Here is a 67855-nt window from a genome sequence, read left to right as displayed (position 1 = left end):
CTTGTGTTCCCTCTCTCGCTGTGTCTCTCTCTGTCAAATAAATAAATAAAAATCTTTAAAAATAAAAAATAAAAAATAAATTAAAAAAAAGAAATTGAAGATTTGTCCTGGAGTAAGGTTTTTTGTTTTTTGTTTTTTGTTTTTTGTTTTTTGTTTTTCCAAAAAGTCAAATGAAAGTAGCAATTAAGAGGTTTCCTTTCTCTCTGGTTATTATAACTTTACAGGGAGAGTATCATTAAGTGTTGTTGTTTTTTTTTATCACTTCTCTCAGTTATTTACCCTTAGGGAAAAACCAGTTTTCTGGTATACACACCAGAATAAGAAGCACAGAGGTCATGGTAAGCCTAATGTTTTGGAGGAACTAATCAAATTCTAAAGTAATAATTTGCAAATCTAGAGCCATTTCAGTGACCAAACATCACACAGAATACACATCTACCATATTAGTTGCCTTTTGCTAGGTCAGAAATAACACCAAAACTTAGTGGCTGAGTAATAAATATTTATTATTTCAGTTTCTTTGGGTCAAGAATTTGGGAGTGATTTAGCTGGGTGGTTCTGGCTCAGGGTCTTTCATGAAGTTGCAGTCATTTGAGGGCATATGGGCTGGAGGATCCATTTCCAAGATGGCTTATTCACATGACTGGCAAGCTGGTACTAGGTTTTGGCAGAAGGCCTCGGCTCCCACAACATGGGTGGGCCTCTTCATTGGGCTTTAGTGTCCTCACAACATGACAGCTGGCTTCTCCCAAAGCTAGTGATTCAAGGAAAAACATGCAGAAGTCGCAATATCTTTTAAGATCTAGCCTGGAAAGTCATACTCCCATCATCTCTGCAACATCCTATTGCAGTATCCAATTTCCTATTATTACACAGATCAGCCTTCTTCAAAGTGGGTTGATATTACCCAAGGACGTGAATACCAGGAAGGAGAGAGTCATTGGAGGCCATGTTAGGGCCTACAGTCTGCCCTCTGGCCCCCAGAGGATGTGAGAAGATTCACTTCCTCATCACTTAACTACTTTCTAACAGCCAGGGGACAGACCTTCTCTGAGTTTCTACTGAGTTTTCTAGCAGCTAAAGTAGAGGATCACTAGGGAGTAAAAACTTAAAAGTATGTCACAAGAGTACCAAGCCACAGAGGTTTATAGACCAACTTCTTTCTCCTTTCACTGGGCTGTATTGATGCCAGGGACATGAGAAGCATAGAATCAGTCCCCTTTCAAGCACAAGGTCTTTTTTCCAGAATATAATGGTGTGGAGAATTAGGAGAAACCTTGCCTATTATCTCTCCCAAAGGACAAAGATATGAAAACCGTGACATTATTAAGCCCCTAGACATTCTTCCAAGGCCTGGCCCCTGGCCCAGAATCCACTACTAAAGAGGTACAAAGATGTGTGTTATATGTGCATGTGCACATTCACACACACACACACAGTATAGTTACCATGTGGCATTCTGGTGGTCTCACCAGAGCTCACAGGCCATATGAAAGTGTTGCCTGCTTTCAGACATAAGGCTCAACTTGTCCCAGGAGAATAGAGACAGAAAATCCAAGATGAAATATAATGAGTTTAGAGCAACTCGGAGTTTCCCAGACATGGAAGATCCTATCCCTTTCCAAGTATTGAAAGGGTTGAAAATTTTTCTGTCTTCAAGTTCCTGGCCCATCTTATCTTTAACTAAATATCCCTGATTTGGATACTATTACCAGATAACAACTAATGGCTTAGTGCTGTGCTCAAATAAGTTTGGGAAATATAAGGTAAACTTAAGTGCATCTTCTTACAGCTTTTAATATGCCGAAGGGCAATATGAATCTCCGAGAGGAGGCTGAGGTATGTATATCTATCTTCCAAATGTAATTGACCATGGAATCCTTTTTTCATGGAATTTTTTCCTTAGACACACTTTGGGAAATTCATCTCTGGATATAAAAATCACTTGCACATCTGTTATATTAAAGGCAATGAAGATCTAGTCCTTTGCATTTTGAAAGCCTGATGGCTTTTCTATTTTTAGAGAGGGGGAGGGGCAGAGGGAGAGAGATAATCTTAAGCAGGCTCTACGCCCAACGCGGAGCCCAACGCGGGGCTCCATCTCACAACCCTGAGATCGTGACCTGAGCCAAAATCAAAAGTTGGACGCTTAACCAACTGAGCCACCCAGGTGCTCCAGCTTGATGGCTATTATTATCTTCGTCCCCAAATAAACCTACAGTAGTCGTCCCCCTCCCTTATCTGAAGCTTCACTTTCCCAGGCTTCAGTTACCCGTGGTCAACCACTGTCTTGTAGTAGATGATCCTTCTTCTAAAATACTGTCAGAAGGTCACTAGTAGCCAATGGCTCATTACAACACCTATGTCGTTCCCCTCACTCCATCTCATCACGGTATCTTATTATCTCACATCATCACAAGAAGAAGGGTGAGCACAGTCCAGTAAGAGACCACATTGATATAACTTTTCTTACAATAGACTATTATAATTGTTCTATTTTGTCATTGTGGCTAATCTCTTACTGTGCCTAAATTATAAATTAAACTTCATCATAGGTGTGTCTTGACAGGAAAAACATGTATATATACGGTTTGGTATTATCTGTGGTTGCGGCACCTACTGGGGGATCTTGGAACGTATCCCTTGCAGATAAGGGGGAACTATCTTTGTAAAAGCATCTGCTTTCTGAAAACAAGTTTGTCCTCTTTCCTCTTAAACAGCTTCCCTTTCCTCAGTTCTCTTAATGGCACTGCCATTTCTGTTCCTCTGGGCAACATGATTCTTCCCTCTCATGTGCACTTTCCTTGAGTCCAGCACTGTTCAATAGAAATATAATGCAAACCACATGGGTAGTTTAAATTTTCTAGTAGCCACATCTTTAAAAGTAAAAAGTGAAATTAATTTTATTAGTATATTTAACCCAATATATCCAAAACACTATTATTTCAACATGTGACACTAGTAACATTAAGAGTGGTCAATAGGGGCGCCTCACTGGCTCAGTCTGAAAAGCACGCAACTCTTGATCTCTGGGTTGTGAGCTTGAGCCCCAAATTGGGTATAGAGATTACTAAAAATAAATTAATAAACTTGGGCGCCTGGGTGGCTCAGTTGGTTAAGCAACTGCCTTCGGCTCAGGTCATGATCCTGGAGTCCCGGGATCGAGTCCCGCATCGGGCTCCCTGCTCGGCAGGGAGTCTGCTTCTCCCTCTGACCCTCCTCCCTCTCATGCTCTCTGTCTCTCATTCTCTCTCTCTCAAATAAATAAATAAAATCTTTAAAAAAAATAAATAAAAATAAAATAAAAAAATAAATTAATAAACTTAAAAAAAAAAAGTGATCAATAGTCACAAGTGTCTAATGGCTATCAAACTAGACCCAAAAAGCCCTCTCAGCACCTTATTTCACTTGCCTCCTAAATGTTTGTTCTGCCTCTGGTTTTACTTTCCAAGCTCACTGCTCCCAGATTAATCTTACTAAACCACCATTCTGGTATAATCTCTCCTCTGTTTAAAACGTCTTGGTGAGGGGTGCCTGGGTGGCTAGGTCCCTTGAGCGTCTGACTCTTGATCTCAGGGTCACGAGTTTGTTCCCCACCTTGGGCTCCATGCTGGGCATGGAGCCTACTTAAAAAGGGAAGGAAGGAAGGAAGGAAGGAAGGAAGGAAGGAAGGAAGGAAGGAAGGAAGGAAGGAAGGAAGAGAAAGCAAGCAAGAAAAGGGTTTCAATGGCTTCTTGGCCTACAGAAAAACATCCATAACACTTAACATCCAAGGAGCCCCACATTTAGCATCTTTCCACTTTTCCTCATTACTTCCCATACTCTTGCATAGTATGTTCCAGCAAAAGGTATCTCCCAGTTCTCCAGACAGACTTGACTCTTACCCAGATGTAAACCTCATCCTTATCTCTACATGAAATTCCTTCCCAGCACATATCTGCTTAATCAAGATTCAACCCAACTTCCATGGTTTAGCCCGAAAGATACCTCCTCCTTAAAGTCCTTACAGATTACCACAGTTAGCTATGAACCTTCTAATCTTTTATAGTATGTCACTCTTAATGACATGTATCACATACTTCCTTGCCTTAACATTCTTGGTGTACGTGTTTTATAATCTCAACTAGATTATGAGAGCTATTAGAATAAAAGTTTGCATCTTCATATCGCCCACAGTGCCTGTCACAGAGTAATACACACAGAGATACAAACAACGTGTTAACAAATGATTACAGCAAAACAGAAAAGAGTGCTTTTCCAGTTCTCCCAGTCCTGCCCACTTCCATCTTTTCCTGGGCTGATTACTTTCCTGTCTTTGGGTCCCTTCCTGTAACATTAAAATATTTTAAAATATTTCTTATGTCTCACTCCTTTTCTTCTTAATCTAGCTTACATTGTTTTCTCTTACTCGGAACCAGAGTCTTAAAACAATAATGATGGAAACCAGGCCGTCATTTTGAAGGCTACTTATTCGGTCCTCTCCCATGATCCAATATCCTGAATGATAACTTTCCTACCATGAGGGCAAGCCCATTTCTCAAGGATCCTCAGATTTCAGGCAGCTGAAGAGACAAATGCACAAGAGAAAAATTGTCTCCCTTATTTTGGCAGATGGAGGCTATCGCAGAATTTATTGTCCTGTCCTTAAAGAATCCCTGTTGCTGGTCAAATTCGCCGAAAGAGAACACCAATGTACATTATCACTAAGTTTTTTGGTTTTTTTAAACTTTTTTTTTTAAGATTTTATTTATTTTTTGACAGAGAGAGAGACAGCGAGAGAGGGAACACAAGCAGGGGGAGTGGAAGAGGGAGAGGGAGAAGCAGGCTTCCCGCGGAGCAGGGAGCCCGATGCGGGGCTCGATCCCAGGACCCCGGGATCATGACCCGAGCTGAAGGCAGACGCTTAACGACTGAGCCACCCAGGCGCCCCTATCACTAAGTTTTTAATATTTCCCAGGTGATCCCAATGTGCAGTCAATGCTCAGAACAAGTTTTCTAGGCTGGTCTTGCTTTGGCATAAGTAGTAGTTTGTAAGAAACGCAGAATCTCAGACCCACTTTATCTGCAATTTTAGCAAAAGTCCCAGGGGATTCATATATGTATTAAAGTCTGGGAAGCACTAATTTAGGATACAGGCTTTGGAGTCAGCCAGACCTTGGTCCTAATCCTACCAGCACCAGCTGAGTGATTTTGGGCAAGCTGCTTAACCTTGCTAAACCTCAGCTGAATAAACAATGACAGGTCCACACAATGGAACACTATGCAGCCATCAAAAGGAATTTGTAATATCTTTAGATACTATAGGCTGCTTCCCACAGTATTTTAACTGAAAAAAATAAATAAATAAATATATATTGTTGATGTTAATGGAAAGATAAATGCTTTGAGGAAAAGTTAAATAAAATAATATATGTAATAGCAGTTAGAATTGTTTCTGGTGGGGTGGCTCAGTCGGTTAACTGTCTGACTCTTGATCTCAGCTCAGGTCTTGTTCTCAGGGTCGTGAGTTTGGACTCCATGCTCCATGCTGAGAGAGAGAATCACAGGGAGCTTAAGATTCTCTCTCTCCCTTTTCCTCTGCTCCCCTTTCCCCGCGCTCGTTCGCTCTCTCTAAAAAAATAAATAAAACCTTTTTTAAAAAACCTCAAGTATTATGAACCTCACATTATTTAACTTTCTCTGATCGTCAATCTTGCTTTTACAATTGTGTCGAATTTGTTTTCCAAACAAAGTCAACATATTGCATTTCATTGCTTCGTCTCTTAAATCTTTTTTAGGCTACATGTTTCCCTCCATTGATTTTCCTTGCAATTTATTTATTGAAGAAACCAGGTTGTTTGCTCTGAAGAATTTCCACATTCCAGATTTTGATGACTGCATCCTTGTAATTTAAAGTCTTGATTAGATTCAGGTTTGCTTTATTTAAAATAATTCATCATAGGTGGTGCTATTTACTTCTTATTCATCTCATCAGAACAGGAAAACCCTAGTTCATAACATTAACTACTTATTTGCATTATTATCTCTTTTTGAGATGTTAAGATTGGTCATTTGGTTCAGGGATCATCAGACTGGTCCATCCATTATAAAGTTCTACATCAGCTTTTTACCTAATGGATTCAGCAACTATTAGTGACATTGCCTAATGGTGATACACCCATTATTTTATTAGGGGCTGCAAAATTGTGGTATTCTAATTCTTTTATCTCTTCTGCACTTAATTAACTGGAATTCTTTTATAAAGAACCTTCACCCATCAGCTCTTTGGTATCCTGAAGTACAACTTGTATAGAAAAGGCAAGATTGTGGGGTGCCTGGGTGGCTAGGTCAGTTAGGCGTCTGCCTTGGGCTCAGGTCATGATTCTGGAGTCCTGGGATTGAGCCCCACGTCAGGCTCCCTGCTCAGCGGGGAATCTGCTTCTCCTCCTGCCCCTCACCCCGCTCGTGTTCTCTCTCTCTCTCTCACTCTCTCTCTCTACAGAGGGAGCACGTGGGGGGACGGGGCAGGGGAAGAGGTAGAGAGAGTCCCAAGCAGACTCCGCACTGAGTGCAGAGCCCAGTTCAGGCCTCGATCCCACAACCCCAAGACCACGACTGAGCTGAAACTAAGACTTTCAACCAACTGTGCCACCCAGGCACCCCTGATTCTTTTTTTTTTTTTTTTTTAAGATTTTACTTTTAAGTAATCTCTACACCCAACGTAGGGCTCAAACCCACAACCTCAAGATCAAGAGTTGCTTTGGGAGGGGGGCGCCTGGGTGGCTCAGTCATTAAGCGTCTGCCTTCTGCTCAGGTTGTGGTCCCAGGGTCCTGGGATTGAGCCCCGCATTGGGCTCCCTGCTCAGCAGGAAGCCTGCTTCTCCCTCTCCCACTCCCCCTGCTTGTGTTCCTGCTCTCGCTGTCTCTCTCTCTGTCAAATAAATAAATAAAATCTTAAAAAAAAAAAAAGTTGCATGGAGTGCCTGGGTAGCTCAGTCAGTTGAGCGCCCCCCGACTCTTGGTTTTTGGCTCAGGTCATGATCTCAGGGTAGTAAGATCAAGCCCCGCTTCGGGCTCCAGGCTGGGTGTAGAGCCTGCTTGAGATTCTTTCTCTCCCTCTCCTTCTGCCCCTACTCTCTCTCTCTCTCTCAAATAAATAAACAAATCTTTTTAAAAAAAAAGAAGATTGAGAGTTGCACACTCTACTGACTGAGCCAGCCAGGAGCCCTGTTTTGTTTTTGTTTTTGTTTTTAAGGCAGGATTGATTTTTTTCTCTTTATTGACCAGTTTTCAGAATGAATTGGTTTTCTAGTATCTTCTAGATGTGACTCATGAATTAGTTTCTTTTTAGTATTACTATGAACTCATTCATTTTAAAACATATTTGATGAATTTCAATCCATTGGAGTCACTCTTCTTTTTGACGTTCAAATTGTGCCACATTTGGTCAAAGGAAGTCCTTCAGACTGACTCTATAATCATTTAAGCATGACTCTGATAGTCTTAGCTTCCTTGTTCTCTGGTATGACAAGAGGTTCCAACCTCAACTCTGTAAATTTCCTGTTTTACAGGAGTAATTGTTCCTATCAGTAGGAAATAATGTTTAGAGGCCACAATTTGGACACCAGAAGTGCATATTGCTATTGGGTTGTTCAGTTTCTAGGCCCTTCTGGCAGATAGAGCTAGAAAATATATTTTTAAAGAGAAAAATATATCATACATTTATACTAATATTTTTCCATTCATTTTTAAGGTTGTAGAGTTTTTACTTAATTCCTTTGGCTTTATAGTTCTCTTTTATCTTGCCCTAAAAATCTAAGTTCTTAACAACATTCACTACTTATTTGCTTTATCATTAGAGATAATAGTTTCAGAATAAAAATACCAATATTATTACCAACAAGGGCGCCTGGGTGGCTCAGTTGGTTAAGCGACTGCCTTCGGCTCAGGTCATGATCCTGGGGTCCCGGGATCGAGTCCCGCATCGGGCTCCCTGCTCAGCAGGGAGTCTGTTTCTCCCTCTGATCCTCCCCCCTCTCATGTGCTCTCTCTCTCTCCTCTCATCCTCTCTCAAATAAATAAATAAAATCTTTAAAAAAAAAAAAAAAATTTGAAAAAAAAAAATATATATATTATTACCAACAAGATGATCACTAAATACTGTTTAAGATTTCTTTGCCGGGGCACCTGGGTGGCTCAGTCGTTAAGCGTCTGCCTTCAGCTCAGGTCATGATCCCAGGGTCCTGGGATCGAGCCCCGCATTGGGCTCCCTGCTCAGCAGGAAAGCCTGCTTCTCCCTCTCCCACTCCCCCTGCTTGTGTTCCCTCTCTCGCTATGTCTCTCTCTCTGTCAAATACATAAATAAAATCTTAAAAAAAAAATAAAAGTCTTCAGGAGTTTGCAGAACGTAAACTCCATTGATCAATCTTAAAAAAAAAAAAAAAGATTTCTTTGCAGTTCTTTTTGTCCTAAGGATATATTGCACTAGAGATGAAAAATCAAATTATTGTGCTTTAAAGTTGAAATAATTCCTCTCTGTGTGATTCAGGCATCAATTCAATACACAATTGAGTTCTTTTTGCCCCATTTTGTTTCAATTTTTAGAGATATAAAAACTCTTTTTTAAGTTTTATTTATTTAAGTAATCTTTCCACCCAACATGGGGCTCAAACTCACAACCCCAAGATCAAGAGTCGCATGCTCGGGCGCCTGGGTGGCTCAGTCGTTAAGCGTCTGCCTTCGGCTCAGGTCATGATCCCAGGGTCCTGGGATCGAGTCCAACATCGGGCTCCCTGCTCGACAGGAAGCCTGCTTCTCCCTCTCCCACTCCCCCTGCTGTGTTCCTGCTCTCGCTGTCTCTCTCTCTGTCAAATAAATAAATAAAATCTTAAAAAAAAAAAAAAAAAGAGTCGCATGCTCTTCCAACTGAGCCAGCCAGGTGCCCCGAGATATAAAAAATCTTAAATTTAACTTTGTTATATAATTATGTAAAACAGTAACATGGTTCCAAAGTCAAATCTACAAAAGAAGGTACATCCAGAAAAGTCTAGCTTCTGTCCTTGAACCCTCCTTTCTGTTCCTGCCCTTTCTTTATAGGTAACCATTTTTGCGATTAGTTTTTGGTTTACCCTTTCATGAAAATAGACAAGAGATTCCAGTCCGAATTCTTTTTGTTTTAGTAGTACTCATAGCTAAGATTTATTACAGGGAAAGGATGAAAACCAAAATCCGCAAAGGGAAAGCTATGTGGGGCAAAGTCCAGAGGAAACCACGCCCAAGCTTTTAAAGTCCTCTCCCAGTAGAGTCACATGGGATACCAAGCCTCATCTCCTAACTAAAAGCTTTGTTTTTTTCTTAAATAAAAGATTATACATTTTCCACCTTTTCTTTCTTTTTTTTAAAAGATTTTATTTATTTATTAGAGAGAGAGAGAGCACAAGCAGGGGGGAGAGGGAGAAGCAGGCTCCCCGATAAGCAGGGAGCCCAACATGGGGCTTGATCCCAGGACCCTGATATCATGACCTGAGCCGAAGGCAGATGCTTAACCCACTGAGCTACCCTCCAGTCTTTTGCTACTTACAAAGTGTGCCATAATGATTAGCCTTGTACATACATCTTTGTTTATTTTTGCCAGTGTATCTTTGCCTTAGATTTCTAGAAATGGGATTGCTGGGACAAAGAATTCATATATATGTCCTGTTGCAGGTCGGAGCCACCTTCCCCTTCTAGAGCAGAAAACTTCTACAGTGATACTCCCAATGGTCCCCATGTCCTGGTAAATTGCCCTGCGAGTACAATTTACAAAAGTGATGGGTATTACTTCCAAGGTTAACATGAAAGACTGTAACTTCTGTTCTGCTCTCACTCTCTCTAGCTCTTTTCTCCTGCTTGCTCTAATGAAGCAAGCTATTATGTTGGGAGCTGCTTTATGGAGAGGTCCACGTGGCAAGCAATGGAGGGCAACCTCTGGCCAGCCAACAGGAAGTAAAGCTCTCAGAGCAACAATTCAGAGAGGAACTGTATCCTGAAACAACCACAAGAGTAGTTTGGAGGTGAATCCTCCTCTCCAGGTTGAGCCCTGAGATGGCTGCTGCCCCAGCCAACACTTTGATGGCAGCCTCATGAGAGACCCTGAGCCAAAGGACCCAGCGAGCCTACCTGAAATCCTAACCCACAGAAACCATGAGATACTAAATGTGTTGTTTTAAGCTGTTAAGTTTTGGCATAATTTCTCTTATGCAACATTCGTTAGCAGATTACACCTCCACTAGAATTGTGTTATACTCTTTTTTTTTTTTAAAGAATTTATGTATTTAGGGGCGCCTGGGTGGCTCAGTCGTTAAGCGTCTGCCTTCGGCTCAGGTCATGATCCCAGGGTCCTGGGGTCGAGCCCCACATTGGGCTCCCTGCTCCGCAGGAAGCCAGTTTCTCTTTCTCCCACTCCCCCTGCTTGTGTTCCCTCTCTTGCTGTGTCTCTCTCTCTGTCAAATAAATAAAATCTTTAAAAAAAAAAAAGAATTTATATATTTATTTATTTATTTTAGAGAGAGAGAAAGAGAGCACGGGGCGGGGGGTGGGGGCGGAGAGCAGAGGGAGAGGGACAAGCAAACTCTGCGCTAAGCACAGAGCTGACACAGAGCTTGATCTCACGGCCCTGAAATCATGACCTGGGCTGAAATCAAGAGTTGGATGCTCAACTGACTGAGCCACCCAGGTGCCTAGTGTTATATATATTCTTAACTGTTAGATGACCATAGGGAGCATAGAATACTGATTAATTGAGTAATGGTGAGGTCAACTGATGAGGTTGTTGGCCAACGGTCTTGAGTGACACTGTGTGGGGCTCTGTCTCTGGCTTTGCCCTGTTCTCCATTTCATCAGTGATTTGGGTGGCTCATCCTGCACATGGTGGGGAAAAAATTGGAAGCTGAGGGTCCTCAATCAAATGAAACAAGGACCAAATCATTTGGATTGCTGTATGAACTAAATTCAATTCAACAAAGACCTAGTAAGCTTGGCAACAATACTTTGTGGGGTGCTATGAGGAGTTATAGAAGAGTCTAGAGGCTAGGAGACCCTGCACCCCACTGCTATGAACAGAACCTCAGAGAGTCCTCACTCCCAAGCCATAGATGGGATTAAGTTAGGATTATCAAATGGCACAGTACACAGGCAAAGACAAAGAATGATGTCTCTCAAACTTACAGGACAGTGAAGGACATTTTCAATTACCGTTCTTTGTTTTTACTCAAAAATCTCCTTAGATGAAAGACCTAAATGTGAAACAGGAAACCATCAAAATCCTAGAGGAGAAAACAGGCAGCAACCCCTTTGACCTCGGCCGTAGCAGCTTCTTACTAGGCACGTCTCTGGAGGCAAGGGAAACAAAAGAAAAAATGAACAGTTGGGACTTCATTAAGATAAAAGCTTCTGCTTTTGTCGGCGTTGGAAACAATCAACAAAACTAAAAGGCAACCTACGGAATGGGAGAAGATATTTGCAAATGACATATTGGATAAAGGGCTAGTATCCAAAATCTAGAAAGAACTTACCAAACTCAACACCCAAAAAATAAATAATCCAGTTAAGAAATGGGCAGGAGACATGAACAGACATTTCTCCAAAGAAGACATACAAATGGCAACAGACACATGAAAAAATGCTCAACATCACTCAGCATCAGGGAAACACAAATCAAAACCACAATGAGATACCACTTCACACCTGTTAGAATGGCTAAAGCCAATGACTCAGGAAACAACAGATGTTGGCAAGGATGCAGAGAAAGGAGAACCCTCTTACACTCAGGTGAGAATGCAAACTGGTGCAGCCACTTTGGAGAACAGTAAGGAGGTTCCTCAAAAAGTTAAAAATAGAACTACACAGGGTGCCTGGGTGGCTCAGTCAGTTAAGCGTCCGACTCTTGATTTCAGCTCAGGTCATCATCTCAGGATCCTGGGATCAAGCCCCGTGTCGGGCTCCATCTTCAGCTCAGAGTCAGCTGGAGATTCTCCCTCTCCCTCTGCCCCTCCCCACCCTGCTGGTGCTCTAAATAAGTAAATAAATAAAATCTTTTTAAAAAATAGAACTACCTTACAACCCAGCAATTGTACTACTAGGTATTTATCCAAAGGATACAAAAATACTGTTTCAAAGGGGTACATGCACCCCAATGTTTATAGCAGCGTTGTCAACAACAGCCAAATTATGGAAATGTCCATCGACTGATGAATGGATAAAGAAGTGATGGAATATTACTCAGCCATCAAAAAGAATGAAATCTTGCCATTTACAACAACATGGATGGAACTAGAGGGTATTATGCTAAGCAAAATAAGTCAGTCAGAGAAAGACAAATACCATATGATTTCACTCCTATGTGAAATTTAAGAAACAAACCAGATGAACACAGAGGAAGGGAAGGAAAAATAAAATAAGATAAAAACAGAGAGGGAGACAAACCATAAGAGACTCATAACTATAGAGAACAAACAGGGCTGCTGGAGGGAAGGTAAGTGGGGGGATGGGGTAACTGGGTAATGGGCATTAAGGAGGGCACTTGTGATGAGCACTGGATGTTATATGTAGGTGATGAATCACTAAATTTTACTCCTGAAACCAATACTACACTATATGTTAACTAACTTGAATTTAAATAAAATCTTGGAAGAAAAAAAAAGTCTCCTCAGAAATGTAGGAATTCATGAGTCAGCACCCGCCTTTAACAAGATCTCCAGAGGAGTGGTATCTACATGGAAGTTTGAGAAACTCTGGCCTAATAACTCTGTTTGGTTTGGGGGTTTAATTTTTTATAGCAAGCACATTTTCATGCATTACCTCTGTAATTAAAAGATGTTTTAGGGGTGCCTGGGTGGCTCAGTCATTAAGCGTCTGCCTTTGGCTCAGGTCATGATCCCAGGGTCCTGGGATCGAGCCCCGCATCGGGCTCCCTGCTCAGCGGGAAGCCTGCTTCTCCCTCTGCCACTCCCCCTGCTTGTGTTCCCTCTCTCTCTGTGTCTCTCTCTGTCAAATAAATAAATAAAATCTTTTTAAAAAAATAAAAAATAAAAGATGTTTTAAAGAGACTAGATTAAGGGCCCCTATGACTGGCTCAGTTGGAAGAGCATGCAACTCTTGATCTCAGGGTCATGAGTTTGGGCCCCACGTGGGGTGGAGATTACGTAAATAAACAAAAAAAAAAACTTTAAAATAAAAAATAAATAAAAAGACTAGATTATAAAGAAGGTGAAAATTCAAGGGGAGAGATTGGCTGCTGCTGGACTGAGTGGGAAGGAGACCACTGAGCCAAGTCCAGAAGGTAACAGGCTGCCCCACACCCTTAGAACTGAGGTGCAGGTCTGTGAGTAGAAAATTCCTGACAGTGAAGGCAGGAGGGAAAAGGGGGAGAGGTCCTGGACGAGCCACCAGAGGCAGTAGCCTCACTAGAAGCAGACATCTGGTCATCGTAGACCCTCATAACTGCAAGCTGAATGAAGGAAATGTCCAAGGATCTTAAATTCTGGAAGTAATAATAGCAGAATGACTGCAAATGAGTATCCACAGAATCACAATTCTAAGGATGTCGTGACAGCAAGTCGGAAAGAAGTCATTCTTCCAACTATTACCAGTTTCTCTCTTTCCCCATTCCTTCGGACAAGCCTCCCACAAGAAGCCGATTTCCAGCTTCATGTGATAATGAAAGGATTTTGCTTTCTTCTTATGTGAAATACAAGTGAATTGATTAAATAGAAGACAGTGTCTGATTGCTAGGAAATCAATGATTCAGATGGTGTGGAACGGCACCTGGGGATGGGAGAAGAGAAAACAGGAGGGGGAGGAAGTCCATACAGCCACCCAGCCAGCCAAGGACACTCAAGAGCTGACGGGACTGAGCCTCAGAGGAGGAAGTTTGACATCACTCGGGCCAGCCTCACTGTTTGTGGGTCCAGGAGGATAAGGGATGCTAGGAGTTGGCTGTGGATCCAGAACTAGAACTCAGGGCTTCCTCCCGTTCTTCACCTTCCCCCCACCCCCTGCTCTCTCTGCCAGACTCCACCCTTCTTGCCGCAGATCCCTATCTCCTTTCTGAGTACACATGAGTATGTACATGTTACTTCAATAAAACATTATATTTGGGGTGCCTGGGTGGCTCAGTCCGTTAAGCATCTGCCTTCAGCTCAGGTCATGATCCCAGGGTCCCGGGATCAAGCCCTGCATGGGGCTTCCTGCTCAGTGGGGAGTCTGCTTCTCCCTCTCCCACTCCCCCTGCTTGTGCTCTCTCTCTCTCTCTCTGTCAAATAAATAAATAAAATCTTTAAAAATAAATAAATAAATAAATAAATAAAAAGTTGTATTTGGTGGGGGTGGGTACTTTGGGTGCTGTTTTAGCTGTTTTTTTTATAGAAACAGCATTGCATATGTAGAAGAAAGACATTCTCTCTACCTCCAAATCAGGAGGTAGAGTCGCCCCCCCAGAATGTCCCTTCCTGGCTCTATCCCTCCCAAAGGTGACCAGTCTGACACTCAATGCCATGGATCATTTTTGCTTATTTCTGTACTTTTTATGGGAATAGAATCCTACAGTAAGGACATTTTGGGTGTATACTGACTTCTTTTGCTCAACATCAGGTCTGTGAGATTTATCTGCGTTGTGTAGAGCAATATGTTCATTTGTACTCATTGCCATATCCCGGTATTCTACTTTGTGACTTTACCACAGCTTCTATATCCATTCTACCCTGGAGAGCCATTTGGGCTCATACAAGTCTGGGGCTATTAACAACAGTGCAGTTATAAACATTCTTGCAGGGGCACCTGGGTGGCTCAGTCCGTTAAGCCTCTGCCTTCAGTTCAGGTCATGATCCCAGGGTGCTGGGATCGAGCCCCGCGTCAGGGGGGTCCCTGCTCCATGGGGAGTCTGCTTCTCCTTCTCTCTCTCCTTCTGCAGCTCCCCTGCTTGTGCTCTCACTCTCGCTCTCAAATAAATAAATAAAAATCTTAAAAAAAAAAAAAAAGAAACATTCTTGCACCAAAAAAAGAAGAAGTGAAAGATAAGAGAAACATTCTTGCACGTATCTTGGTAAACATAAGTTCTTGTTGCTGTGGTGTTCATACCCAGGAGCGGAATTGCTACATCCTAAGTTATGCACATGGTCAGTGTCAGTAGGATACTGCCAGTTTGCAAACAGTTTTATCAACTTCTATTCCCCCAAATGTCTGTGAAAGTTTCAGCTGCTCTGTTTTCACCAACACTTGATCTTCTCAGACCCTTTCATTGTAGCCTTTCTGCTTGGGTGTCTTTGTCAATTTACACTTCACATTCTTCTTATTCCCTATGGCTCTAAGTGTTACTGTTTTCCTGGATTTAATTATAGTAATTATTAATAGTACATAACTGATCAAAACAACACTTGTGCCTCCTCCCTACCCCCACCCTTGCTTCAAGAACACTCCTTTGGATCACTCACTATTGTACTGAAAACAATGGGTAGTGGAAGGGGGCCCTTGGAGTGAGGTCTTTGCTTTGTTATTCGGTCTCTGATGCCTTTCCCAATACTCTGCACACAGTAGGTGCAAAATATTATATAAAGACATGAAAGTATGATATGAAAGCCTATTTGTCTGCACCACACTTTGTGAGCCATTCCCAACCACTGGCGGGTAAGCAGGCATCTTACTCATTTTAGGCCTTAGACCTGTCACTGGAGAATCCTTTATTTTTTTATTTTTAAGTAATCTCTACACCCAACATGGAGCTCAAACCCACAACCCTGAGATCAAGAGTTGCACACTCCACTGACTGAGCCAGCCAGGTGCCCCATGGAGAATGCTTTAATAAATAATGTTTACTACACCAATCTGGCCTCAGGAGGCCTGGCATTTTAGTTTGTGCCCCCTGCCTTGGCCCACACAGCTTCAGGCCATTTGCACGCGCGCACACACACACACACACACACACACACACACGATGATGATAGTCCTATTGTTATAACATCCGTGAGACCATTAGTTATAATATTGCACATTATTACACTATCACAACATGAGACAGATCTTGGCACACCGGGCAGGAACATGTTGGTGTGAAATCTCATTTTAAATGGGGTCCCCGCTCCAGACATGCAATCAGCTGTGGGTCACGAGCAAGCGTAGAAAACATCTAGGTCTGGGGCTCGGGGCTCAGAGCTTTCCCTTGCATTGTCTCCTCTGGTCCTTGCTCCCTCCGCGTCTTGCAGACCAGCTATACATTGGGTCAGAACGGTGCCCCTTGCATAGGGTTGAGGACTGAGCGAGTTGATCTGTGTAAAGCGCTTAGTCCAGTGCCTGGCACACAGCAAGGTATGGGGTAAGCAGCAGCCCTGTGTATTACTGTCCTTGTCACCGGCTGCTGCAGGAGTGCGGAATGCTGGGGGACCGTGCCCAACACCAGGTGCAAGCCTCATGGCCCTAGGCTACAGGGAAGAAAGCAGAAAGGTGAGCAGGGGGGGGAACATGTGGTTTTCATCCATAGTCACTTCTAGCACAGATTAGACCAGGAATGCCCAACATTGCTTTCCCTGGGGGGAGGTGGGGGCAATTCATGGAAAGCAAGTGACCTCAAGGCCTAAATGACTCCATTCCTAGGAGATGCCTAGAAGAGCAAGAGACGGGCTGTGGAATTTGAATCTGGCCCAGATAGGTCATTTCTGCCTGCTGGAAGGGCTCTGTCAGAGCCTGGGGGAGCCCCCCGATTCAACAGGCGAGCTGCCACTGGACACACCCAAATGTCACCTCTCTGGGACAGGAGCAGTGGCCAGGGCCCTCCAAAGAGCTTGTCAATGGAGGCACCCCCTTTGGTCTTCTCTTACTAAGACAGGGACCCAATGCTGCTCACTCTTTGAACTGGTTCAAATGGGATTTCACCCACAGAGGCCAAGCAACAAAGAAGGGAATGCTAATGCTGCCTTGGGAGGAAATAGAGGGCCTTTATAAAAAAAATTCTCCCAGCCAAGTGTGCCCCTTGGCTTTCTGAACCCCTCAGTCTCTGAGTTACAAAAGGAACCTGTACAGAAAGAGGGGAATCGGGCAGGGATGAACAAGACTGGCCATGAGTCCATAATTATTGAAGCTGGGTGATGGGCACGGGGCGGGGGGGGTCTCATTCTATTTTCTCCTTTTTTTAAAGATTTTTTTTTTTTTAATTTGACAGAAAGAGACACAGCGAGAGAGGAACACAGCAGGGGGAGTGGGAGAGGGAGAAGCAGGCTTCCCTCTGAGCAGGGAGCCTGATGCAGGGCTCGATCCCAGGAGCCTGGGATCATGACCTGAGCCGAAGGCAGACACTTAACGACTGAGCCACCCAGGCTATATTTTCTCTTATATATATTTCTTATATATATTTTCTTATATTCTATTTTTGTATTTGAAAGTTTTCCATATTAATGTTTCTTAAAAGAAGGTATGAATAATCCAAAGCCTGGCAGGGTAAGGGGCGTCTTCTTGATCTCTGACCAGAAATTCTCCCTAAGTCCGATGAAATCTGAGTGTATCCAACAAGGAAAATAAGGTGAGGGTACAGCATTGGTCTGGCTTCGGTAGGTCATCAAACAAGGTCTGTGTTTCCCAGAGGGAGAGAAGCCATGGTGGCTCTTGGGTTTTGAGGAAAACGTTTCAGCAGAAGAGAGAAGGTGGAGGGGGACTGATAAGCATACTTTGACTGCTGGTGAGTCTGCCCCAACCGATTGGGATGGCACTGGGCCTCTGGCCCCACCCCAGCCTTTACCCTGAAGTGAGGTGTGCTCTCCTAAGCCTCCAAGGATAGGTGGCTGGGCCCCACACTGGGGGCAGATGTCCTCTCCCCCTTCCTCGGGTTCCGCCCTCCACATGGTCCAGGCCATGGTGATGAGAGTAACCTGTCTGCGTCACCCTCCTACACTCCCTCCTGCAGTTAAAAGCCACACTCCAAACCCAGGATTCCTGAGATCAGACACATCGACTATCCCAAGCCATCTCCTGGCCACAGGCCTCATTACACTGGCCGATTCCCTCCTCTGCTTGAAGTTGGCATTTTAGAGGCCTTCAGTTGACAACCACCAAAATAGGGATGCTGCTCCACGTAGGCCAGATTAGGGCTTCTGGGCAGCATCAGGTGAAAAGTGCCTGGTAGGGGCGCCTGGGTGGCTCAGTCATTAAGCGTCTGCCTTCCGCTCGGGTCATGATCCCAGGGTCCTGGGATCGAGCCCCGCATGGGGCTCCCTGCTCGGCAGGAAGCCTGCTTCTCCTTCTCCCACTCCCCCTGCTTGTGTTCCCTCTCTCGCTGTGTCTCTCTCTGTCAAATAAATAAATAAAATCTTAAAAAAAAGAAAGAAAGAAAAGTGCCTGGTAGATCCCTAAATGATTCCTACACGCCTTACCTAAAGGTGTCTCCCACACGGCTGGTCACTGTGCTTGAAATTCCACCAGCAAAGTAGCATCCTTTGGGACTACACATTGCTTTCTTGAGATACTCTTTTCCAAAGCTACCCTGGGAGAGTCACACATTAAAACTAGTACCGGTGCATGAATTGTTTACTGACCCGGGTATCTGAGAGTGAGGGAGAGCACAGATGGCTGGCTAAGAGCAAGGGTGACAGGGGGTGGTGCAGACAGCTCGGGCAGGGACCTCTCCTAGTTTCAGGGTGCAGGCTGCCGGGATCGGAGTGAGGGTTGAAAAGAAGTTTAGGGGGAAAGGGACAGGTCATTCAGGCCCCCTAGGGCAGCACAAAGCAAGGCTGTAGCGGCCAAAGCAGGGTAGAGAACCTACCAGCTGAGAGTTTGGGGGGTACCTTCCCAGGGAGCTAGTCTGTCTCTTGCAGAGCGCAGGAATGGAAGTGGCTCCAGAAATGGCTGCCTGAAAAAAACCCCCGAAGATATTCCCCAATCCATCTGGCTGCTGAGGGGCACCCCAGCCCTCAGCCTGCACAGCCGCCCCGGTAGACATGCCTCCGTTCCCACTCCCCAAGGACTCAACGCACAGGATGAAGCGGGGGGTGGGGGTGGGGAGGAGGCAGTAGGGTCTGAATCCGCCTCGTAAGCTGTAGCCGGGTGCTCCAGCCCCTCCACGTTTGTAACAACATGTATCCAACGCTTAATAAATGCCAGGAACCATTCTAAGGTTGATGTAGATAAACTCATTTAATCCTCAACACTAGGAAATCTATGTTTTTATACATAGGAAGTTTTACTATTCATCCCCATTTTACAGCTGAGGAAACGGAGGCACGGAGAGGTTAATCAAGAGCACAGAGTGACAGAGCACAGAGTGAGTGAAAGTTAAGAGTGGGGTGCAGGCCTAGGCCACCCCACACTGCAGAGTAGCACCCTTACCCACTGGGCACTCTGCCTCTTATACCCTCATGTCTACCAGGTGGCGCAGGGGAGAGGTAGGGGAAGCTATCAGTGTTCACCGACTCTGGGTCAGGCACTTGACAAACACTTGTGTGCTTCGATCTCAGAAGAACCCAGTGGAGATGAGCCATGATATTCACTATCCATGTGGGGAAGCAAGACCAGAGAAGTCTGATCATCTGCCAAGGCCACACAGCCCAGGAAGGGGTGGAGCTGAAATCCAAACCTTGGTCTAAGCTCAGCAGGCCTCTCCTCCCCAAATCCCTCTCCCCCTCCCCCCCAGCTAAAGAGCATGGAGACCAGAAGGGAAGGAAAAGGAAGAGGGGGGTGAGGAGGCTGGAGAGGGGCTTCAGAGGCAGTCCTTAGCCTAGCAGCTGCCTTATGTTCCCCAGGGTCCAGGAGAATGTCTGGACCTCCTCCACTTCTTGACGGGCCTCAAGCAGCCATGTCCCTGGAGATGGACCACCCTGATACTCCTGGAGCATTGGCTGGGCTTTTGGGGTCTGGAGCAAGGTCCTGTGGGGTCCCCCACCCTGCTGCGCACCAGGCACCAGGGCAGGATGGGGGCACTGATGATCCCCTGCACAATCCAGCGGCACCTCCTGATCTGTGGACTTGGACAAAAGGGTATACAGCCCGGATGGGGGTACCTCACCTCCTCCAGAGAATAAAGGTGCCAACCCAGACTGCAGGGTGGGCGAGGTCTGGAGCACATGGGGAGGGCATGAGCTGGGACAGAAATCTGGCCTGAAGCCCCCTGGCTCCCCTCTGACCCAGGCTCCACCAGCCCCACAAAAGGGACAAGGCAGGAAGACAGCACAGTCCACGCTTGGGCTGGATGGCCCACGGGGAAGGGAGCAGATCCACGGCAGAGAGGGCCCAGGGCTTCACTGGAGTAGGCGCCGCCTGTATACCACGGTCAGGAGCATGGCCAGGAGCACCCCAGCGGCAGCTGCCCCGAGCCATGGAGCCCAGAGGCTGGCCTGGACGGACTCCTCCTCCACCGGGGGCTGTGGGGTGGCACGCGGCCCAGGATTACCCTCCAGCAGCTCGACGCTGGGGTCCTGGGCCACTTGGATCCGAATGGACTCCACCGACTGGTACTCGTCCTCCTCTGGGGCATTGTCAGGCCCCGCGTCCAAGGACATGCTGTAGCTGAGGGCCAGGTCCACAGAGCACCCCGAGAATGGCTCACTGTCCACCCGGGAGGTCAGCCTGCCCGGCTTGCTCAGCTCCAACTCGGAGCCCCAGACAGCAGAGCTGGGGTCTAGCCCGGGCAAGCTGTCTCTGGCGGAGACACGGGCGGGTACTGGAGCCGCTGCAGTCTCCTGGGAGAGAAAGGAGGGGCTGGAAGGGACTGGAGACGGCAAGGAGACGGCCAAGTTGGGTGGCCCCATTCCCGGCCAGGGCATAAACTAGCATCCCAACCCCCCAATTCCCAGCCCATAGTCCGGGGAGGAAGCCGCCCCCTCTTGGGAGACTCAACCCATTGATGGTACAGGAGGGCAGTGGGGGTGGAGGGGACCAAGGCTCTGCCACAGGATCAGTGGTGACTTCCTCCCAGGCACCCCTCTCACCGCTCACTGGCCTGCCTGTGAGCTCACCCCCATCCCCCTGGAGCCCTTGGTGGTCGTGGCCCCATCCTACTTTGACATTCTGCCTGGGCCGAGGGCCATGAAGCAGCCACAGGGTCAGCGGCCTGGCTATGTGCCTAAAGGGTCCCCTGGACTTGGATCCTCCAGGCAGACAGCAGTAGCAGGGCTGGATGTGCAGGCCCAGAGGGGGCAGCTGGGGTGGGGGGCGGGGAGGCTGCTGCGTCAGTGGTTAATCCCACCTAAGACTGCTGTCTGTAAAGCCCGGGTCACGGAGGGCCAGACTGGATATCCCGGTGGTAAAGAGCAAGGCACTGACGTAGGCAGGCCACCCTGCTCTACCCCTCACCGCTCCGTCTGCAGCCCGGCACTGCCGAGCTTGAGGGGGAGCTGCGAGCTCTAAATGGGCTGAGGCACATGACCAGTGGGGGTGGCCATCACACCCAGCCCTCCCGAGGCATCCGCACTTGAGAGCTCGGATGATTATTATTACTCTAAAGCTCGTGGTGTGGGGTCTGGATGAGGCTAGATCTCAGCTATCCCTACCCCCTCGAGCAGAAGCCCTGCGACAGCCCAGGCTAGAGACAGAATGGGGACTGGAAAGGGTCCAAGGACAGGGCTAGGGGGTAAAAGCCTGGATGACTGCTAGGAGGGGCACAGACTCACCCCCGAGGGTATGTTGCTCCTGATGGCGGGCACTGTGCTGGCGGGCACCTTGCTGGGCACCGTGCTCGCGGACATCCTGTGCTCAGGCACCAGGCCCGCGAGCACTCTGGGTGGCGCTGTGCCAGCACGTACTGAGGTGATGGGCAGTTTGGACGGTGGCAGACTCGTGAGCACATTCGTGGCCACTGCCCCTGAGGGTTTTGAGCGGGCAGGCAACTTGGAAGGCACTGTTCTGTCGAATGCTGCGTTGGCAGGCGCCCCAGAGGGCGCCGTGCTGGTGGTCAGCGAGCTGGGGGACAGCCCTGCCCCACCGGGGCAGACATCGGGCTCACCGGGGTCGCCAGCACCCCTTGCACAGGCCGGGCCCGTGGAAAAGGACGAGGTGCCAGGAGGCGGAGCTGACACGGAGGGCGCAGGCCAACGGCTCGCCCTGGGGAGGGAACGGCTCAAGGGCTGGAAGGACTCAGTCGGAGACACAGGCCCACAGGGTGAGGTGAGGCTGGAGGCCACACCTGCAGGTGGCAAAATAAAAAGGGAGACACACACCACAGGACCGTTACCCTAAAATCACAGTCACCCTGGGATCAGACGGCTGAAGAAGGGCCTCCGTACCCCAGCTCAAGTCCCTACTGCATCCAGGCCTCCCAACTTCCTACCCGGGGAGTCTCCACAGTCCCTTTGGTCATTGCGCCCAGGCCAGAGGGTCCAACAGCCACAGGCACATCCTCGGTCCTATCTACCCTTAGTCCTTGACCTAAAGCCAAGTCTTTCCTCTCGTAAGAGTGAAATGGTCCCTCCCCCTAACAGCATCTAGGAGCTTGAAGATCATTCATTATCCTCTGCTCTTTCTTCTCCTGCCTGGGACACCCCCCTTTCCTCCTGTGCCTGCTCCTTAGCTTGGTGAAATTCTGGATGCTCCTCCCTCCGCCGCCTTCCCCTCCCCCCCAGCAGGAGCGATCCTGGACCAGGCAGAAGAGCTCACAGCAGTCATAGGGCACCAGAGGCCCAGGCAGCCCCCAGTGTGCGCAAATCTCCTGGGAGGCCTACGGACTCAGGGGGAAAGGGGTGCAGGGACAAAGCCATCCCTGACACGAGGGCTTGAACTGGGGCAAGCAGGAGGGAGCAGGTGGTGAGAGTCCATAAAGGCTTTCTCCATGGAACTCTGAGAACACACATGCCAGGCCCTACACTGACAAAGGTCAGGAGTCATTCTGATGTACCATCCCGCGCCCCCCAAATCTAACACACCGCAGAATCTTGTGGGACCTGTGTCTGTGCATATACTGAAATCTAAGTACCCTTTGCCTCCCTGGTCCATAGCAGCGTTTCCTGAAAGGTGTTCTACAGCGAGCTGACATTGCAAAGTATAAATGGGTGCTGGGGGAAGAGTTCTGGGGTGACAGGAGTGTAGGGCACTAAAATGGCTTCTCTGAGCCTTTAACTGTTCATGTGCCTTGTGGCTGTCCCCGGGGCACCCAAAGCGGGGTAGGCCATAGTGTTCCATGGAACACAGTTTGGGAAATGACAGTGCAGAGAAATGCCAGCCTGGGAGGTCAGAGTGGACAGCTCTATATTCCTGAGGGGGAGCGCTGAGATCTGGTGTGGGGGTCCAGGCTCTTACCTGATGAAAATCATACTTCCTCTGGAGGCTGAGAAGTTTTAGTGATTCACTGGGAGCTAGAGCCCCATTTGGAGTAGGGCCGGGCCTAAGGGCTCCCCTGCCTGTAGGTGGCCCAGGCATTCTGCACTGTCCTCCAGGTCCTGGAGAACCCCTGCAGAGTCAGTCCTCTTGGTAGAGTCCAGAAGTAGCCCTAATCCTCTTCCCCTACCTGTAACCACACCCTCTGCAATGTGACAGTCCTCTCATCTAGGGATGGAGTCTGTTCTCCAACTCCTCGACTCTGCACTGGCCTCGTGACTTGCTTTGGCCCACAGAATGAGGCGGGAGGAACGCTGTCAGCTTTGAGCCTTTGCCCCAGGGGCCTGCCCTCTCAGAATTCTGCTCAGCAGCCATGAAACAGACTTGTCTGGTGAAGGACGGAGGACTCGCTGAAGAGAACCAAGGTGCCCCAGCCAACGGGCATAAGCAGAACGTACGTGTGTGTGGGCACCAGCGTGTACACAAGAGGAAATGCAGCCAAGATCTGAAGAACTACCCTGAACCAGCCCAAATTGCTAACCCACAGAATCATGAGCTAAAGAGTCATATTTTAAGCTACTAAATGTTGGAATAATTTGTTACATAGAAAATACGGATACACCCTCTAAGGAATTGGGTTGCTCCCTGAGGTAAACTCCTTTTATTCCCACCCTTGCCTCCTGTCCAAGAAAGCCAGAGGGGCAACTCTACTCTTCACCCTCACTGGGAGGTTGGGAGGCCCTAGAACTCCAGATTCCACACACACCTGCTATGTGGGCACTGCCCAGTTCTGTGTCCTGCTCTTGATGCCCACTGGAGGTCAGAGGGCTGAAGGCCGCCATGTCAGAGGAAGGCTCCAGAGGGCCGGATGGCCTCCTCAGGACATCCCCAAAATGGGGCATCTGTGGGACTTTCTTTGAACTCTGCAAGAGGAAAAATATAAATGAGGCAGTTGCTTCTCCCAGGAGTGGGCATCTCCTACAGGTCTCAGCCCGTGCAATGGATTACAGAAACCAAGGAAGCCCCTTGCCCTGGCTTTGGTCATTGCCAGACCCTCTGTCTATAGAAACCTACCTCACAGAAACACACACCATCTCATGGGGAGTCTCTGTTCACCTGCCTTGCCCTATAAAAGTTCCCCGCCCTGAGGCTACTGCACAGACCCCTTTCTTGGGCTACAAGCCCATGGTGTGGCATCTCCTGGAGACCCCACTGCCCACTCATCACATCCCAATAGAATCAGTCATTTTCCCCTCTGAACTCGATTTTACTGGCAATAATTACTCCAACCACCCCATTACCTCCTGCTTCCCCAGTATCCCTCCACTGGTCATTCCCTGGTCCCTTGATCTAGTTCACCATGTCATCACATGAACCACTGCAAAGACCACAAACCTGTGACCTCACAGCTGGGTGATAAGAGGGTTGAGGGCCACCACGGGGTGAAGCCCTGGTCAGCAGTCTGAAAGCTGGTTTGGAGCCTACCTCCACTGAGGGAGCCCTGAGGTTCTGAGCAGAGATTAGGCATAATTCATGGTGGGGACAGAAGAGAGCTTCTAGAAGCTGGGCAGACAGGAACACAAAAGCAGGGGCCCCAAAGTAGATTGTGAGGACGCACCTCTTCCAGGGACTCTGGTGGCTGGGTGTCCTGGACAGGCATGGGGAAACTTGGCTCCTCCTCTCTGTAGCCGTTGTAGGGGGCACTGGGGGCCACAGCAGGTCTGGAGGGCTGTGGAACCTCAGCAGGAGCTAACTGTGGCCTCCGGACCCCTGGAGGACAAAGATAGAGTGATGTCAAGGGGGAATCAGGGGTGCTCCCAGTGACAGGAGAGGCCTGGGTGTTCCTGGACCCCCAGGCCAACGACTAGCAGCCCCCCATGGCTCCCAAAGCTGTCCTGATGTAGGATGTACTTAGAAGAGACAAGATTCACTGAGTGAGAGGCGGTAGCAGGCGGGAGAGAGGAGGTAGGGAGGGCAAGAACAAGAAGAGATAGAAAGAGTGGGGCGGGAGGGATGGGGGGGAGCACCTCACAAGCCTCTCACCACCCAGACCGGGTCAGCAGTCACCACTTCTCTGTCCCCCGGCATTCTGGAACCCAGTGGCTTTCTCCTCCTCCTTGTGGGTGGCTGTCACCACTGACTGACCCCTCAGAAAGAATGAAAGGAGGGAGGGAGGGAAAAAAGAAAGAAAGCAAACAGGAGGCTATTCTAAGGCTGTAAATCTGAGCAGGGTCTCAGGAGTTGTCTCTGGTCTGAAATATAAATAGGGCTGGCTTGAAGTTTCTTCCTGTTTTGACCACTGAGACCTGACCTCACCAGACCCCTCTGGGCACTTGGCCTGGCAGGGAGCATTGAGAGGGAGCTAAGGAGTAACTGGGCAGCAGCTGGGGTGGGGGACCGAGAAGGCTCCAGGGGAAGTTCGGGGGAGAGGAAGAGATGAGAGAAAGGAAGGAAGGAACCCATGAGGGAGAAAGAGGAGATAGTGAAGGGAGGAGAAGAGAAGAGAGGATTAGAGAGAAAAAGGTAAACTGAGGGAGAGACAGGAGGAAGCGAGAAAGAAGTGGGAAGCAAACAAAAATTAGAGGAAGCCCCATTTGCTGAGCACATGGGAGGTGTCCAGTCCCAGCTAAACACTCAACATGCCATCCACCATCCACCACAGTCCTACGATGCAGATGTCTGGCCATTAGTTCCATTTTACAGAGGAGAAGACTGGACCTCGCCAAAGGGACATGGCTAGCAAGAGGCGAAGCTGCGATCTACACCCAGGTCTACCTATTGCCAGGGAGTCGTGGGAGGGAGGGTAACAGAGGGAGGCAGGGGGTACAGGGGGGAGGGCACAGGCTGAGTGGAGGCCAGGGGTTCCACGAGGAGGGCCAGGGCAGGAAGCTCACCGGGCAGGTTGCTCTGGTAGACGCAGGCCACTTCATCAGCGAGATCCACCAGCTCACAGGCCCTCAGCGCCTTGATGAGGGATTCCACCCAGCCAATCCGCCGCCGAAGGCTGTTGAAGAGCTCCCAGAGGGTGCCCTGGTTCCCAGAGAGCTGGCAAGAGGCCCGCAGTCGGTCCTGGAAGACACAGCCAGCTGCCCTGATCAAGCCAGGTGGCCCTGGCCCCTTCCCCACTCAGGAGGGGACAGCTGCAGAGAGAGGCTCCAAGTACCCACAAGAGCGAGGCAGCCATATGAAGCTCGGTCAGAGCCCAGGACAAGGCCAGTGTTTGGGCCCAAGTGTAAAGGCAGTTACCAGGAAACAGGCTCTTACTGTGTGCCAGGCCCTGTGCTCAGGATGCTGTGAGAATTATCTTATTTAATGCTTTTGTCCCTACTCTACTGGTGAGGAAACTGAGGCTTAGCAGAAATAAGGTAACAAAGATCCTACAGGCAGATCCCAGTTAGTCCGTCACCAAAGCCTGGGGTTTGGTTAGGGAGCCCTGAAGGTAAAAAGAAAAGGTCTGGATTAGCAGAAGAGGAAAGGGTATGCAGGGAACATACGACAAAAAGGAGGCAAAAGGGACAGAGAGAGGAAGCCAAGTCGAAGCATTAGGAGGATGGGGTGCTGGGAGATTCTGGTAAGGAATCTGAGGGTGGCAGAGGTTTCATATGCACCGAATTCCCACATACAGATGGGCAACCAGACAGCAGAAACGAAAACCCACAGGAAACACTTCCTGCAGAACTAGTCACAAGGCATCCCCACAAACCCCCAAATACAAGGGAGGGGGGCTGGATCCCGTCAGCCACGGGCCTGCGCCACTGGGAACAGCTAAAACTGGGAGGCGGCCAGCCCTTCACCTGGGGCCACAACCAGGTCTGAGAGGCTAGGGCGGTCTGGCTCCCGCAAACTCTCAAAACTGAGCCCTGGGCTCCCTGTCAGGACAGGGTCCCATGACAAGGTGAAGGGAGTCCACACTGAGCAGGAACAATGACAAGAGAGATGAAGTAAAGGAAGGTCCCGGTGGGAGCACATGAGGGGACCGAAGTCCAGAAATCTCAGGCAGCCAGCACCCTATTTTTTTAGCACTACACCGTATGGACGCAAGAGGGAGCTCAGCCACGTGGGAAAGGCCAGCCTGAACCACACTTTGTTCTGCAGGTTAGAGAAGCGTCAAGGTCAAGAAGCAGGATGCAGATGATGGACAAGGAAGGAGCTGGCCCTGGCTTTGGGGAGAAGCCCTGAGCCCCACGGCCCCGTCCCGAGTCAGCGGCGGGCTGTCACGCCCCAGCTCACCTGGTCACTTGTGGTGAGGCAGGACAGGTAAGGCAGGATCTCGGGAACATGAACGCGGTCGACAAAATTGCTGTAATGGTGGCGGATATACTCGTACGTCTTATCCTCGGCAAACGTCATCGCTGTCCAGGTTCCGAAGTGACAGAGGGCTCTGGCCCATAAAAGGACAGACGGAGAGGGAAAAAAAGACTGGAAGAAAACACACCACATAGGGCAGCAGAGTTGGGACTGGGGTCGGACAAAAGGCAATGACCCCTTTCTTTCTCAACTCTCTGGAATGTTTGCTTCTTTCTTTAATCGTCCAATTTTATTACTTCCTGAGTCCCAGAGGCCTTCAATAAATTTGCTTAAAAATGAATTGATGACCAAAAGAAATCAGATTCAGATCTAGGCCCCATTTCTGCCCTGCAGGTTGGTCAGCGTTGGGGAGGGTTCTGACTCCCTGTCATATGTGCCCCTAGCCGCGGATAGCAAGAGGGCTCCACCAAGAAGCGCTGCTTTTTTGGTGTACTAGAAAAACAAAAAGCGCAAAATAATAACAGGATCATCCCATTTTAAAGGTGAAGAAAATGAAGTACCAAGAAATTAAGGGGCTTGCTAGTTAGTGGAAGAGCAAAGAACAGAGGTCTTCAGGATCCAGGATCAGGTTCTTTCCAGAATATGACTGTAAGCCCACCATTAAAGCTTGCCACGTACATGTTCTTAGGGTAGGAGGCTGGTTCCACTCACTGTGTGATCTGGGGCAAATTACCAGTCTTTTACAGGTTTCTCTTCACCCCTAAAATGGCTTAGAGAGCTTGTTTTGACAATACAATAGTTCAAGTGCCTCAATTACTAGCGATTGCTACTAGTTGCTTAGGTAGCACTTACCACAACTTGCAATTATAGATGGGGGTTGTCTGCGAGTTTCTTACCTGCCTCCCCCCTCAGGGAGAGCTGCAGGGAATAAGAGGGACAAGATCTCTGCCATCATCCAATTTATATTCTATTGGGGTGGGACAGATAACAAATCAGTAAACATTTACATAAATAGGAATTCCAGATAGTCATCAAGGCTATAAATAAAGCAGGGTAATGAGACAGAACCCCTGGAGGTGATCAGGGAAGTATTTCTGAGTTGGTGACATTTGAGCTGAGGCATTCTGGGCTGTGACAAGATCAGCGTTTTGGGCGGGGGGGAGGGGCACAGCAAATTAGAAGTCCTAAGTTGGAAATGAGCCTGCATGTTTGAAGAACAAAAAGCACGGGGTGCCTGGATGGCTCAGTTGGTTAAGTGACTGCCTTCGGCTCAGGTCATGATCCCAGGGTCCTGGGATAGAGCCCCGCATCGGGCTCCCTGCTCAGTGGGGAGCCTGCTTCTCCCTCTCCCACTCCCCCTGCTTGTGTTCCCTCTCCCGCTGTCTCTGTCAATTAAATAAATAAATAAAATCTTAAAAAAAAAAAAAAAGAACAGAAAGCAGGTCTGGGTGGTCCAGGTTAAGAAAGCTGGGGGGAGGGGCAGAGATCAAGGTCAAGGAGGTTAGGAGGGGTGGCTCATGTGGGGTGTTGCAGGAAAGGACTTTGGGGGTTTTTTTTGTTTTGTTTTGGGAGGTTTTTTGGAGTGAAATGGGAAGCCATCAAGGGGGTTCTGAGCAGGGAAGGGAAAGGATTTGACTTACGTTAAAGACCTCCCTGGTAGTTGTGAGGACCTGGACTGTGGAGGGGCCAGGATGGAAGCAGGGAGACAAATCAGGAGGCTAAAGGAAGGGGCCGCAGGATGGGTATGGCCAGAATGCTGCCCGTGGAGGTGGTGAGAGGTGGTTGGATTCCTGGTGTGCCGTTGATGTGGGAAGTGAGGAAGAGAGAAGAATCAAGGATGATTCCTCAGGTGCTGGGTGGATGGATGGTGCCATTTAGGCAGGCCAGAGAATCTGGTGGAGAAGCTGTGGCACAGAGAGGACTCCAAAGCTCCATTTTGAACAAGTGAAGCTTGAGACGCTATGACATGTCCAAGTGGGTTTTGTGGGAAGAAAGTGGTTGGAAGACAGAGGGCCAGGCGGGAGCAAAAATGTAGGTGCCTGGCTTGGGTGGGACTCTAGGAGACAATGCTGCAGAGCCTCATAGCCTCATGTTGCATTCCTTGCTTTGCTAGCCACCAGGTGCCACATTCCTGCTGGGGCAAGTGTTGATGACAGAGATCAAGAGGATCAAGGAGATGGGGGGGAGGAGTCCTCTGAGCCTTCAGGAGATGAGTGAAGAACAACTCTAAGGTGGTTAAATGACCCTTTTCTCCTTCTCTTCCATGGCATCCAGGGAGGTACCAGGAGAGAGTCAGGTAATACATTCTTCTGCATCTGAGCCTCAGCCCTTAGGCATAAGAGTTTGGGGAGTATGGGGACACCTGGGTGGCTCAGTCAGTTAAGCGTCTGCCTTCAGCTCAGGTCATGATCCCAGGGTCCTGGGATCGAATCCCAAATTGTCTCCTTGCTCAGCGGGTTTTCCCTCTGCCTGCCGCTCCCGCTGATTGTGCTCTCTCTCTCTCTGACAAATAAATAAAATCTTTAAAAAAAAAGGGGGGGGAGACTTGGGGAGTATGGAAGTATAACATGCTCCAACCAAAAAGAAAGGAAGCCCGTTATTTGTTCACATTTATTCACGGTCCATTATAGGCAGCCACATCCTCAGTTTCTTTCATTTAGGAGAGGAGAAATAATGCCAGGTTGCACAAGCCGACCAGTGGCCCTGACAGGATTTGAACCCAGGACTTGCTGCCTCATTGCAGCTCATCATATAACACCTTGCAGAACATAGGGCTGCTGCAGCAAGTGACACTCACAGCCCCAGAGGGACCAAGGCCACGGCTTGGGTGAGGGGAGTCGCTGGATGAGGGTGTTCCTGGGAGGCTGAAACAGTTGAACGGACTGTAAATCGTTCAGACAGGCTGAGTGCATTCCCTCTGGCAGTCGCGGTTCTCAGATCGCTGACTGTCCTTCCAGAAGTTTGTGAGACTCCACAGCATGCATAGGAGAACGTCGTTTTTTGTTTTTTGTTTTTTTCAATGTTTTCCTAGCACCTCCTTCCGGTCTCAGAGAAGGGCGGACCGACGCTGCGAGGTGAGCTGTCTACCCGAATGCCCCGGAGGCTCTGAGTGCGTCCCGGAAAGAAATAACCGCCCGGCCGAGAGGGGCGAGGCCTCACTAATTTGGCTCCGATTCCCGGGTGGGACCCGGACCAGGCCCGCGGAGGGAGGGAGGCTGTTCTCAGCAGATGTCACCACTGAGAACTGTCAAGGCCCCGGGAAGGACGGCGGCCCTGGACTCTAGGCGCGGCCGCGGCTCCGGGAGGTTGGCGCACAGCGGCTAGGCCTCGCCCCGGGGTCACCTTCGGCCTGCGGTGGGCTGGAGGAGCTCAGCAACCGGCACCTGTCTCCTTCCCGCCCAATCTCCCCTCCAGCCCGAGCGGACGCCCCGCGCCACCCTCAGAAGCCCTCGCTGCAGCGAACTGCGCGTGCTTTAGGACACGCTCTTCCCCAGCCCCGCGCACCCAGTCCCGTCCCCGGACCCCCGTGCGCCCCGGCGGACTCCGAGTCCCACTCGGCTCTTGCCGCCGCTGGCCACCTCCCCGAAGGGAGCCGACGGGACAGAGCGCCCGGGGCGGCTAACTTACCTCGGGTAGCAACCACCCCGCGACCTGCCGACCTCCGCGGACACTCCGGAACCCTCCCCCACAGGGGTGGGGCGCGGCGGGGAGGGGCGGGACCGCGCGGCCATTGGCCAGACGGCGGGGGGTGGGGCTTCGAGGCCCACCCGAGCCTGGGCAGCGGGGGCGGTCGCTTGGCCTTGGCTCAGGGGCCTGGACACGCTGGACCGGCGCTCCGGGACCGACCTAGGTTCCTACTGGGGCACAGAGGATCAGATTATTTTCTTTCCTTGTTTGTCTCGAGCAACGTCCAGGGGAAATCCAGAATCTGGCTAGAATCCAAGCCTCGGAGTCAGTGGTCGGCTGGGTCCCCATGCTTCCTACGCGAAGCAATCACTCCTCCCGCCGAGTAATTTGAGGGGGGAGAGTCTTTATGTCGTTTGTACCTGGGTTACCCAGGGCCTGGCACACAGTGAGTGCTCAATAAATATCGGGTGACACGCAAAGTTCACACGGGCGACGCCTAGGGAAGCAGGATCGAGGTGGGAGGAGGCTGGGGAGGTGAGAGCTGGGCAGGGGCGCGACGGTCCTGGATGTGGGGGTTTTTGTTGTTGTTGTTTTAAGATTTTACTTATTTATTTGACAGAGAGAGACACAGCGAGAGAGGGAACACAAGCAGGGGAAGTGGGAGAGGGAGAAGCAGACTCCCTGCAGAGCAGGGAGCCCTACGCGGGGCTCTGATCCCAGGACGCGGGAGATCATGACCTGAGCCAAAGGCAGACGCCTAAGGACTGAGCCACCCAGGCGCCCCCTGGGTGTGGGTCTTGAGTGCTGTGTGGGAAAGGCTTCTCTGCCCAAGGGTCTGGGGTAGGCACCTTCCCACACGGCTTGCCAACTGCCTGGCCCTTCCTCTGCTTGGGGCAGAAACCAGCAACTATTGAGCCCCCACTGTGTTCCAGGTACAGGCTTAAAGTCATATAGCTTAGAGCCCACTAAATACTCTCACAATAACCAGGTCGAGGTTTATCTTTCCTGGTTTTAAGAGAGATTAAAAGAATCAGAAAATGGCAGTTCTTACTAAACTTAAACATGCCAAGCCTATCACCCAGCCACCACTCCTAGCTGTGTGTCCACCTAAAAACGTGCACCATACCTAACGTCCATAGTGACTTTGTTCCCAATAGGCAAACTCTGGAAACAACCCAAAGGTTCCATCAGCAGGAGAATGAAGAGACAAACAGTGGTGTGCTCACACTGTGGAATAGTATACAGCAGTGGGAAAGAACAACCAATGAATACACACAACATGGATGAATCTCACCAGGATAAATAGGCACCACAGCCAACCAAGTCAAGCACAAAGAATACATGCTGTCTGTTCCTTCAGTTGCAAGGAAGGCAAGGTTCAAAAAGAGGCAAAACGCATCTACATAAATAGAAATCATTCACTTGTTACTTCTGGGGTGGGGTACAAGGGAACTTTTGCAGGGAATGGAAATGTTCTATATCTTTTTTTTTTTAAGATTTTATTTGAGAGAGAGAGAGAGCACGTGCACGAGCCAGGGTGGGGTGGGGTGTGCAGGGGCAGGGGGAGAAACAGACTCCCTGCAGGGCTCGATCCCAGGACCCTGGGATCATGACCTGGGCTGAAGGCAGACGATTAATCGATTGAGCCACCCAGGTGCCCCAGAAATGCTCTGTATCTTTTTTTTTTTTTTTTAAAGGTTCCATTTATTTACTTGACAGAGAAAGACACAGCGAGAGAGGGAACACAAGCAGGGGTAGCGGGAGAGGGAGAAGCAGGCTTCCCGCCGAGCAGCGAGCCCGATGCGGGGCTCGATCCCAGGACCCCGGGATCACGACCCGAGCCGAAGGCAGACGCTCAACGACTGAGCCACCCAGGCGCCCCAGAAATGCTCTGTATCTTGATGTGAGTGGTGGGCACATGGGCTTGTGCATATGTAAAAATGCATCAGCTGTACACTTAAGATTGTTACACTTTATACTGCAACTTAAAAAGGAAAGAAAGACTGGGTGCCTGGGTGGCTCAGTCAGTTAAGTGTTGGACTCTTGATTTTGGCTCAGGGCATAATCTCAGGGTCGGGAGATCGAGCCCTGCCTCTGGCTCCGCACTCAGTGGGGAGTCGGCTTGAGGTTCTCTCTCTCAAGGGGAGGGGTTAAGAAGTTTTGCTGAGATCACGTGCAAATGCCTGTGTACATACCTATCTCCAAATCCAGTGCTCCCAAACTAAACCACAGGAAAATGCCTGAACACTTTTTAGATGAGATTTTATTACTTTATTGGTAACCCTGTGGATATTTCACAACATTCAGCATTTACAAAATGTTATTATCACACCTGAACTCAACTAACTATAATAGAGCCAGCTCTGCCTTGTTTAGCCAAGAGAGGCTGAATGTCAATGGGCTTGAGAATTCCTCCTGCCTGCTACCTACACCAAATCCATAACCTCATATCTAATTCTTGCAGGAAGAACATGGGAGTGTGGTGACTGGCTTCCAAATGCAGTTATCACCCTTGTCTCTACCCTTGTATTAAAAAAAAAAATGCATCTTCCTCAAAAATACAATGAGATACTATCTTAGTCCATTTGGGCTGCTATAACAAAAAAACCATACACTGGGAGGCTCAGACAACAAGCACTTACTTCTAGTTCTGGAAGCTAGGAAGTCCAAGATCAAGGTACCAGCAGATTTGGTGTCTCATAGGGGCTCACTTGCTGCTTCAGAGACACAGTCTTCTTGCTGTGTTCTCACGTGGTGGAAGGAGCAAGGGAGCTCTCTGGGGTCTCTTTTAAAAGAGCACTAATTCTATTCATGAGTGCTAAACCCTTATGACCCAAATCACCTCCCAAAGATACCACCCCCAAATACCATCACATTGGGGATTGGGTTTCAAAATATGTATGGGGGGGGGGACATAAACATTTGGTCTATAGCAGATATAAACCTTTAGGATGGCTATTATAAAACCAACAAACAAGAAAATAACAAGCGTTGACAAGGATGTGGAGAAACTGGAATCCGTGTATGTTACTTGTACATTCCCCAACTGAAACTCTCTACCCATTAAACACTAACTCTCAGGGCGCCTGGGTGGCTCAGTTAGTTGGGCGTCTGCCTTCGGCTCGGGTCATGGTCCCGGGGTCCTGGGATCGGGCCCTGCATCGGGCTCCCTGCTCGGCGGGGAGTCTGCTTCTCCCTCTCCCTCTGCTGGTCCCCCTGCTCATGCTCACTCTCTCCTCTCTCACTCTCTGTCAAGTGGATAAATAAAATCTTTAAAAAAAATAAAAATAAAAAAAATAAACACTAACTCTCTACTCTCCATTGCCCCCAGCTCCTAGAAGCTACTATTCTACTTTCTGTCTCTAGGAGTTTCACTATTCTAGATAGCTTATATAAATGGAATCATATAATATTTGTCATTTTGTGACTGGCTTATTTCACTTAACATAATGTCTTCAAAGTTCATCCATGTTATAGTATGTGTTAGAATGTCCTTTTTAAGGCTGAATAATATTCCATTGTATGGATAGACCACATTTTGTTTATCCGTTTGTCCACTGCTTCTACCTTTTGGCAGTTGTGAATAATGCTGCTGTGAACGTGGGTGTACAAATATCTGTTCAAGTCCCTGCTTTCATTTCTTTCGGTATGTATCCAGAGGTAGACTTGCTGGATCATATGGTAATTCTATTTTTAAATTTTTGAGGAAATGGGTATAGAGTTTCAGTTGGAGAAGATGAAAAAGTTCTGGAAATGGATGGTGGTAATGGCTGCACAACAATGCAAGTACTTAATGTCAGAGAACTGTACACTTACCAGCGGTCAGAATGGTAAATTTTATGTTATGTATATGTTACCACAATAAAAATCCTGACCTGCGTAGTCTCCTGCCACCTTTGTCTGGGACCCAAAGGAGGGCACATCATCTCATCTACGGTATTCTTGCCAAAACTCCTAATCTGAAGCCAATCATGTGGAAATGTCAAACAAACCCAAATGTGGGGGGCGCTTGGGTGGCTCAGTTAGTTGAGAGTCTGCCTTTGGCTCGGGTCGTGGTCTTGGGGTCCTGGGATCGAGCTCCGCCTGGGGTCTCCCCTGCTCGGCTGAGAGTCTGCTTCTCCCTCTGCCTCTGCCTATCGCTCCCTCTGCTTGTGCTCTCTCTGTCCCTCTCTTTCTCTCTCTCAAATAAATAAATAAAATCTAAACAAAAACAAAAACAAAACCCAAATGTGGGACATTCAACAGGTGTCTAGTTCAATACAGTAGCCACTTTGCACAGTAGCCATTTCCCACAAATTAAATACCATGTAAAACTCAGTTCCTCAGCCCCACGAGCCACGTTTCAAATGCTATTTTTATATGGCTAATGGCTGCCATAGTGTACAGCACAGATACTGTGCATTTCTATCACTGCAGAAAATTCTATTGAAGAGTTTTTTAAAAAGGTACACTGGACAGCACTGATCTACAGAATAACTCTCCAAAAATGTCAAGGAAAGACTGAGGAACTATTCCTGATTAAACCAGAATAAAGAGATAGAACAACTGAAAGCAATGGGAGATCCTGAATTGGACCCTGAAAACGAAAAAAGGACATTGGTGGGACAAATGAGGAAATCTTACTAAGAGTTTGGATTAATTACTAATACTCCATCTGTGTTAATTTTCTGGGTTTGATCATTGTACTATGGTTATGTAAGATGTAAACATTTTATTATTTTTGCAACCATTTTGTAAGTCTGAAATTATTTCAAAATGAAAATTTTTAAAGTAAATTAAATGTAAAATCATCCCTATCTGGCTATTTATATTAATTTACCTTTTACTGTTGACTGCATTCCACCCTATTTCATGAGTAGAGTTCATTTTGGGGGCTTTTGACGTTTTTATTTAAATTCCATTTAGTTAACATACAGTGTTATATTAGTTTCAAGTGTACAATATAGTGATTCAGCACTTCCATACGTCAGCCAGGGCTCATTACAACAAGTGCACTCCCTAATCCCTATCACTTGTTTCACCCATCTCCCACCCACCTCCTTTCTGGTAACCATCAGTTTGTTCCCTATAGTTAAGAGTCTGTTTCTAGATTTGTCTCTATCTCTCCATGAGTAGAGTTTATTGATTGCTGTCCAATTATTAGTGGAAGGGCAAAAGAGTGATTTATATCCCAGGTGCCCACCCCCGCCCCTCCAGTGAGGGCCTGTGGAGTCTTTAAAGCTCATAACCAAACAGGTGGCCCAAGTCCCCTAGCCAGTGCTACTCTAGGAGGGCTATAGCTCTTAGGTATTGACTCAGCGGCCACCAGCTCACGTTTCCCCCCAGAGAGCAGAGTCAGGCCCAAAGAATAGTGACAGACGGCCCCAAAGGCCCCAAAAAGGGAAATGTTCTCATGTCTGAGTCCCTTCAGGGAACTCTCCAAGACTGAAAAACAAAATATAAGCCCTGCCTTTACAACCTTGTTTCAGGTAAGTTTTTAAACTGCTATTATTTAAACTATTTTATTTTTCACACTGCCAATTTCATTACAAAAAATTAATATATTTTCAGTAAAGCTGAGGAAAAATTATATGCTTATATAGTTAATATGGGGAAAACCAGAAATGCTTGATGAAGAAAACGAAAATCTGTACTCCTAAGGCTACCTCTCAAGAGAAACTGCTAGTGGGGCACCTGGGTGGCTCAGTCGTTAAGCGTCTGCCTTCGGCTCAGGTCATGATCTCAGGGTCCTGGGATCGAGCCCCGCATCGGGCTCCCTGCTCATGGGAAGCCTGCTTCTCCCTCTCCCACTCCCCCTGCTTGTGTTCCCTCTCTTGCTGTGTCTCTCTCTGTCAAATAAATAAATAAAATCTTTAAAAAAAAAAAAAAAAAAAAAAAGAGAAACTGCTAGTGATACTCCAGTGTTGTCTTTTCTTTTTTTTTTAAGATTGATTTATTTATCAGAAAGAGAAAGAGACATGAGAGGCTGGGGGGGAGGGGAGGGAAGGGCAGAGGGAGAAAAAGAATCCCAAGCAGACTCCCTGCTGAGCGCAGAGCCCACAGGGGGCTGGACCCCATGACCCTGAAATCACCACCAGAGCAGAAATCAAGAGTTGGATGCTTAACTGACTGAACCACCCAGGCGCCCCACTCCAGTATCTTTTCTTTTAGTATTTCCTTCCCTGCAATACAGGGCCTCTGAGTCCTCTGGCTTCCAGGAGTTATACTTGACCAGCCACATGAGATCTCTAGACATAACAGGGTCTGCTATAAGCTCACCTTACCTTTCAGTGGTCTCAGGAGAAGAGGGCGTGGCCCGTGTCAGCTTGTGGGTCAGTCCCTGCTGCAGGTGGCCTCTCCGGGGCTCAGTCCCTGTGGTCAGTCAGCATGGCCCTTCATCAGCCTCAGGCCATTGTTTGCTGGGCACCTGACACTCAGGCACCGCTCTCCTGCCCGTCCTTCCCGAGAACCACTGACGGAAGTTGCTTGGCAACAGACATTTACCTGAAATTTGTGGGAAAACAAGCAAATGAGTGCATGGGCAGGATGTGGCTTCCAAGCTACCAGAGTTCCTAAAATTCACAGACCTCCCCCAATACAGGAGCCGTCCCTTGATCACATCCCTCCATGGCCCCAGCTTCCTGCCACACTGCTACTGCCGTGCTTGCTTTCAGACCCTCTTGATGTCTCTTGTCCTAGGGCCCCTCCCCTAGGATCTGGAACCAGTGCAGAAAACAGAAACAACTGTGGTTATGTTGCGCAAGAAAGGGCTTTGTTTCTTGAAGCATAATTCTGTGAAATGTAGCAATCTTAAGTGTGCCACTTGATTTTTACCTAAGTAAACACCTGTGTAACCAGCACCTGGATCAAAATCTAGAATATTTCTGTCTCTCCAGAAAGTTCCCTTGCACCCCTTTATTGATCTTAACCCCAATTCATTATTCTTATTCCAACATCATAGTTTAGTTTTTGCCTGTTCCTGAATTTAATATAAACGAAATCAAATAATACATGCTGTTTTGTGTCTAGCATCTTTCACCCAGCTTCTTTTTTTTTTTTTTTAAGTAATCTCTACCCCTAATGGGGTACTCGAACTCAGCTTTGCATGCTCCACTGACTGAGCCAGCCAAGCACCCCTACTCAACATGTTTTTGACATTCGTCTATGTTGTTGCATGTATCAGGAATTTGTTCTTCCGTTGCTGTTTAGTATCCTATTATATGAATATATCACAATTTGTTTATTCGTTCTACTTTCTATGGAATATTTGGCCTTCTCTGGGTTTGGGCTACTAGCAATAAAGCTGCTATGAACATTCACGTATAAATCTTTTTCTGGAGTTAAGCCCTCATTTAAAAATTGCTGGACAATAGGGTACGTTTAGCTTTATTAGAAGCTTCCAGGAGCACCTGGCTGGTTCAGTTGGTAGAGCATGTGACTCTTGGTCTCAAGGTCGTGAGTTCAAGCCCCACATTGGACATGGAGCCTACTTAAAAAAAAAAAAAAAAAGAAAGCTTCCAAGCAATTCCCCAAAAGTGGTTGCATCACTTTACACTCCCATCAGCAGTGTACTGATGGTTTCAGGTGATTCAATTCAGTCTTCTACTTCACCAACACTTAACATGGTCAGTTTTTTTCCCCACAGGAAGGAATTTAATACAGAGAATTCGTTTGTTTCAAAATTGGAGGGGGGGGGGGGGGGTTGCTGCAGGCAGCAAGAGGCTGCCAAGGGAGTAAGAGCACATCATCATAACCACAGTCAGAAGTGAGGAGGCCCCTGCTGCCATCCCCAGCTCCACCCGGCTCTGTCTCAATGTCTAGTCAATGCAGGAATGCCAAGTCTGGCTGCTGAGACTGGCTCTAGACCCTCACATATTTGTGTCCTTGCTCTCAGCAGAAGTGGCAGCAGGAAGATGGCCTCCACCCCCCCAAATCTCTGATGGGGCATCTAATTGTCAGACCTCACTTTAAATATGTATTTGTAGTTCTGTGCACATTTATATATTTATATATTTAAAGATTGATTTATTTGAGAGAGAGCATGTGAGGAGGAGGAGGGGCAGAGGGAGAGAATCCCAAGCAGATTCCCTGCTGAGCACAAAGCCCAACGGGGGACTTGGTCCCATGACCCATGGGATCATGACCTGAGCCCAATCACGAGTTTGACGCCCAACCGACTGAGCCACCCAGGCACCCCTCATTTTGTATTCTTAATTCTAGCTGCAAAGGAGTCTGGTAAGTGTATTTTTCCACTTTCCAGCCTCTGCAGAATATAGGAGAGCACCCTGTAAGGAGGTAGGGAGGGAGCTGGTTTTTATCAATTGGCTTTTGCTGAGTAAAAAAGCTATCCCAAAATGTAACTGACTAAAATAGCAACCATTGGGCGCCTGGGTGGCTCAGTCCATTAAGTGTCTGCCTTCGGCTCAGGTCATGATCCCAGGGTCCTGGGATCGAGTCCCACATCGGGCTCCCTGCTCAGTGGGGAGCCTGCTTCTCCCTCTACCATTCCCCCCTGCTTGTGCTCTCTCTCTCTCAAATAAATAAAATCTTTAAATAAATAAATAAATAAAATAGCAACCATTTATTTAGCTCACAATTCTGCAGATTGGTGATTTGGTACTGGGCTTAGCTAGGCAGTTCTCATCTTAGTTGTTGGGCTCACTCATGCTGGTTACCAAATCTGTTGGGAACTGACTGGCCGAAGATGGGCTCAGCTGGGATGGATCACCGCTGTTCATGTGATCTCTCACTCTCCAGCAGGCCAACCTAGGCTTGTTTTCATGATGGCTGGGCAGCTTTCCAAGAGAGAGCTCCAAATGCTCTTTAGGCCTCAGCTCCAATATAGCACATCACTTCTGCCACCTTCTGCTGGCTGAAGCTAGACACTAAGGCTGGCCCAGATTCAGGGGCAGTGGGAATAGATTTCCACCTCTTCCAGAATGTGATGTAAAGCCACAGTGCAAGGGTGTGAATAAAGGGTGGACTGAGAAGTCAGGGCAATCAACCGCACTAGTCCACGACACCCACCATACCCCCCACTCCTGGAACCAGCCAGCAAATCCCAAGTACCCTCTTTCTTTTCAACAAGCAACAAGATTCCCTGACTCTTACCTTTTCTGTTCCTTTATTTTGTCCTGTTTCCCAGGTTCCTTTATTTTCCAGATCTTCAAATTAATGTTTAATGTAAGCAATATCTTTACTTTCTGAGAACTCATTCTCTGGTGTTCCATAAGGCAAACCTTATGGATGTGAGATCTTCTTGAATCTAATTACTGAGAATAGTAATTAGAGAAGCTTAAAAAAAATTTTTTTTTCTACTGTTCCCTGCATGGTTTTCCTCTAAAGCCATTTTTTGCTGTTTGCTTAGTTTCTTTTTTGCGTTGGCAGTCTTTCCTCTAATGTCTGGTGAACATTGTTTGCATTAAGAATAAGGCAATAAGGGGCACCTGGGTGGTTCAGTCATTAAGTGTCTGTCTTCGGCTCAGGTCATGGTCCCAGGGTCCTGGGATCGAGTCCCGAGTCAGGCTCCCTGTTCAGCAAGAGGCCTGCTTCTCCCTCTCCCACTCCCCCTGCTTGTGTTCCCTCTCTTGCTGTCTCTCTCTGTCAAATAAATAAAATCTTTAAAAAAAAAAAAAGAACGAGGCAATAAAAAGCACCGGGAAGTTCTGTGCACATCCCCTGGTTGGCTTCCTTCTGGGGCAGCCAGATGGGGACTGGCCTGTACAAGAGGCCCTGTAGGCCAGAACACAAGGGTGTCATCTCATGTATAAGGCTATTCTGTTTCTTTAGAGCATGGGTGTTTAACCTGGTTCAGGCCAATGACTCCTTGGATTGTCTGGTAAAGTCCGGAGGCCAGAGTAGTGTTTTTAATGGAATTTAAAAATACATAGGATTACCCAAAAATCCCAATTATACTGAAATACAGTCATTGAACTATTACACAACATTTCCTCTTTCTCAGTGGGCACCCAGGGCTCTTTCTGTTGGTGGGATTCTGTATCTCCTGACAGCTACACATATTTAAAGTGTACAATCTGATGAGATTTGACATACGTGTACACCTGCCAAACCATCATCACAATCAAGATAATGAACATACCCATCATCCCTCAGTTCCAAAATTGCCTTTTGTAATTTCCTTCCTTTTTAAATGTTGGCCACAAGCGACAATGGTATCAGCAGAATCTGAGACGTGGTCACTAAAAGAAATGATGGATGTTTTCGTATCACGAGGAGATACCTCAGATTATCATTTATGCATAATGCCACTTAAATATCTTATTTACCGAAACAAACATTTGTCAAGGGGTTTTAATGTCCTTTTACTTTTGATCAAGTATCCACCCCAAGCAATCCCCAGAGAGTAAATGCTGGGCTGAAGGCAGAATCTTTGCTGGGCCAAAGATTTCTGGGCCCTCAAGCTGCTGTGGCCTGAATCATTGGGGTGGACATAGAAGGTGTTACTCTGACCACTGCCAGGCTTCATAAACCCAGGCGATTCTTTCAGGCAGAGGAGGAGTTCTGGCCACTCTTTTACTCACCTTTCCCTGGGGCAGAAATCATAGGCCTGTGCTAACACCCAAACAAAACGCTTACCTCTTTGAGTACACTGAAGGGAAAGATCATTCCTTCCCTTTAACAGCAATGTAGAAAGCAACCCAGCCTAAGTTCTGAAACCAGGAGCTCGTAGCAGGATACTTGCAAATGCTACATCACTGCTCCCTTTGCTGTAACAAGCAGCTTATCATCTGGGAAAGGGACGAGTGGTCCTGGGTATACCATCCTTGAGAGATAACAGAGGCAGTGTGTTGTTTCTATCTGCTTCCCAGGAGAAAGTTGTTGTTACATGGTGATGTTGCAGAGTCCCTGGCCCCAAGGGTCTCCTATAAAACACCTACTCATTCACCCATTCATCCATTCATTTGTTTAATATATTTTGGGTGCCTGTTATGTGCCAGGTGCTACGTTTAATTGTGGAAAACAAGAGACACAATGTGAATCCTCCTGGATGGAGGTCACAGCCTGATGGGAAAAAGAAACATTAAACTAAGTAACACAAAAATAAACATATGTAATGGGGGAGGGTGGAGAAAACTGATAAAAAGTTAGAACAGCTATATCTGCTTTTTAAGGGGTATATATAATTCATGTCTGGAAGGATAGCTCTTTCTATGGTCCCCTCCAGCCTACAAACATTAGTGGGGAAGGGATTCTTGCTTGAGAATTTAATCATGTCCTGTAAGAGTTTGTGAGTTCAAAGCAGAATTGAAAATGTGCTTTGAGTTGCTGCAGATGGAGACCCAGAACAGTCTTTTTCTTTCTCTTTTTCAAGTGGGCACAGGTATGTCATCAACAGGCAGGCCTGGAGCCAAGCTGAGTAGGGGATGAGGCCCTACTCTGCTCAGTATGAACAGGACAGGGGGGAATGAACACGAATGAAACAAGGCTACTAAGCACAGAGCGCGCAGAAGGAAGCATGGGGAGGTACTACTTAATGGGCGCACGGTTTCAGCTTCACATGATGAAAACATGCTAGAAACAATGTTCTGACTGTACTTAATGCCACTAAATTGTACACTTAAAAATGGTTAAAATGGTCAATTTTATGTTATATGTATTTTATGATAAAAAGAAAGAAAACCAATTTTTAATAAAAAAGAAAGAAGGGAGCAGCCTGAAAGTTGATGGGAGGCTGAGGCTCCAGGAGGAGCTAGGAGTAAGAAGACCCCTTTGGGGGGGAATGGTCTAGATATTCAGAGAATAGGAATGTCTAACAATCAATCTTAAGTTTTTTGTTCTTTGTTCTTTAAAATAACTCTCCTCTATCCTCCCCAAACTTTAGTAAAAGTCTGCTACACCCAAATGCCTGATACGAGGTGGCATCAAGGGAAAGAACATGTATTGAGTCCAGGCAGACAAAGCACCACAGAGAGAAGAGAGGAGCCGCATGTCTTGAGACCCAAGTGAGCCTGACACCACCAGAGAAGCAGAGAAGACTCAGAGACACGTACGATGCTCTGGGGCAGTGCTGAGTGTCCCACTGCAAGTGGGCTGAGGGCTCATGCATCTGCCATTGCAACATTTATGGATGCACCAACTCCACAGGGTGGAGGACCTGGAACCATCCAGAGGGTAGAGGTCTGAGTCACACAGGTGAGCCTCATGAACTTCATAGTCTGCAGGCTCTCTCCTAGGCTAAGCTGAACCGGGTCCAGCGGGGCCTCTGCCTACAGTTCCTACCTCATGGAAAATAAGAGATACAGCTTCAGGAAGTCCTTTTTCTTTTTCCATGCTTTCTGGGATCTGCCATGTTAAAAGGATTAAGAGGTGGAGGGATGGGTGAAATAGATAAAGGGAATTAAGAGGTACTTCCAGTTATAAAATACATTAAGTCAACGGAGATCAGAAGTACAGCATGGGGGATACAGTCAATAATATTGTTAACAACGTGTATGGTGACAGATGGTGACTGCACCTGTGGGGAGCAATGCATAACGTACAGGACTGCTGAATCACTCTGCTGTACACCTGAAACTAATGTAACATTGTATGTCAATCATACTTCAATAATAATTTCTTTTTACTTTTTTTTTTTCTTTAAGTAGGCTCCAGGCCCAGCATGGAGCCCAAGGCAGGGCTTGAACTCACAACACTGAGATCAAGACCTGAGCTGAGATCAAGAGTTAGACACTTAATGGACTAAGACACCCAGGCGCCCCCAACAGTAATAATTTTTTAAAAGGATTAGGGAGAGAAAAGATAGCCACGGATAACAGGCAAAGAAGAGCCAACTAGTACTTAATTGGAATCCCTGAAGGGAACAAAAACAATGAAATACAATAGCTATTAAAGATATAATTCAGGGGATGCCTGGGTGGCTCAGTTGGTTAAGTGTCTGCCTTTGGCTCAGGTCATGATCCCAGGGTCTTGGGATTGAGTCCCAGGTCGGGCTCCCTGCTCAGCAGGGGAGTCTGCTTCTTCCTCTCCCTTCCCCTGCTTATGTTCTCTCTCTCTAATACATAAATAAAATCTTTAAAATAAAATAAAATAGGGGCCCCGCATCAGGCTCCCTGCTCAGTGGGAAGCCTGCTTCTCCCTCTCCCACTCCCCCTGCTTGTGTTCCCTCTCTCGCTGTCTCTCTGTCAAATAAATAAATAAAATCTTTAAAAATATATATAATAAAATAAAATAAACATTTAAAAAAAGTCAAGGCTGGCCCAGATGGGTTCAGTGGTAATTTTACCAAACATTTAAGGAAGAAAATATACCAATTCTCTAAAATCTCTTCCAGAAGACAGAAGCAGAGGGAATACTTCCTAACTCATTCTAGGAGGCGCGCATTATCCCAATACCAAAAGCAGATGATATTATAGGAAAAGAAAATTACAGACCGATATTGCTCATGAACATAGATGTAAAAGTCTCAACAAAATATTAGCAAATAGAATCCAACAATGTATAAAAAGAATTACATGCCATGACCGACCAAGTGGGGTTTATCCCAGATATGCAAGGCTGGTTCAACATTTGAAAATTAGTTAATGTAAGCCATCACATCAACAGACTAGAAGCTTCCCCACTAAGATCAGGAACAAGAACAGGATGTTCCATCTCACCACTCCTTTTTAACACTGTCCTGGAAGTGCTACTTACTCAGTAAGACAAGAAAAGGAAATAAAAGCTATATACATTAGGAAGGAAAAATAAAACTCTATCTGTTCACAGATGACACAATTGCCCATGTAGAAAATATGAAAGATTCCGAAGAAAAAACTGTTGGAACGAATAAATGACCACAGCAAGGTTGTAGGACATAGAATACTCAAAGGTCATTCACTTTCCTCTTTACCAACAATGAACAAATGGAATTGAAATGAAAAATATATTGCTGTTTACACAGGTATCATTAACTCCCCCAAAATGAAACTTAGGTATAAATCTAACAAAATAGGTATAAGAGCTATATGAGGAAAACCACAAAACTGATGAAAGAAATCAAAGGAGAACAAAATAAGTGGAGAGATATTATTCCCTGTTCATGGATCAGAAGACTCAATATTGTCAAAATGTTGGTTCTTCCCAACTTCATCTATTTGATCTACAGATTTAATGCGATCCCAATCAAATTCCCAACAAGTTATTATGTGGATCTGACAAACTGATTCTAAAGTTTATATGTAGAGGCAAAAGACCCAGAACAGCCAACTCATTATTGAAGGAGAAGAACAAAGTTAGAGAACTGACACTACCTGCCTTTCAGGCTTACTACTGTGTAAAGCTACAGTAATCAAGACAGTGTGTTATGAGCAATAGAGAAACAGATCAAAGGAACAGAAGAGGGAGCCCAGAAATAAACCCCCGTAAATACAGTCAACTGGTCTTTGACAAAGTAGCAAAAGCAATACAATGGAGCAAATATACAGTCTTTTCAACAAGTGATGCTGGAATGACTGGACATCACATGCAAAAAAATCAGTGTAGACACAGAACTTATACTTCTCACAAAAATTAACTCAACATGGATTGTAGACCTAAATGTAAAACACAAAACAATAAAACTCCTAGGAGATAAACAGAGGAGAAAAGCCTTGGGACATTTAGAGCACTTTGGATCAATTTAGTGATCCTTAACCCGTGCCACTTTGCAGGCGTCTGCGCGCAGGTGTCTCCTGGACTCTAGGGAGCATCTCGCACCCTAAACAGCACCTAGGCAGCTTTGATGAACCTGACGTAAGCATAAGAAGTTGTGGCAGAAACCTGGCTCAGAGATGCTGGGGCAAAAGTGGGAATATATGGAAACAGCAATGGGCAAGCTCTCAGGATTAAGGAAACCCACGTACTAACTGGGCATCTGGAACAGAAACCAGGAGCTCAACAGTCCCAGGGCAGGGACTCAGTCTCTGCCATTCTCTGCACTCCCATTTCCTCCACCTGACAGGAACCAAGGATACCAGCCCCACCTAACCCCAATTTCCCACAGCTTCCAGGAGAGCAGGGCCTCACCCTCTTCAAGTCTGGTTAGAAAAATAGGCAGAAAGGTTTCAGACCAGCCAAACTTGGGCTCTTCAAACAAAGCGAGAGGGGCTTGTTCTTTTAAGAACACGGGCACTCCACCAGGACCACTAACCTGGAGTGAAGGAAGGGGCAGCCCAAGAGAGCAGACTGTATGGAGCAGAGGTGTCCCACTAGGGATCTGAGGGACACTTCCAGAGGCATGACTTGCCACACACAGAGTAAGGTCCCTCAAGGTCTTCAGAGTCAGAGGGTGATTTGTGGCGCCTATGATGGAGAAGGCAGCCTTGTCCCAATGGTGATGGTAGAAAACACGACACGGCTGGTGGCATTGGCTGCAGACTCAGGAAAGCAAAACCTGATCACAGGTGCTGTCTGTGTGGGTGTGGGTGGGTCCTTCCTGGGTGCCAAAAGGCAACTGATGCTTGGCAAGCATGGTGGGGCCAAAACCTGAACCCTGACCACCTAGGAGGCTCATTTTTCCTGTGCAAGAAAGCCACACCTCACAAGTAACATTCAGATCATGGAAAACAGATGTAAACAGAGGCTTTTTCCAGCAGAATCATTTTAAACCACCACTAGAGCTGCTGATTAAAGACTCTTTTTTTTTTTTTTTAGATTTTATTTATTTATTTGAGACAAAGAGAATGAGAGAGAGAGAGCACATGAGAGGGGGGAGGGTCAGAGGGAGAAGCAGACTCCCTGCCGAGCAGGGAGCCCGATGCGGGACTCGATCCAGGGACTCCAGGATCATGACCTGAGCCGAAGGCAGTCGCTTAACCAACTGAGCCACCCAGGCACCCCTGATTAAAGACTCTTAATAGGAGTTTGGTGCCCTAGGCACACCCCTTTGGGCTTGACCATTGTGCAGCCAGGCCCAACTCCACACTGCCCTTTTCTAGGGGCAGGAAGAGCCAGGGAATTTGCCCTAGGACCAACTCACAACCACTGACTGAAGGGAATGGCAGACAAACATCCACAGCCCCTCACCCCTCCCCTGAGGTCATTCAGAGGTGACTGTTGTATTACAGGTCCCCAGAGGCACGAAGCGCCCTACCCACCCTTGATAATGTATTTGTATGGATTGCCTCCCCTTCCAATGCTTCCTGGGATCACCTCCCACATAAACTGCTTGTACCTAATCCTTATCTCAGACTCTGGTTCTCAGAAATCCAAACCAACCCACCACATTTTGGTATAGAAAACAAGTGCTACCATCCAAAGGAGGCACACAGAGACAGGGGTGATGTGGGGCACGAGAGGTGAAAACCTCCCAAGATGCTTCTTGGGGGCATCTCTGACCATGAAGGCTTGGGTACCCAGCTCAGGGCCATATAAAGAGGCAAGTACTCATCAAAGCAAATATGCATTAGCCAAACTTACAGAAACGGGAGCATGAAATCATACAATCAGTGCTTTTAATTCAAAACGAGAAAGACAACTTCATCCTGGCCAGACCTCTTGCACCCACCTGATGGTACCTTCTCTCCCTGCAGACGAAGGAAACCTGTGATTATCTCAAAGCTGCCTGGTGGGCAAGGGCTGCGCCCAAAATGAGCTACAGAATCCCCCTGCTGAATGAATGACACGTTTGGGAACTACAGTGGGGCTGGACACCGAACAGGCCCTCACTGACAAAATCCTTGTTGATAACATTGCCTAAGTGGGTGCAAAGGCTGCAGCCAGCTCCCCCACCCTGGGAGTCTCAGATTCCCTTTGCACTGCCATGACTGTGGGCTTGGAAGGAGAAAGTGGGCTGAGTTCCGCTCCTCATGCTCCAACACTAGCAACTGCTGGACTGTTTTTGGGGCTGGCTGCCGGAGACGGGAGAAACTGGGGTCAAGGACAGGTGGGGCTGGCCCACTGCAGCAGTATGAATGAGTCACATGGCACCTCCAGGCACAAGATGTTCTGGGATTCCTCCCCACCACCCTTCGCCCAGCCCCCTTTCCTGCCAGCTTGTGGTGTCCACTTGTCCTGGGTGTGGTACCACACCTAGGCTGGGAGCAGGCTGAGAAGGAGGCCGATGCCAAGCTTCACCTGGCTGTGTGTGTGTCCATCCGTCCCTGTCCTCCCTCCTTGCCCTCTCAGGAAGTCCCATCCCAGGGAGTGGTTAGCGGGGCCACGCAGCACTGAATTCCTTCTCCAGACCCTGGACAAACTGGTCATTAAGGAAGAGCAGTTGACCATGGGGCAGGAAGCGGGCGAGGATGCCCTCAATGCGATCAGCCCGAAGCAGGAGGTTGGTGCTGGGGGTCAGCAGCCGGAGGTGGTCGAGGAGGAGGCGTGCCAGCAGCCGGAGTGTGCCCTCAGCCAGTAGCAGGTTCTCGTGGGCATCCAGCACCAGGGCGAAGCCTAATGAGAGCACGCCCAGCCATACCACTGTCCGAGACTCCTGGAAAGGGTCCCCTGCTGCCAGGCGGAAGGCCCCAAGGGGGGCCTCATGCAGGGGCACTGGCTCATCTGAGGACTGAGGCTGCAGGTCCATGGGGGTCCGGCCAGATGCCTGCTGCTGCAGCCGGCACATGGATTCCACCTGCCTGGGGAGAGTGGGTGGGTCACTGACTTCTGTCATCCTCATGACCACCCTTAGAACTGCTATTAACTCCATTATCTCAGATGTAGAAACTAAGCCCCAGAGAGACTATAAGACCACAGAGCAGAAGCATGAGCCATGACAGGAATCCAGGCTCCTGCCTCCAGGCCCTGAACCGTTTCACTCCATGTGTTCATGAGAAGGCAGGTTTTGAACACAGCCCCTTGGGCCAGGGAAGGGCACCAGGGGAAAAAGACCCTGCCCCCACCAGCTTCACAGAGGCCTCCCTAACATAAAGAAAAGCAAGCCATGAGAAGTAAAAGCCATGTTCAGCTGGGCTGTCCAACCTCTCCACCCCCCGTCCCACCCTGCAACCCAATCCAAACAAAAAAGACTTTCCACTTGGCCATTTAGGCTTTTGAAATCACACTCTGATCCCTCCTGAATCATCTTCTGATTTGGGCTGTGCACAGGCTGGTTTTAAAGGCCTTTGGTTTTCTGTGCCATGGGAGGGGGGTGGAGACCCAGAGGAAAAAAGGGACGGCAAAAGACTAGCACAGGGCTGCCCCAGAATGTTAATCCCCTGCCTGCCCCCCCCCCCCCACCAGCCACAGAATGCAGAGAGGCAAAGAGATTCTGGAACTTGCTGGCTCCATCTGGGTCTGGGATGGGAAAGTCCAAGGCCAGCCACCACATCTGAAACAGTGTTTCCCAAACTATTCTCTGTGGATCCCAGGCTTTCAGGAGGCTCTGGGCTCAGAGCTCCCATGTACCACATTCTCTCTCCTCCTTAGGGATTCATAAAACCTACACATATACTAACAGCCCTGAGAAGTCCTGCACTGCAAAGCATGTTTAATCTGTTCCAAGGTTTGCCTGCCTACACTCAAATCCCAGCTCTGCCATGTTCTAGCTGCAAAACCTTGGGCAGGTTAAGTTCCTGTGCCTGTACCTCAGTTTATTTATCTGTAAGGTGGGGATAATAACTGTATCTATCTCAATAGACTGTTAAAAGAATTAATGAGTTCATATACATGAAATGCTCAGAACACTTAGCACATATGTATAAGCTCAATTAATGCTAGCTATAATTGTAATGATGATGACAATAGCATTATTATTTCTTTAACCCCTTCTCACATAGTTCTGAACAACTGTGGATGATTGTGGAAACACTACTCAAACTTTCTGCTTTTTAGTCTGATTCTCTGTACCCCCCCCCCCCACAAAACCTATCACAATCAGACACGTGTTCAACGAAAGCCTGTGTTACCTGGCCACAGCCAAAATCTGCTCCTTTCGGAGGAGCCTGTCCCGCTCAGCACCATGTGGTCGTGGGTCATCGGGTGAATTCTCGGCACCAAAGACGCAGGAGTAGAGCACTCGGCAAAGGCCCGTGTCCTGGGCCTGTGGAGCCCGCAAGGTGTGGATGAGGAAAGCGTGGACCATGGCTCCGGGTCGGCACTACAGGGAAGCCAGAGACCTCGGTGAGATGAGTGTGAAAGCCCAGCAGCGCAGGCAACCACAAAACCTGGGAGCATGTCCGGAGGCTGCTGTGGTTGGTCACTGGTCCCCCTCCACCACCCAAGACGCACTCCCTGCCTCTGAATAATGGCGTCTGGTCCCCAGCACTTCTGTCCACAACAGAGTCAAAGGGTGAAGAGATCTCAGGCAACCCCAAAGCCGGTTCTACAAAACAAAGGGCCAGGAATCTTCAAAAGTGTCAAAGTCATGAGAGTCAAGGGACGCCGGGGAGCTGCTCCAGACTGAGACTAAGGAGACAGGGCAGCTGAACGCACCTGTGATGGGGTCCCCAGCCAAGAAAAGGGTAGTTTCAACATACAGCATTATTAGGACAACTGGAAACATTTTAGGTAATAGTCTTGATCAATGTTACCTGATTCTGGATGTAGGAGAATGTCCTCGTTTTTAGAAAATACACACTGAAGTACCTCTAAATACACAGGTAAAGCGGCATCGTAGCTGCGGCTAACTTAATTATCAAAGGGTGTAAGGTAGTTCTTTATAAGAAAACTCCTTAAGTTTTCTACAAGTTTCAGATTACTTAAAAATAAAGTCTACTAAATAACGATACTACTACTAACAGTAGCGTCCGCCTGGCTCAGTTGCCGGCCCGGGGTGGGGAGGCAGCGGGGCACACAGGAAGCAAATATCCGGATCTGTAATTAAGGGTAAGTAGACCGTCCGTTTAAATTGGTCAAGCACGGAAGGTTCGCGAAGGCGCTTTGAGACCGGCAGCCCGCTGACCCGGGGCTGACCTCCGGTGACCCTCCAGCCTCACGAAGAGCGCGTCATCAGCCTTCGCCACCGTCTCCCCCCCCCCGCGAGAAATGGTAGCAACCAAAACCCTCACGTCACTGCCTCGCGCCAGCCTGCGGCGCAGTGCATTTAGGGGGTTGTAGTTCCTTGCTCCAGTCAAACAGACCTAAGCAGAGCACCCCGCCCTGAGTGTGCTGCCCCTTCAGCCCCGGGGCCGCTGTCCTCCTGGCGTCATACCCTTCCTTTCCTGCCCGCGGACTTCGGCTAACAGGCCGCTCCACTCCGCAGGAGAGCAATGGCGGCTGCGCGGCTCCCGGGCGCCTGCGCACACCAGTCGCGGGCGCGCGCACGAGGTGACGCGCGCATGGGGGGCGGGGGCGAGGGCGAGGGCGAGGGCGAGGTCCCCACGTCGGGTCACGTCAGTTGTACTGTTCCGGGAGTGGGGAGGGGTGGTGTTCTGACGCCTGGACCCCCGGCACGGGCGGCTTTCGCCTTCCGACCAAAGACCCCTTGCTTCGAACTCCCAGCGGGGCCCCGCGGGCTATTCCCAGACCCGGCGTTAGGGGTCCCGCTCGGAGGCCTGGACCAGCCTCGCCCCAGGCCACCGCCCCCGGCGACCGCGAGGGGGCGCAGCGGCCCGGCGTGTGAACCTTCCGGAAAAGGCCGGGGGGCCGAGGCTCGTGGGGCCTAAAAGTGCAGGGCCCGTTCTCGAACTGGCCAGTATGCGTGCGAGTCACTGGGGTGCCTGTTAAAATGCAGATGCCTGGGCTTTACTTGTGGAAATTGTGACTTTAGGGGAAAGATGCATGTTTAGGCAGTTGGTGGGGGAGGGTTTGGGGTTGTGGATTCCCACAGCGGGTTAAGACCAGGCTTCGTTTTGGAGTAGAACGATTAAAATTTGAACCCACCCCTGTCACCAGCCGTGTGTCCCTGTCAGGTGAGTCACTTCGTTGGGCCCAGTGAAGCCCCGTAGGGTTTAGCAGGCTGACCAGTTTTTCCTTTCATATTCCCGCTTCTGACAAGGTGACCCCTCTTTGAGGGAGGCCATCAAAAGTATAGTGAAGAGACTTACTTAAGACTGAAAGGGGCACTGCCAGGCACCAGCCTCCAGAGCCAAGCGGTGGGATAATAGCCCCAATTAGAGGCTCAGCCCAGAGGTGTTTGGGGCCCTGCAAGGTCTGTCCTGAGCCTCACTGCCTACATTCTCTTTTACCTCTTGGCATGTGAACGGCTCAAGATTCCCAGTGTTCTGTGCCTCAGAACCTCCACACTGGCTGTTCCCTCAGCCTGGAATGCCCTTTCCTACCCTTCGTTTGCCCTTCAAAATGTGCTCAGACCAAAACTTAGGGGAAACCGTCTTGCCTGGACTGCCCATTAGCATTCAGTTGCCCCCTTTGCACCCATTGTTGAGGGTCTGCCTGTGGTGGTGATGTTTCCCATGGAGCATACCCAGGCTATGGTACTCATCCTCCTTCCCCAGGGCCATTTCTTCTTGGTGACTGAAGAAATGAAGGGCAGGGCAGCTCAGGCAGGGACCCTGGAGCCAGGACCCTTCCAAGGGCAGGGCATGTATTCTGGGCCCCTCTAACCATAGGACGTGGGCAGGGGGACACTGAAGGAAGGCTAGAGGAGGTGGCCCGTGGGTGGACCAGGGCATGTGGGCATTTTGACCACAGGTACAGCACATACATATATTTGTAGATGGGAGGGGCAGGCCCAGGGACGGTGTGGGGACTCAGTCACAAGGCTGGGGGTCATGTCATGTTGGCTCAGTTCCTGGTTCCTGGTCCCTATCACTCTCAGCCAGAACCGAGTCTGCTAGCTGATTACAGCAGAGAGCTGGCAGAGGGCTCTGGTTGCTTGGGGCCACCTGGCATCTGGAACACAGTATTCTAGCCCCTGTCCACTCCTTGGGCAGTGAATCCACTCCAAGTCCCAGGCCACTGAGGGGCTGGCTGGCCTTGTGTGAGGTATGTGAAGGAGACAGCAGTGAGAAGCTAACCTGAGCCACTACCATGGAGGGCTGTGGAAGACCCAGATGGAGGTGGTGTCCTGATAAATAGCAGAGCAGAGTCAGGTGCCATTCCTGACTTTTTGCAGCCCTCAGCCAACCTGTGCCTTCCAGGACAAAAGCTCTGTGCTGAGGACAGCAAGGCAGGAAGGAACCTGGGTCCCCCAAGATGCTGCAGAGCCTTCTTGCTGAGGGAAGAGCACACATGTTGACTTTGCTAAACAGCTGTGTGCGGTTGCTGTGACCTACAGACTAATTCATTCCTAAGTGAGGCAGCATGTGAAGAGGTCAGGGTGTTGCCTGGCATGTGGTAGGCACTCAGTAAGTCAATAAATGTTGACAACCATTAATACAGAGGCAGGATAGGAAAAGGTGTCAGAGAGGTGTTGGTCAGCACTGGAGAGCAGGTGGGGCCTTCTGGTCTGATGGGAGTCCCGGTGCTTCTTGGAGTTATCAGACCTGCCCTGAAGACAAAATGGCACAGTCTGAGTGTGATGGAGGTAGCAGGTGTTGCATGTTCTTATGTGAGGCTTTCATAGTGGTTACCCTATAGATTGCGGCCGGCCAGGCATACAGTGGGGTCCAGACATGGGTTTGTGGGATATGGACAGAGAGAGAGAGATAGAGACAGAAACTGAGTAGAGAAGGAAGAAAAGTAAAATTAAACAAAGCACTACAAAAAAAAAATTAGAGGAGCTGGAAGCAAGTAGCTGGATTTAAGGCCTGGCCAACCTGTCTAGAAGTGGCTGGGGACCACACCTTCCTGTCGTTTCCCCTCCCCTCCCTCTGGCTGTGGACAGAGGTGCCCATCACCCCACTCCCCAGCCGTGCTTTTCTCAGGGGTCCTCTGAATTGGGGTGGGGGGCTGGTATGCCTACAGCCTCTTGCATTGGCCCCTTCCCCAGACTCCTACCCTCCACAGCTGTCTGCCCACGTCAGATCGAGGCCTACCCCACAATGCCCCTTTTCCAGTACCCCTTGGTGCTCACCAATGCGATGTGTGCAGTGACTGACACTGATTCAATTTGGAAAGCAGGTTCCATTCCCCAACTACCCAAGCCACAGCAGTGTCCTGAATCGCTGGTGGGCAGTCTGGCTTGGGAAGTTCTGCTGCTTCTCCTGGACATCAGGACCAACCCCCAGGTCCTGCTTACACACCTCCAAGGACAGGGAGCTCACTCCTTGGAGACAGCCCCATTAGTTTTTGACAGCTGGAAACCCTTACTGATGATCTTTACAGACCTTGGGTCCTCAGGCCAGACTAGTCGAGCAACCACCTTCTTCTGGATGTCGGGAGGGCAGTTGGGTGGAATCTGTCAGCCCCAGGCAGTGGATTTTTTGAATGACTCCCTGATTAGGATGTCTAGCCATTTCTTAAAGAGTAGAGCAGTAAACTAAGAAGAAAGGATCTGCTTTTTTGAGAATCCCGGCAGGCTGAGATTAGGTTGCCCTAGAATAAAGGGGACCAAAGTCAGACAAGTCTTGGCCTTTCGTCCCCCTCCTCCTCCCTAGGCCACCTCAGAGATGGCATTGCCCTGTGCGGCAGCCCCCCACCAGGCACACAGATGGCTTCCTCCTCTGTCTCCACCACATCCCCTTCCACAGCTTCCTAACTGCTACCTGGACTGGTGCAGTAGGCCACCAGCCTACACAAAACAGCTGGGCTTTTCTCCTGCAACCCATCACCCAGGCTTGCCCATGTGCAGAAAGGGAGGAAACCCTCAGCCTGGACCCCTCTCTTTTAATTGTCTTCAGGCTCCTCCTTTTTACTTGTCTGATCTTGTAATCCTCACACTGGCCCTAAGTCATAACAGCTCTAGCAGACTCTTGTATGGCACTTGCTGTAGACAGGTTCTGTTCTGAGTGCTTTACATACACCAACTCTTCTGATCCAAACCGCAAGGGGCTTTGAAGGAGGGGCTTTACAATCCCCATTTTACAGATGTGGAAATTGAGGCACAGGGAGATCAAGTAACTTTCCTGATGTTATATATGTGCTAAGGGAGGTGTGCATGTCAATAGATTTTAGGCTGCCTCCTCCCTTCCCCTGGTGTGTTCCCTTCTCCCTTGTCCCCTCACAGTCACCCCAGGGGCTGGCTCAGGCCCTGCTCCCAGCTCCAGAAGGCCATAAGCCTCCTCCAACCCCAGCCCTTCTTACCTTCTACAACCCAACCCTGGGAGCTCCATCCCACCCTCAGGGAGCCCCGGGGCCCCATGGAAGCTGTCTTGGCTGGGTTCCAGGAGGATGAGGGCATGTGTGATTCGTCCTTTCAAACAGCCGCGCTTCCTTCAGGGCTGACGGCCAGGAGGCCCCACGAGGCGGCTCAAGCCCAGCCACGTGAGGCTCCCTCCCCTCCCGCTGCCCCAGGCCCCGCTGACTCAGAGCCTCACAGCCACCCCCTCCCAGGGGCGTGTGCGGGTGCAGGCTAGGTGGGGCAGGGGCAGCCCCTGGCACCCCACAAATCCCTGTGTGGGTTGGGTGGGAATGCTTCTTACCTTCTGTCCCATAACCAGCTGTCTTCTCTGAACAATGGGCTGTGAACAAGTCCACATCCTGCAGTGTTCTCTCAAGGCATGACTCCTGGCCGTAGACCAGCAACTTCTCCATCATTATTACTCAACTTCCCTCTCCTGATTGTTTCCAGATTCCACAAGGCCGTGGACCTCCCTGTCTAAACAGCCCTCCTTTCTGCACCAACAGTTTTCTCGCCTCTGGAAAGTGGGTGCCTCTGTGTTCAATTCCAAGGATGAAGACTGTTTAGAAATCCCAAGTTTTCTAGAAGGCTGTGAGCTGTTGTCAGCGGACGGATTCAAGCCAATGACATCCAGCCAATTAACTCCAAAGAGTCACTTTAACTTTTTAAAGAATCTGACTTGAGGAAAAACTGAAGACTAAGATTTCCATATAGGAGAGTCAGAAAACAAGCTGGGTTTATAATGCTTGAACCCTTGCCTCTGCCACCCCATAGCGTGTAGGTTCAGCACTGAAGAGAGCTCTTTGCTACATACAACAATCGGATTTTCTGGCTAAGAGAAATTAAAACCTGCCAATTTTGCTGAGCATATGGAGCAACTAGAGCTCTCAGACTCTGCTGGTGGGAAGGTAACATTATAGCAACCACGGGGAAAACGCTAAAGCTGAGGGAACACACCGCGACCCAGCAGTTCCACTCCTGGGTATATTCCTAGTACCCTTTGAAATCATCCCAAGTAATCTGTCGAGGGCAGAATGAAAATGCTCTAAATCCTGATTGTGACGGTGGTTACACAACTGCATGTATTTGTTAAAACTCACAGAACAGAATCGTACACTCAAATCGGTCAATTTGACTGCATATAAATTATATCTTAATTTTTTTAATGTGAAAACCAGAAGAAAAGAAATGTAGAATGAATAATTCAATTTAGGAGTATATCTGTATGATGGGATATTATACAGCAATGAACAGGAACAAACCCCCTGCAGAAGGAAACATAAATGAATCTCAAAATCATGCTGAAAGAAGCCAGACATAATGGACACCTGGGTGGCTCAGTCGTTAAGCGTCTGCCTTCGGCTCAGGTCATGATCCCAGGGTCCTGTGATCGAGCCCCGCATCGGGCTCCCTGCTCGGCAGGAAGCCTGCTTCTCCCTCTGCCACTCCCCCTGCTTGTGTGCTCTCTCTCTGTCAAATAAATAAATAAAATGTTAAAACAAAAAAGAAGAAGCCAGACATAAGAGTATGAACTGTAGGATTTCTTGTGGACGAAGCTCAAGAACAGGAGAAACGACACCGTGATAGAGGTCAGAAGAGTGGGGACCCTTGGAGTGCAGGCAATGGGGAGGGAGCATGACAGACCCTCCTGGGATTCTAGAAAGGTCCTGTATCTTGAGCTATGTGGTGGTTCCTTGGGTCTGTGCTCTATGCTTAAGATCTGTGCCCTTGATGAAATGTTGATTATTCTTCAATTTAAAAACATTTTTTTAGGGACACCTGGGTGGCTCAGTCAGTTAAGTGGCTGCCTTTGGCTCAGGTCATGATCCCAGGGTCCTGGAATCAAGTCCCGCATCAGGCTCCTTGCTCGGGGTGGTGGTGGGGGGAGCTCCCTCTGCCTCTGCCTCTCCCCTGCTTGTGCTCTTTCTATTTCTGACAAATAAATAAAATCTTAAAAATAATCTGTTTTTAAAAACTGTTATGACAAGTGACCCAGTGAGCAATTCAGATGATGTCCAGACCCCACCAGTGCCCACTGACTTGGCCAGCTCCCCGCCTGCGCCTGGCCCCACGGAGCTCTTTAACCATGTAAGCAGGCTGCACCCGGCTGCTCCCAGGCTGGAATTCCTGCCCCGCCCTCGCCCAAGCAAAACAACCTTTAAAACTGGCCAGCAGCCCAGGTTTTTAAACCGCTTCCTTGCCTGATCTGCTCCCCTTTATGAGCATCCAGGAAGAAAGTTACAGCTTCTCTTGCGGGGGGGCGAGGAGGAATTGGAACACCTCTGCCCCATCCCCTGAACTTCCCAGGAGTAGATGGGGTCCTGGCCTGAGTTGGAGGGGCAAACCTCTGGCATTTCCTTGGACCTTCTCTGGGGAAAGTTTTTTTTCCTGGCTTAACCAAGACCCTCTCCCTGCCCCCTCCTCATCTTCCCCTGCAAAATGAGCTATATACCTACCTGGTAAGCTTAGGAGACAATATGTATAGTAAGTGTCTGGAACAGTCTAAATGCCCCATGACCACAGCTATGATTCTGATGGTGGGGTATGATGGGGACAGATGTAGCCTCAGATGTCAGCACCTGGCACACAGCCTGGGCATTGTTAGACACTCAGCACCCATTGCTCCCTCCTCCCCATGTGGCCTGATCCTGACCCATGGAGTGGAAATTGGACACCCAGAGCAGAAGCCAGGCAGCTTAACCCCACCCCCTTGGCTGGGACAGAGGCAGGAGGTGAGGAGTGGGAGAATCCCAGGCAGCTGAAATGCTTGCTCGGCTTGTATTTGCTGTGTGACTTGGGGGCAAGCATATGCCATCTCCAAGCATCCCGCAGCCTTCCTCCTCTGTTGTATGATCAGGAAGGGGGGGGGGGGCTTCCCGAGACCATGTAAGCAGAGCGGAGCTGGCAAATCTCAGTTGGAGAGTGCCCAGGGCTCTCTCCCTCCCCGTTTCTCCCTGTTCCTTGGGGGGTCTACACAGATATTTTTCCTTTTCTGGGGCAAGTCCACTTACCCAAATAAATGTCCTTGGTATCACCTGCCTGCTTAATGGAGAGGGTTTCTGGAGCTTTCAGAGCCCCTCCCTCCCTGAGCAAAGGCCCAGCACCTTCAGACCATCAAAGCCATACCCCAACACCCCCCACCCATTGTGCCCTTGTGGGAGGGGTGTGTGTGTTGTGGGGGGGCGGGGGAAGCCCCAGCCTTTGGGCATAAGAATCTTGGGGGAAAAGCTGGAGACAGGGCAAGCATCATTTAGACTCAACCTAGGAATCTGGAGTCCCTTGTTGCTCTGGTAGGAAATTGCCTCCATTTTCCCATCTGCAAAATGGAGTGAATAATCACTGGCACTGCCTAGTTCAGAAGGTAGATGAACTTTGGCAGAAAGTGGTAATGATGACTGACGGATTGTATGCACTCTGTATCAGGCAGTACCTATTTGTACATGGGCAAAGGAAGCCCTACAATCACAGACTCGCATTCGGGAGCCGGGGTCCCCTGCAGTGGTATTCTGAGGGAATTTCCTGAGATACCAGGTTTGGGCCTGGGACCAGCTCTCCCAGATTGGCCCTTTTCCACTCTCTTGATCTTGAACTTGGCATCTCCTAGGTGGTGGAACCTCTGCTGGGTGCTGGGGATATGGAGGAAAGTCATTTCTCTGATGGGGCAGGAAGGAAGGCTTCTAGGAGGAGGTGACATTTGAAATTGAGTCTCAAAGGAGGAATAACAGATGGGGAAGAACATTCCTGATAATGCAACAGACGCAAAGGAAGGAAATGTGAAGAACAAGGTATGGGGATTTGAGTCAAAAGAGGTGAGGAGTGGGGCTTGGGAGGGTCCAGGTCCTAAAGGGCCATGCCAGGAGTCTTCTTAGTTTACCCTGCGGGCAGTGGGGAGCTACTGACAATTCTTGAGCAGTGACAGGGTCACTTTGGCTTTCCTGGTGCAGTTTAGGAAGGGTGAGTTCAGAGGTGCTGGAGTAGCTACATGAAGGATAAGTGAGGCTGCCTTGGGGAAGAAAATGTGAGGCTACCTCCACAGGAGTCTTCTGGCCCCCATCTGCTGACCTGTCCTCACCCTATCCCACCATCAGGGTCTGCCAAGGTTTGTCAAAGGCCCACAGGACACGATGCTGGTTACTCAGCTTGCTCAGTGCTTTATTGAACCAAGGCCTGAACAGATGAGTCAACAGGGCCTTCAAGCACAGCCCTCCACACGTCCTGAGATTCAGAATCCAGACGTGGCTCTGTCCTTGGCTTCACTGCTTCCATGACATTTCGTCTTGAATATTTCCAAACCTTAATGTGTAAAGATTTTGTCCACACAGACATAGACACACATATATCCTTGCTGCAGATGGTCACGCTCACTGAAATGCTTCCACTCAGCAGTTTGTGTGTGCAGGACATTGGGCATCCGTGGCTCTCCATCCATCCACCATCCATCCATTCGTCCATCTGTCCATCCACAACAAGAGAGCAGCAAGTTCTGACCAGTCGGACCCCGGAGTTCACAGCAGTGGGGGCTGGGCTGCCAGGCGCTGAGGATGCAGACCTTAGCCCTCGCCCAACAGCCCCCCAAGAAGGTCATCCCTTTCTGATGCAACAGAAGCCAGGGTTGAGTGGCTAATTAATGTTTGGAGTCTCTAACCCCAAGTGGAGAGAGGAGCCTAAATCTCGGCCTGTGCATACCCTGAGATGGGCAACAAATCAGACGAATGAATCAAGCATGCAGGTAACACTGAAACAGGAAAGAGTAAGAGCTTCTGTTTGTGCTAGAGGTGTTCACGTGGAAGGACAGGAAAGAGAGGAAGAGAAAGGGAACATGGCAGACACACCCAAGAGTGCCAACGCCCCGGGCAGGGAGAGGTTCTGCTTTGGCCCATCCCGGGGTGGGGGGGCTGCTGTGGACTTTCCCCCAGCCGCTTACAGAGTGCCTAGGAAAGAGGGGGTGCTTTTCTGGACACAAGACAAAGGGTTAACTCAAACAAGGAAGGAAAAAAAGCAAAAAGGTTCCTGCTGGACACAAAATACTTCCTTTGAGCTGGACTTAATCCAGTTTCACCAAGTCAACAGGCTGGGCTCTCGCAGGGGCTGGGCTGGGGTTGGGGGTGGCACGAGGATATGGAGTATGATCGCAGTGAGACATGGGAATCGGGGCTGGGGGCAGATGCACAGGACACCCTCACTGTCCTTCCCCTGGATGGCAGCTGGGGCCTCCAGCAGACCCTCAGCCCTGCAGGCGCCCGGGTGGCTGGCACCCAGGCAGTGAGGCCAAGAAGGTAGGCAGGACCGGTGCTGGCCCTTCACTGGTCCTGCAGGCGGCTACAGAGCTCCCGCCGGCTCCGCTCCCCAGCCCAGCTGCGGGTCTTGAGGCGGAAGGTCTTCAGCTCGTCCCTGAAGGCTTCGTGGTTCATGGGCCGGTAGTCCTGGGGCTCACAGAAAGTCTAGGGCAGGATGGGCGGGTCAGTCAATATGGGGGAATGGGAACTTTTAGAGGAAACCTCCCTTCTCCTTGGGCTACCCACTGGCCGAGCCCTTTCCCTGCAGTCCAACCCCCCACGAAGGCTTCAGCCACCCCGACCCATGGTACCGGGTGCTGCGGGAAGAACTCCTTGTAGCCGCCCTTGAGGATGTACATCTCAGGATAGTAGAGGCTGGGGTAGTCGTTGGCAGCTCTGTCACGCTCCCTGATGAAACGACACCTGGGACCAGCAGGGGTGTGGGGGTCAGAGCTGGGAGGTGTTGCAGGATATGCCTCAGGGGACCTGTTCTTTGCACCCCCTCTTTTGTGGGCCTTCGAGAGCTACAGAAGGCTTGAATGCAGCAATGTCAGCCATAAAAATGCTTTTAGATCATCTGGCTACCGGATCCAGAGGAGGTTGGAGAGATGAAAGGAAGGAGGTAAATCAAGGCAGTTGTTTCTATAAGGCAGTTCACAATCTTTGTTAGAGATAACTGACCTGGACAGCAAAGGGGGAAGCATAAAGGACAGAAGTGGACAAAATTTGAGAGATCTGTTCAGGAGGTCTGGAGAAGACTTGGTGAGCATGAGAGGTGGGGAACGGAAAGATCAGTCAAACCCTGGAAGGCTGAGCATCACTGAGGCCTGGGACAGGGCCCTTGGATATTAAGGACACTGCTGGAGACCTGGAACCAGATCTTGAGGGGAAGGGGTGGTGACAATGGATGGAGGGTGGACATAAGGCCTGATGGGAAGGATGGGGAAGAGGTGGGAAGAGGGTGCCATGCACAGGAAGGGAGGATGAGGTCTGCTCCAGATGCCAGGAGACTAGAGGCCCAGATCTAGCAGGGACTGGGGCTGGACTCGAGACTCTTGGGCATCAGATGATTCCAGCACCCCAAAGCCTGGGCAGGAAGGTCAGGAGCAGACATTAGCTAGCTGACTCACATGCGGGGACCGCGCTCAGATGAGAATTCACAGTGGAAAATGAGGATGATTCTCTTGTCCAGATTACAGGGTGTGATGGGGCTCTGTAGCAGGAAGGTCTCAGCATCCCGTTCCAGGGGCAGGTTCACGGCAGTCTGCCAGGGGAGCTGGAGGTCAGGCCACGGCCCTGGGGCTGGGTGGCTTATCCCTCCCCATGCCGTCCCCACCTTTCAGATGTGTGATTCCACCTCTTACTGGACAGGATCCTTCCCCCATAGAGGGTGCAGCCGCCCTCCACGGATTCCCCCCCCCCCCCCGCAGAAGGACAGAACTGGTGGGTCTTCAGGGCCTGTCCCCATCAGCCCGCCTCACCTTGATGTGCCCGCCTTCATACTCGTAGGGGTACCTGCAGTCCACAATCACAAACCTCTCCACGATGTTGCTGAACTTGCCTGCCAGTAAGGCTGCCATCTGTGGGCCACAGAGGTGGGTCCCAGCAGGTCAGGCTGGCAGAAGGGGGCTGACCCCAACTCTACCACCGGTCTGGCCTTGCAGCCCATCCCCAAGGAAGGTGAACAGGCAAACAGCCATCCCAAGTGTGCCTGGAGAATGGCTCATCCCCAAGTACCGTTTCTGGTGAGATGTACTTGAGATCTTGGTGCTTCCCATCCACAGTCTGCAGAAGGAAGGCCTGAAGGGAAAGGGGGAGAGAGAGATTGAGAAAGGGAGAGGGGAGAGAGAGAGAAAGAGGGAGAAAGGAGAAAAAAGGTGAAATTGGCAAGACTCGGAGCCTGGGAAGGATGGAGTTTCTTTCCCAAGCCCAGAAGGCCACACCTGCTTTGACCTTCAAATTCAGCTCTGGTTCCCATAGCAACCAAGAAGCGCCTCTTGGGTCTGACATCCAGGGAACAACCCCTGGATGGGAAGAAGGGAACAGAAGAGTTCACCTGCCGCCACACTCTGCCAAGCCCCCCGGATGAGACCCGAGGAGGCTCCAAGCTACAACGTTAGTTTGGAAAGGTTTTCCAAGGTTGAAACACAACTGATGCCCCAGACAGATCTGGGGTAGAGTCAGGAGACCAAGGAGAGCTGGAGAGAGGAGTCTAGGCGAGAATAAAGAATAAGCTGTGAAGGACAAAGCTGGGGGCGGGCAGGGGGGAGGAGGTACCAAGGCAGCTGCTGAGCTCAGGGGGCCACACAGTAAAGGGTCGAGCCTCCCAAGGGTCCACTGCTGGTACCTTGGAGTAATCCCCAATCAGTTCCCGGTGGTCACTGTCCAGGATAGTCTCAATCTCCTCGTGACACAAGGACTTGGAGCGGAGGACACGGGCTTTCTGCAGGGTAGATGGTGGCCAGGATCAGGAGCCAGGCTGCCCCTCAGCGCCCTGTGGGGCTGACACCTCTTTCCCTGCACCTTGCCCTCTGCCACAAACCCGGCCAACAAGGGCTGGCAGGGTCGACTTGGACAGTGGCTGCCCAGCCCCACCCCAGGGGGGCACCCACAGGTTCTTCGGCCTCCCGTTGCTCCTCTGGAGGGGTCACGCTCCTCCTCCGCTTGTTCTGTATGGGCAGGTCCCTGTCGTGGGGCCGCTCCAGCCTCTTGAGGATGGGTCGGATCACGCTGCAGGGCATGGACGGAGAGCGGAAGAGCCTCTGGCACTTGCTGTACATGATGAGGTCCTGGCAGGGGTGGCAGGTCGGGGGTCAGAGTACCCCGCCCCTGCCCCCTACCAGCCCCCCCCCCAAGCTCTGGGGCGGCCCCCCCCAGAGACCCACCTGCTCTTCCTCCTTTTCTGAGGTCTTGACCAGTGGGGCGCTAATGAGGCTCTCCATGCCTGGGGGTACCGCGTTGTGATCCTGAGGCCAAATCAGCAAGGGTACGGTCACACCCGCGGGCAAAGGCCAGCCCCTCAGGCCCCAGGTCCTCCAGCATGGCCCTCCTTGGCCCTGCCTGCACACCCACACATGGCAGTCCCCCAGAACCAGGAAACTGCAGGGCCGCACTTGCTGAGACCTGTGGCCCCGCGGGAGGGTTGGACTCGCCTCTGCCCTGCAGCACCCTCCCTCACTGCAGCACCAGCCACCTGCTAGTCTCTGGTAGGCCGGAGGCCACGCCGTGACTCCATTAGCTCTGATTCCTCTTCTGACATCGGAATGAAGTCACAGTCTCGGGGTGGGAGGTCAGGGCTTTCCTCTTTGGGGAGGTCCCAGGGAAAGTGAGGTCGATGGCCTGGGGGGCAAGACTGGTTACCTTTAAGTCACTCTCCAGGATGTCCACAAATCCATCATCTTCTTCAGAGGCCCCCTGGGTGGCAGTCAGGGAGAAGCGGCATCGGGCTGGGGGACTCAGCTCCTCTACTTCCATCTTGCGCTCAGGGGTGAGACACTGTGCGGGGGACAGACACAGGCCACTCAGGGGTGGGGACCCGAGGCAGCCCTCACCCCCATCCTTCTGAGAAAAGGTTCCTACTGCCTCAGAGTTCAGGATCACCCTCCCCCTCCACCTCTCCCCCCAGGGCTGTCTTCAGGGGCACCCACCCTACACCCACCCTACATTGGGTTCCACTCTCCCAATGTACCATCAGGTCGGGAGCTGAGTTTGGTCTCTGGGCAAAGGCTTCTCTGCGGTTGGCCCACTCTGCCAAAGCATGGGCATGGCTGGGATGCGGGGGTTTCCATGGCATCTTGAAGACAAAGCCATCCTGTGGGCAACATGGGTGGGTGTCATCAAATGCCAGAGAACCATCCCAGCACACCCCCTTCCTTCTCTCCCTGAAGTGCTCCCACTCCAGCCTTCTGGAAGCGCACATTCTCTTTGTCCTCCCCAGAGCTGTGGGCAGCTCGGCCACACGCCTCACTCTTCCTCCAGTTGCCAGGTGCTTGGGAGTTGGTGATGTTCCGTAGCACAGGGCTGTGGCCCAGAAGCCTCACCTAGAGAGCCAGGCAGGGCAGCAGGAACTGAAGGCTCCATTCCTCTGGCACCAGCCCTGGCCCTACCTTCTCCCGTCCCTCCTCTGACTCCCCCAGCTTGCCCATCCACCTCCAAAACCCCATCTCCCACAGCCAGACCAGGCACACCAGACCGTTTCAAGTCTGCCCTCTGGGAGGTGACCCCGGATCCCTCCTGCCCCTCCTCAAGCCTGGCCAGGGCCTGAGCCTCCAGTGTCAGGCCTCAGAGGGCGCTCACCGGCAAGGACTGGAAACGTCGAATGGTAAACTGCTCGCTGCAGGAGAAAACAGGGAGAGGTCAGGGCTGGAGAGTAGGGGGCTGTGCAGGACAGCACGCAGGATGCCCCTTCACCACAGAGCCCTGTGCATCCCTGTGGGAGGCAGTGGGAGAGCACCCTCCCCATGCCTCCTCCATCCAACAGGGGCATGGGGAGAGCCTGGGATAGGTGGACCACCAGAGCCCACAGGAGGAAGGCTGGAGCACTTACTTTCGGATGACCCGGCTAGCTGCTTGGATGGCCTGCTCAAACCTGGGAAAGAGAAAAGTCCCATGCAGCCCACCTCACCCTACAGCCCAGTGCCCACCCCCAGCATCAGGCCCCAAGTCCACAAGGCCTGGGGGCCAGGGCTCAGGCCAGCAGAAAGGGGAGGGAAGAATGCTGACTCTCAGGGGCCCAGGTATTGGGGAAGGGGGAGAGAAGAAGCAGCCTGGGATTTTGAAGGCTGCCCTGAATGGAAGAGGGCCCAGAGAATGGAGCAACGGAGACAGCTGGGGCAGGTCACAGGGTGGCCAAGGCGCTACCAAGGCAACGGTCTTGCCAGCTTACCCACAGGCCTTCCACCTGTATGCAAATCACCTCAGCGGGGCCATATGGCCGCCAGGAAAGGCATCCATCCGTCCCATGATGACAGACCGTGGCCGACAATCTGGGTATCTCCAGGGCCTGGATGCCAGCAAGACTGGGCTTCCCTCCCCTTGTGTGGGGCTGTCCTGGCTCCCCCCAGGACAGGGGCCTGGTTTAGTGTGCCCCAGATCAGCCACAGTGTGCCATGCCAGACCCCCTAGTGACAAATGTTCAGGGTCACATCCTCTCCTCCCTCCTATGGAATTTTCTAGGACCCAGCCTCTGTCCCACCCCCTTCTCCTGCCTTAGAAGAGGCCAGCAGGCAAAGAATTCCAACAGATGTTCCTTTTGAGGCCAGGGCACAAGCTTCTGTAGATAGGCCCCACCCCCTAGCTATGTTACCAGAGACCACCTGCCACGCAGGGCTTTTGTGTGTCTATGTGAGCCCAGGCGTGAGCGTGCACACGCGTACACACACACACACACACACACTTCTTTCTGAGAAACTGTAACCGTCAAAGCAGGTGCAGAGGTGGGGGGGGCACTGAGGGCTAGTGTCAGGGGGACGACTCCCAACGGTGGGGAGGGGCTGTGCCCAGACAACCTGGCATCGGGAATGATGACTTTTATTGGCCTGGTTTCCCATCTGCACCTGCGCCTCAGGAGTAAAGTAGGGACAATTCTGGGTTGTCACCAAAAACCAACCTGCAGTCCCCCCACCCCCACCCAGTTCTCTCCCTGTTTCCTGTTTGTGAACAAACCCGGTAGCCCAGCCCAGTCTGATCAAAGGCAGTGGGAGGAAAGACAGCCACTGCCCTAACCCCAAAGCCATAGTCCCTCAGCCCAGTCTGGGGATGCCCAGCTGTCCCCACTAATGCCTAGCAGCTGCTCTCCCTGCTGGGGCTCTAACCGCTGGATAGGGACCGCTGTGCTCTAGAAGATACTACTCATGCCCCACCACCAAGGGAGAAGGATCTGTCCTGAGCACAACGCCCTCTCCACTCTCTCTCAGAAAGGGCCTGGTCCAGGGGTTGGCCAGAAAGCGTCACTGAAGCCAGAGGATGCTGATAGGATGGTCAAGGGCTGAACCAACCTGCCACAACTGTTTTGTTTGGCCTAAACAAAACAGTTGTGGCAGGTTAAATTAAATGAATTGAATGTTTTGAATTAGTTGGACCATATTTTAAAATATGGGGAGCTGTCTCCGTTGCTCCATACCAGACCTGTATTTCCACAGGCCAAGGGCTGGCTGAAGTACCCACTATCCCCACCACCTGGCCCTGAGCCCACACTCAGCTGCTCCTGTAGGAGCAGACCCTTCTCTGAGACAGGAAGCTGAATCTCAGGACTTGGGAGGTCAGTGGGTCCCCCCCACATGTGGATTGGAGGGGTCTGTCCACTCTCCCAGACCCAGTGGGTTTATGCTGGAACTAGGATTCCCAAAGGCAGGCACCAACTCCTTGGTAGTGGGGATCCCTTTTCTCTACTCACGTCTGCTCTGCCATTCGGGGGTCCATGGGGCTGGGAGAATCCATACACAGACCTGGGGGGACAGAGCACCTTGGTTTGAAAGTAGTGGCATCTTCTATACACATTCCCCCACCATGTCGCAACTCTATTCAGAGAAAGGAAAAACCTGTTTCTACTTTAGATCTTGATACATTAAAAAAATGAAACAAAAACCTGCCCCTGAACCCCAAGGGCTAACACACTGGCCCAGAAATTGGGCAGGGCCCCACTCCCTGTTTACTATGGAAACTCCTCTGTACAGGTTTTATTTTTTTTTAATATTTTATTTATTTGAGAGAGAGAGAAAGAGCACAGAGGGAGAAGAAGAAGCAGACTCTCTGCTGAGCAGAGAGCCCGACGTGGGGCTCAATCCCAGGACCCCGGGATCATGACCTGAGCCAAAGGCAGATGCTTAACCCATTGAGCCACCCAGGTGCCCCTCCTCTGTATAGGTTTTAAACCAAAACTTTGCTAAGCATTTTTCTTAAGCTGGTTTAAGTAATTTGTTCTAGAAGAGATAACAGCTTTTTAAAGGAAAAGGTTACAGCTGAAGGCAAGTGAATGTTATAAAATGACCAACTTTCAGCCCTAATGCCTCCCAGCTGGGGCTGTGGTTCAGGGACTTTGGCGCCTGGTTTTAAATAGGTAAGATCTCATCTCCCCATGAGGGCCCCGCCCTACCGCCCCGCTCAGCCAGTCTGGGCTGGGTGTGGGGAGCCCCACCAGAGGTGGGCAGGTGGAGGGTCCTGGGCCCACCAGGTTGTGGGAAAAATGTTAGTCTGATCAGCAGGGAAGTGGAGAGACTCAGGCAGCGCCCCCCCCCCACGTCCCCTGGTACCCCTGAGCCTCACCTGCATCAGAAGATTCAGAGGATTCAGACGACAGGGAGGATTCAGATGCCCGCCGCCGGGACAGGGATAGGCATGTGAGCGGGCTGCCTACCTGACGCTTTGGAGTCTCACTGGGAAGGCAACAGGGACGCAGGGAAGGAGAAAGGTAAATGTGGGGCTCAAGGGCTAGCTGGCCCATGTTCCCACC

At 49.7% G+C, this 67855-nt stretch overlaps 3 protein-coding genes across 9 annotated transcripts in view; all 3 read right to left on the bottom strand.

The window, feature by feature from the left end:
- Positions 1-18895: 18895 nt before the first annotated feature.
- On the bottom strand, positions 18896-40573 carry MAVS (mitochondrial antiviral signaling protein). 3 transcript variants are annotated; one of them, XM_032419696.1, is made up of 8 exons: positions 40207-40573; positions 37380-37599; positions 27472-27660; positions 26136-26310; positions 24860-25011; positions 24008-24164; positions 21603-22114; positions 18896-20672 (listed from the first exon to the last, which is right to left on the bottom strand). In XM_032419696.1, exons 3-8 carry the CDS (start codon positions 27589-27591, stop codon positions 20232-20234), a joined length of 1557 nt encoding a protein of 518 aa, XP_032275587.1. In that variant the 5' UTR covers positions 27592-27660; positions 37380-37599; positions 40207-40573; the 3' UTR covers positions 18896-20231. The 3 variants fall into 3 exon arrangements, with proteins under 3 accessions (XP_032275587.1, XP_032275588.1, XP_032275586.1); XM_032419697.1 differs by lacking the exons at positions 37380-37599; positions 40207-40573 and adding exons at positions 28386-28456; positions 31117-31174; XM_032419695.1 differs by lacking the exons at positions 37380-37599; positions 40207-40573 and adding an exon at positions 31117-31180.
- A 6292-nt stretch (positions 40574-46865) lies between these two features.
- AP5S1 (adaptor related protein complex 5 subunit sigma 1) lies at positions 46866-54253 on the bottom strand. Of its 5 annotated transcripts, none has more exons than XM_032419702.1 (3): positions 54177-54253; positions 49917-50107; positions 46866-48647 (listed from the first exon to the last, which is right to left on the bottom strand). In XM_032419702.1, exons 2-3 carry the CDS (start codon positions 50090-50092, stop codon positions 48221-48223), a joined length of 603 nt encoding a protein of 200 aa, XP_032275593.1. In that variant the 5' UTR covers positions 50093-50107; positions 54177-54253; the 3' UTR covers positions 46866-48220. The 5 variants fall into 5 exon arrangements, with proteins under 5 accessions (XP_032275593.1, XP_032275589.1, XP_032275591.1 ...); XM_032419698.1 differs by lacking the exon at positions 54177-54253 and adding an exon at positions 51161-51263; XM_032419700.1 differs by lacking the exon at positions 54177-54253 and adding an exon at positions 51090-51171.
- A 5007-nt stretch (positions 54254-59260) lies between these two features.
- The window catches only part of CDC25B (cell division cycle 25B), a 9572-nt gene continuing 977 nt past the window's right edge, over positions 59261-67855 (bottom strand). Inside the window, exons 2-16 of the mRNA XM_032419653.1 lie at positions 67669-67778; positions 66800-66851; positions 64952-64993; positions 64702-64738; positions 64323-64445; positions 64094-64216; positions 63766-63900; positions 63291-63371; positions 63018-63194; positions 62753-62848; positions 62143-62205; positions 61887-61985; positions 61536-61669; positions 60717-60828; positions 59261-60570 (exon numbers count right to left, since the gene is read on the bottom strand). Coding sequence (XP_032275544.1) covers positions 60430-60570; positions 60717-60828; positions 61536-61669; positions 61887-61985; positions 62143-62205; positions 62753-62848; positions 63018-63194; positions 63291-63371; positions 63766-63900; positions 64094-64216; positions 64323-64445; positions 64702-64738; positions 64952-64993; positions 66800-66851; positions 67669-67778 — 1525 coding nt within the window. The 3' untranslated portion in view covers positions 59261-60429. The remainder of the gene's footprint in view (positions 60571-60716; positions 60829-61535; positions 61670-61886; positions 61986-62142; positions 62206-62752; positions 62849-63017; positions 63195-63290; positions 63372-63765; positions 63901-64093; positions 64217-64322; positions 64446-64701; positions 64739-64951; positions 64994-66799; positions 66852-67668; positions 67779-67855) is intronic.

This window comes from Phoca vitulina, unplaced genomic scaffold (genome assembly GCF_004348235.1).
Source record: "Phoca vitulina isolate PV1807 unplaced genomic scaffold, GSC_HSeal_1.0 scaffold22, whole genome shotgun sequence".
Taxonomy (NCBI): domain Eukaryota; kingdom Metazoa; phylum Chordata; class Mammalia; order Carnivora; family Phocidae; genus Phoca; species Phoca vitulina.
The sequence above is the reverse complement of the archived record's forward strand: the minus strand, read 5'-3'. Positions and strand labels throughout refer to the sequence as shown.

What these genes read in the sequence shown, in the direction of transcription:
- AP5S1 (XM_032419702.1), bottom strand. Translation starts at nt 50,092, where the DNA reads ATGGTCCACGCTTTCCTCATCCACACCTTGCGGGCTCCACAGGCCCAG. An exon ending in CAGATTTTGGCTGTGGCCAG is followed by an intron (nt 48,648 to 49,916) that starts GTAACACAGGCT and finishes CACTCTCCCCAG; the next exon opens with GCAGGTGGAATCCATGTGCC.
- MAVS (XM_032419696.1), bottom strand. Translation starts at nt 27,591, where the DNA reads ATGACGTTTGCCGAGGATAAGACGTACGAGTATATCCGCCACCATTAC. An exon ending in GCCTCACCACAAGTGACCAG is followed by an intron (nt 26,311 to 27,471) that starts GTGAGCTGGGGC and finishes TGTGTCTTCCAG; the next exon opens with GACCGACTGCGGGCCTCTTG. An exon ending in CTACCAGAGCAACCTGCCCG is followed by an intron (nt 25,012 to 26,135) that starts GTGAGCTTCCTG and finishes TTTGTCCTCCAG; the next exon opens with GGGTCCGGAGGCCACAGTTA.